The 72,089-nt window shown below is 42.5% G+C and overlaps 1 protein-coding gene and 1 long non-coding RNA gene across 2 annotated transcripts; one reads left to right on the top strand and one right to left on the bottom strand.

The window, feature by feature from the left end:
* Window positions 1–13,870: 13,870 nt before the first annotated feature.
* LOC106568808 (transcription factor HES-1) lies at window positions 13,871–15,592 on the top strand. The gene is made up of 4 exons (XM_014139471.3): window positions 13,871–14,093; window positions 14,178–14,273; window positions 14,414–14,501; window positions 14,713–15,592. Exons 1-4 carry the CDS (start codon window positions 13,986–13,988, stop codon window positions 15,222–15,224), a joined length of 804 nt encoding a protein of 267 aa, XP_013994946.1. The 5' UTR covers window positions 13,871–13,985; the 3' UTR covers window positions 15,225–15,592.
* Window positions 15,593–47,701: 32,109 nt separating this feature from the next.
* On the bottom strand, window positions 47,702–48,292 carry LOC123726620 (uncharacterized). The gene is made up of 3 exons (XR_014380272.1): window positions 48,175–48,292; window positions 47,897–47,953; window positions 47,702–47,804 (listed from the first exon to the last, which is right to left on the bottom strand). It is a non-coding gene; the product is annotated as an uncharacterized LOC123726620 (long non-coding RNA).
* Between the last annotated feature and the right edge of the window lie 23,797 nt (window positions 48,293–72,089).

The following is a 72,089-nucleotide window of genomic DNA, read 5'->3' as shown; positions in this document are numbered from 1 at the left end:
GCCACAAGGCTAGCCCGCTGCTCACTTACGGTTCGCCCCATTGTACGGAAGACACAAAGACGCCCATGTCTGGTAGTAGGCCTGCGACGATCTGTAGGCCAGCAGAAGGACACAAAGCCTCTTCTCCTCCCTCCTTTCTCCTAAGCAAGGCTCCTTCCACCATCCTTTATGGCCATCTCTGTCTTCTTCTGTTATCAGCGGGATGTGGGACTGAATGGGCTCTGTGGTTGGTAAATAAATTCAGTGATTCAGGGGGTGGACAGTTGCAGCCGTGTTAGCGTTTGTTCGCAGCCTTGTTGGAGGGACGGGCCCCGCCCCGGGCCCCTTTGTCTCCTCTGGTCCCTCGACAGGTTAGAAGTCAATGGAGGGCCTTGTGTTCAGGCGGCAGGGCAGGGATGGGGCCGCCTCTCACATGGCGTTCACATAGGGGGAGGACAGGCTGGTATCACTGACACTTGTTAGTGTGGGGCCACACAACGCTGTAGGTTGCCCCCCCCCCCCCAAAGGCTGATGGTTTTTAGCGTTTCCCCCCCTCCTAATTGTTAAGGCTAGGGCTGGCCTTTGGGTAAACTGATCTGCACTTAGGGGCCACAGTGAGTGATTGCAGTATGTTTTCCACTCTCATTTTCCACCTCCGACTCACAATAAAAAAAATATGTTCAAGTTTTCATTTACTAACTAAACCAATGCATTAAACCAGTGGGCAACATTGTCCTCATGCTGAAAACGTTCACAGAGTGGGCAAAATAACTTACATTTTAAATAGATGGGATGGGACATTACCAATGGCAAATTCCGAATACTGCAAGTAGCATTGCAAATCAAAGCACATTTTATTGGTCACATGCACATGGTTAGCAGATGTTAATGCGAGTATAGTGAAATTCTTGTGCTTTCAGTTTCCGACCATGCAGTAATATCTAACAAGTAATCTAACAATTTCACAACTACCTTATACACACACAAGTGTAAAGGAAAGAATAAGAATATGTACATATAAATATATGGATGAGCGATGGCCGAACGGCATAGGCAAGATGCAGTAGATGGTATAGAGTACAGTATATACATATGAGATGAGTAATGTAGGGTATGTAAACATTATATAAAGTGGCAATGTTTAAATTGACTAGTGATACATTTATTGCATCCTATTTTTTAATATTAAAGTGGCTAGAGATTTGAGTCAGTATGTTTGCAGCAGCCACTCAATGTTAGTGATGGCTGTTTAACAGTCTGATGGGCTTGAGATTGAAGCTGTTTTTCAGTTTCTCGGTCCCAGCTTTGATGCACCTGTACTGACCTCGCCTTCTGGATGATAGCGGGGTGAACAGGCAGTGGCTCGGGTGGTTGTTGTCCTTGCTGATCTTTTTGGCCTTTCTGTGACATCGGGTGGTGTAGGTGTCTTGGAGGGCAGGTAGTTTGCCCCCGGTGATGCGTTGTGCAGACCTCACTACCCTCTGGAGAGACTTGTGGTTATGGGTGGAGCAGTTGCCATACCAGGCGGTGATACAGCCCGACAGGATGCTCTCGATTGTGCATCTGTAAAAGTTTGTGAGTGTTTTTGGTGACAAGGCAAATTTCTTCAGCCTCCTGAGGTTGAAGAGGATCTGTTGCGCCTTCTTCACCACACAGTCTGTGTGGATGGACCATTTCAGTTTGTCCGTGATGTGTACGCCCAGGAACTTAAAACTTTCCACCTTCTCCACTACTGTCCTGTCGATGTGGATAGGGGAGTGCTCCCTCTGCTGTTTCCTGAAGTCCACGATCATCTCCTTTGTTTTGTTGACGTTGAGTGTGAGGTTGTTTTCCTGACACCACACTCCGAGGGCCCTCACCTCCTCCCTGTAAGCCGTCTCGTCATTGTTGGTAATCAACCCTACCACTGTAGTGTCGTCTGCAAACTTGATGATTGAGTTGAAGGTGTGCATGGCCACGCAGTCATGGGTGAACAGGGAGTACAGGAGAGGGCTGAGAACGCACCCTTGTGGGGCCACAGTGTTGAGGATCAGCGGGTTGGAGATGTTGTTACCTACCCTCACCACCTGGGGGCGGCCCGTCAGAAAGTCCAGGATCCAGTTGCACAGGGCGGGGTCGAGACCCAGGGTCTCGAACTTATTGACGAGTTTGGAGGGTGCTATGGTGTTAAATGCTGAGCTGTAGTCAATGAACAGCATTCTTACATAGGTATTCCTCTTGTCCAGATGGGTTAGGGCAGTGTGCAGTGTGATTGCGATTGCGTCGTCTGGGGACCTATTGGGGCGGTAAGCAAATTGGAGTGGGTCTAGGGTGTCAGGTATGGTGGAGGTGATATGATCCTTGACTAGTCTCTCAAAGCACTTCATGATGATGGAAGTGAGTGCTACGGGGCGATAGTCGTTTAGCTCAGTTACATTCGCTTTCTTGGGAACAGGAACAATGGTGGCCTTCTTGAAGCATGTGGGAACAGCAGACTGGGATAAGGATTGATTGAATATGTCCGTAAACACACCAGCCAGCTGGTCTGCGCATGCTCTGAGGATGCGTCTAGGGATGCCGTCTGGGCCGGCAGTTTTACTCACGTTGGCTGCGGTGAAGTAGAGTCCGCAGGTTTTGGTAGCGGGCCGTGTCGGTGGCACTGTATTGTCTTTAAAGCGAACAAAGAAGTTGTTTAGTTTGTCTGGGAGCAAGACATCGGGGTCCGCGACGGGGCTGGTTTTCTTTTTGTAGTCCGTGATTGACTGTAGACCCTGCCATATTCCTCTCGTGTCTGAGCCGTTGAATTGCGACTCTACTTTGTCTCTATACTGACGCTTAGCTTGTTTGATTGCCTTGCGGAGGGAATAGCTACACTGTTTGTATTCGGTCATGTTTCCGGTCGCCTTGCCCTGATTAAAAGCAGTGGTTTGCGCTTTCAGTTTTGCGCGAATGCTGCCATCAATCCATGGTTTCTGGTTGCATCACATATAACACATTTCTTTTCAAGGGGAAAATTATGTATTTTATTTTTGTCTAACCTGAACCAAGCAGTAATGTACTGACCATGGTACCATAGGCTTAAAGTGACCGTTCACTCCAAAAACAAAGTTTGTCAGATGTTGTCAGACAGAAAAAGTGGTCTATGGTGAGAAGATGAGTCCACATCCCATGCCATCGATTGTGTAGATTCAGCTACAGTACATGCTTCAACCCCAAACGAATGGGACAGATAGTCAGTTGATTCTGATCATTTTTAACACTCATTTGGGATTGAAACATATACACAAACATGGCATGTTGACTAGGACTCATCTCAACATATTAACTTTCATTTCAGAATGAACCTTCACGTTTAACTTGCACAACCGCTTACCAGTGACCATTCTCCCAGGCTGTAAGCATAACATGGGAACAGTGATAAACTGAGAGGGTAAAGAGTTACAGAAAGAAAGAGTCAGAAATAGCAACAGACAAATAGATGGGGGGTTGACAGAAAGAGACAGAAAACTGACAGAAAACAACACTTGGGGACCAGAGAGGATTTAGACCCATGCCTGAGGCCTAACTGTCATGAGAAGATGAGAGTTGCCATGGCCACCGTGGAGCCACCCAGCAAGCATGTGAGAACGGGAGGCCGGGGCCAGAGCCCAGGCCTAGTGGCTCGCATGCACTAACCAGGGATTATGTGCATAAGTGATTAGACACTAAGCCAGCAGGTGAAGAAGGAAGGGAGGCCTGAAGACAAGGGCATCCTTCAGGACAGCCCCCCCCCCCCAAAAGAGCAGAGACTTTTTCCCAAGTGAGGATGATCTCCCATGTGAAGGGGGCTCGGCTAGAGGTCCTCGAGTGCTGAAAGGGCAACCCCAGAAGCCGCTTTCACAGGGTAAGTGGCTGAAATAGGGGTCTTGTGAGTCATCGTCACTGGTAAGAATGGCCATCTTCGCAATCATAAATCCCTCAGCAGACACACTCATGGATATGAGGCCTTGCAGTGACTTGGTACTGGCTGGGTACTGACATCAACAGACTCAACAGAAGCTTCCATTCCAACAGTGTGGTACATGTGACATTTGGCTTGTGGCGTAGCTGAATAACAACCATATCGCCGAAAACAAAATTCCAAAGAACCCGTTTTAAACAGTCAAAAGTTGTTTATGCGTTACGAATCAGTTCACATAATAACCATTGCTCTGCAGGAATGCGTTTGAGCGATGACGGCACAAAGAAATCAAATTCCATAGAGATAAAGACATCAGAGTTAACCAGAACCTCCCCCAACACCTTTCAGGACTGTGGTATTCCTGAACATATTAGCATGTAAATACACTTAGAAACGTTGACAATGCCGCGAAATGCATATAATCTACATGTTAACTAGCGCTTTAAGGAGTCGCCACAGTTGAATGTGGTTCGAGAAACACTTTCCTGTCTGGGTTTAAAAAAAAATCTATTTGATGAGGGGAGAAGGAGGACCTCTATTCCAGGGCCGTGCACAGACCTTTCAGAGGCAGGTGCTCAAGATGTTTACATTTTTTTAGCATAAGCCTATTTATTACTCCAAAAACACAGTCACTCATCACAAATTGTAAGCAAGCTAGTTACAGCGCTTCCTAAAAAAAAGAGGCAAAGAGGGTAGGCTATGAGCTGATCATTGATATGTTTGGCGCGTTCCTTTACGTTAGGTTACATTACATTGGTCTATCAGGGTAATAGGGGTCGTACAATATAACACGACTTGTAGAGTATCCTACGTCTTGATCGTTTAGTATGATATATTACGGTTGACTGCTTTAGCGTGATATATTCCGTTTGACTGTTTTAGGATGATACGCAACGTTAATAAAAGGTTAACTGCCTTGCTCACGGGCAGAACAGCAGATTTTTCCACTTTTCTGACTCAGGGATTCAAACCAACAACCTTTCGGTTACTGGCCCAACACTCTTAACCGCTAGGCTACCTGTAGACCCACTGGTGTTTGGCAGAAATATACAGTACCAGTCAAAAGTTTGGACACACCTACTCATTCAAGGGTTTTTCTTTATTTTTACTATTTTCTACATTGTAGAATAATAGTGAAGACATAAAAACTATGAAATAAAACATGGAATCATGTAATAAGCAAAAAAGTGTTAAACTAATCAAAATGTATTTTAGATTTTAGATTCTTCAAAGTAATCACCCATTGCCTTGATGACAGCTTTGCACACTCTTGGCATTCTCTCAACCAGCTTCACCTGGAATGCTTTTCCAACAGTCTTGAAGGAGTTCCCACATATGCTGAGCACTTGTTGGCTGCTTTTCCTTCACTCAGCGGTCCAACTCGTCCCAAACCATCTCAATTGGGTTGGGGTCAGGTGATTGTGGAGGCCAGGTCATCTGATGCAGCACTCCATCACCATCCTTCTTGGTCAAATAGCCCTTACACAGCCTAGAGGTGTGTTGGGTCATTGTCCTGTTGAAAAACAAATGATAGTCCCACCATGCAGAATGCTGTGGTAGCCATGCTGGTTAAGTGTGCCTTGAATTAAAAAAAAATCCCTGACAGTGTCACCAGCAAAGCACCATCACACCTCCTCCTCCATGCTTCACGGTGGGAACCACACATGCGGAGATCATCCGTTCACCTACTCTGCGTCTCACAAAGACATGGCGGTTGGAACCAGAAATCTCAAATTTGGACTCATCAGACCAAATAATAGATTGTCACCGGTCTAATGTCAATTTCTCGTGTTTCTTGTCCAAAGCAAGTCTCTTCTTATTATTGGTGTCCTTTGGTTTCTTTGCAGCAATTCGACCATGAAGGCCTGATTCATGCAGTCTCCTCTGAACAGTTGATGTTGAGATGTGTCTGTTACTTGAACTCTGTGAAGCATTTATTTGGGCTGCAACCTGAGGCTGGTAACTCTAATGAACTTATCCTCTGCAGCAGAGGTAACGCTGGGTCTTCCTTTCCTGTGGCGGTCCTCATGAGAGACAGTTTCATCATAGCGCTTGATGGTTTTTGTGACTAAACTTGAAGAAACGTTCAAAGTTCTTGAAATTTTCCAGATTGACTGACCTTCGTCTGTTAAAGTAATGATGAACTGTAGTTTCTCTTTGCTTATTTGAGCTGTTCTTGACATTATATGGGACTTTGTCTTTTACCAAATAGGGCTATCTTCTGTATACCACCCCTATCTTGTCACAACACAACTGATTGGCTCAAACGCATTAAGAAGGAAAGAAATTCCACAAATTAACTTTTAACAAGGCACACCTGTTAATTGAAATGCATTCCAGGTGACTACCTCATGAAAATGGTTGAGAGAATGCTAAGCATGTGCAAAGCTATCATCAAGGCAAAGGGTTGCTACTTTGAAGAATCTCAAATATAAAATATTTTTGGGTTTGTTTAACACTTTTTTGATTAGTACATTATTCCATATATGTTATTTCATAGTTTTGATGTCTTCACTATTTTTCTACAATGTAGAAAATAGTAAAAATAAAGAAAACCCCTTGAATGAGTAGGTGTGTCCAAACTTTTGACTGGTACTGTATATATCTTTAAAGCCGATGAATGCAATTGTAGCTGGCCAAATTGTCCAGGAGAGGCCGTCTATCATAGCCTACACGCCGAATTCGCGCTTCGGGACCTTTCTCTCACTCCTTGTGCGCACCTGTGCCTGCTGCTGAGGATAGAGAGAGGGCGAGAGAGGAGCCTTGGTCTAGACTACTGTTGATTGCGAAGATGGAGGCCTTTTTCATTGAAGTAAAACTAAATTTAGAGGATAAATAGTATACCTAAAGCGAAAAGCCTGTAAGAGGAATGTCCTCTGTGTGGACAAGTTTTAATTATTTTAGTGGACTAACATGAAAGGAATGTTGGTGTGGTCAAATGCAGGCTACTGTGCAACTCGCTATTCAGGTAGGATGCACTTTTGGAAGTTGCATTTATTTATTTTGGGATTTATAATCATTTGTATTATCTTTATTATTATTGTATATCATTATTATTATTATTATAAGCCTATTTATTAATTGAAACCCGTTCTTTAAATATGCAAATTTAGTTCCAACTGTAATGCTGTGTTTGCTGTAATATAATATCCTGCTCGTATTTTCCCTATAAACACTGGTTTGACTTACTTTTGATATTACCCTAATAAAGTTTTGAAACTTTTGTGAAGGTGTGGTGTGGCTATTATTAAGCTTTAGTTACTGCAGGCCTATGGTATGAAGGCAGCGCGCACTAGCGCTCCAACTGACTACGACATTTGAACTTGAGGTGAGGAAAAATGTTTCAGGCCTACCAGTCACTCCTATAATCGAACAATATAATGCTTATCTTTATACAATATTGTTGGCTTGAAAATGAGAGAATTGTAAGCCTTTATCTGTATAGCAGACGCAGTACCATCTGACATAAAGAAATGCATGTCGGTGTCGTAGCATGCTGCCAGAAAATTCCTCTATCTCTCTGGGGCTAAGCCTAAGCTTCTCTTCCTTTATATATATATACACACACACTACCGTTCAAAAGTTTGGGGTCAGTTTTTGTGTCACAAATTTCATTGTTTTTGAAAGAAAAGCACATTTCCGGGATGCAGGCCTTCTAGGCAGAGTTGCAAAGAAAAAGCCATATCTTAGAATGGCCAATAAAAATAAAAGATTAAGACGGGCAAAAGAACACAGACCCTGGACAGAGGAGCTCTGCCTAGAAGGCCAGCATCCCGGAGTCGCCTCTTCACTGTTGACGTTGAGACTGGTGTTTTGCGGGTACTATTTAATGAAGCTGCCAGTTGAGGACTTGTGAGGCGTCTGTTTCTCAAACCAGACACTCTAATGTACTTGTCCTCTTGCTCAGTTGTGCACCGGGGCCTCCCACTCCTCTTTCTATTCTGGTTAGAGCCAGTTGGCGCTGTTCTGTGAAGGGAGTAGTACACAGCGTTGTACGAGATCTTCAGTTTCTTGGCAATTTCTTGCATGGAATAGCCTTCATTTCTCAGAACAAGAATAGACTGACGAGTTTCAGAAGAAAGGTCTTTGTTTCTGGCCCTTTTGAGCCTGTAATCGAACCCACAAATGCTGATGCTCCAGATATTCAACTAGTCTAAAGAATTTTTATTGCTTCTTTAATAAGGACAACAGTTTTCAGCTGTGCTAACATAATTGCAAAAGGGTTTTCTAATGATCAATTAGCTTTTTAAAATTATAAACTTGGATTAGCTAACACAACGTGCCATTGGAACACAGGAGTGATGGTTGCTGATAATGGGCCTCTGTACACCTAGGTAGATATTCCATAAAAAATCTGTCGTTTCCAGCTACAATAGTAATTTACAACATGAACAATGTCTACACTGTATTTCTGATCAATTTGATGTTATATTAATGGACAAAAAAATGTTTTTCTTTCAAAAACAAGGACATTTCTAATTGACCCCAAACTTTTGAACGGTAGTGTATGTTCTTAACGTTTTGTACACTTAGTGTGTATATATATACTGTATAATGGTGTGAAATACACAATATGGACAGTAAATGACTAGAAAAGATGTGTACATCAGTAGTTATATAGGATGAGCCATGACTAGAATACAGTATATACACATAAAGTGGGTAAAACAGTATGTAAACATTATTAAAGTGACCAGTGTTCAATGACTTTATGTACATAGGGCAGCAGTCTCTAAGGTGCAGGGTAGAGTACCGGGTGGTAGCAGGCTAGTAACAGTGACTAAGGTTCAGGGCAGCGTATACCAAGTGTTATCAAGTGGCAACCCAATGTTATGCTGCTGTGGTGTGGCAGTACTGTTGATATCTAACTTGTTCCACTCTTACGCCCTCTGGTGGCATTTTCTAAACACCCATAATATTGTATACTACCCTCATAAAGTACATTTCGGTTTCAAAACTACAAGACCTACAAACGCATGCTTAGTAATGTTAGCAAGGTAAGAACTGTGGGATTCTGATAAAGGTATCAGAAACAATGTGACTATTACAGATAAACAGCAGGCCAAAAACATTGAAATGTGTATTTTTTTTTGGGGGGGGGGGGGTGTGTCGTAAGAGGGGAATTTTGCGGAATAAGAGATTTGAAAGTTTAGGTTTGACTTAAATTATGACACCAATTAAAGTTCCAAAATGTTAAAATACATTTTAAAAATCTGATATTTTACTTGGTGTCACTTTAAACATGCTCACATAGTAACACAGCCATTTTAAAAGTGCAGTGCTTGTGCAACATCATTTTTCATCTTATCTTTGTCTTACAGGAATTACACATGAGAAGAAAGTTGAAGTCTCAACCCATCCATTAACGTTATTAAGATATTCCCTGTCTGATTCCCAGTAGATAGATAGCAATAGGAGACGTCTCTTGGCCACTTGAAACCAGTTCCTTCTCGTTTGGGTAGTGATTCACTTTGCCAAAATGGCTGATCAGATTTTCAAGCCTGACATCTTGAACTGACCCTATCAATCGAGTAATCAAGTTTATCGGGGGGGGGGGGGGGGGGGGGGGGTCATATGACATTGCCAGCAGTAAGAGTTGAGTTCTACTTACAAAAAGACAAGGGCTGTAGCTTTCAAATTATATGTCACTTTCTATTTTCTAACCAAAACATTTTTGGGGGTTACCACCCAAAACTCGCCAAACCCTGTACCGTGTCCAAAACAACCATTAAGAGTTTAACAGGTTTAACAGGCTCTCGAGTGGCGCAGCAGTCCAAGGTACATCTCAGGGCTAGAGGCGTCACTATGGACCCTGGATTGATCCCTGGTTCGATCACGGGCTGTATCACAACTGGCCATGATCGGGAGTCCTATAGGGCGGCGCACAATTGGCCCAGCGTTGTCTGGGTTAGGGGAGGGTTTGGTCAGGGTAGGGCATCTTTGTAAATAAGAATTTGTTCTTAACTGACTTGCCTAGTTAAATAAAGGTTAATAACATAAATTTAAAAAACTAGGTCGCTTGCTACACACACTCGACAGTTGACCCGCATCACAAGCCGTGCATGTTTGAATACCGGGCACTCAGTCTCCGTACAGGGCAGATTGGAAAAAGGCACAACCAGGCACACGGGAGCTCTGTATAGTACAGATCAATGAAGAGGGTAGGTGTGGGGGTGGTGAACTTGACGACGTCACTACAACTTGGGGGCAGTGGGTTCAGAACAACAACGACAAAAACTGTATACAAAAATGACAAATATAGTTATACCACTACCCAAAATGGCACTTGGCAAGTGGGTGGGCAAAGGGGAAAGAGGTTGGGCAATACCCTATCTGTGCATATGCCTGCTCAATTTCCTTTGAAAGGAAGGACCTAAAGTTAAATAAGACTTCAGTCTCATTGCCTTTGCTCCAAGTTGAAGTTCTCTAAATGCTGGCTTTTTAAGATGTAAAGATGCAATCCGGGATCTTAAGCACAAAATATTCATAACATATTGTATGAATTGAATTCGTAACATATCGTACGAAATGGATGACATAGTACACAATTGGATGACGTAGTACACACAAAACAGGGACCCGTTTTGGCTCATGAGCACCACTTTCAAAACCACTGGCTGAAATTATACAAAAGTTCTGGAGCATCACTTTAAGGCTAAAGGAAGGTGACAGATGGCGGCTTGTTGTGGTCCGAGGAATTGCAAAATGCCTGTTGCTTCTTCATCATGCCACAAGACTGTTAGCCCTTTGAGCTAAAGCCTAGACATTGCTCTAGGAGCTAACGCAAGTCCTCAGGTCTCAGGCAAGGTTACTCACCATGTGAGCGTGGCTTGCTAACTGAACCAACCCTGTTACATTAGGATTGATCTCTTCGTATCTGATTATCATAGAGGGTTGGAAAGAAATCCCACAGAGTTAAAGAAACTGGAAAACACAACCTTTGTTTTCAATCGCTTTCTTATCTTCTGGAGCTTTAATCTTATAGCCTCTCCTTTTCATCCCCACCTCCAATCAATTCTACCATATTTTTTGGACGGATGGTGACCATGGAGACCAGTGATTTCCCATCATCAAGCCTCTCCCCCCTCCCATTCCTGCTATTGATACCTCCCCCTTTTTTTGTCCAAATAAAACAAAGCATGGTGCTGAATGGGCTCTGAGGTAGGTAAATGTATTCAGTGACATCAGCCAGGACGATTCTATTCTGCCGGACTCCCTGTACCATTTGTTTCCAGCCTTGTCTGAGGGCCGGACACTCTGTTGGGCCCATTGTCCCCCGTGTATTCCACACAGGCCCGCAATTAATGGAGGCCTTGTCTAAGGCTTCTCGAGCAGAAACTTCTGCTGGGGAGGGGGACAAAAGGCGGGCGGGCCATAGCCAGGAGTTGCTATAGGAGGCCCCCCCCTCTTTAAGAGGGTCTCAAAGGGAGGAGGTGGGGAGAACAAGCGGAGGCCCTGGTGAGATGTTTAAGTGATCCCTCTGTCCCCATCTGGCTGGCCTCGCTCTCTGTGTCACACAGCCCAGTTAAAAGAGACGAGTCCCGGGATTTGGTGATTGAGATGGCCATTCCACAGTCGATTTGCCTTGGCATGACAGCAGTGGGGAGAATATGTAGGGCGGTCCATCTCAAACCAGATGAACGTGGAGGTTAGTGTCAAAAATACAGGCAAGTGGCTAGGAGCAAACAACCGAGGGTGCTGTCTTTGTTTAAATGTAACGTTACTGACACAACATGTCAATCTTCATCACCAGTCGTTGACGTGAACAAAGCGCCATACTGGTTCGAGGAATGCGGTCAAGTAGCAATATACTTTCTTTAAATATTTCCACAAGGTCCAAGATTATCCTGATCTGTGCCAGTACAACTCAACCGCCCTTCTGTCATGGGTTGTTATCAGACACTGTTTTCCCTCAATAGCTTTCAAACCCCCCTCAAATGGCGACCTGAGCCTCTGTTCCTCTCTCTCCTCTGTGCTTCCCACACTGATACTGATCTGGAGTGTGCCATAAAGCACAGTTATAGATCACGGTGCACAATAAAGGCACGTCTCCAGTCAGACCAGCAGGCTTATTGAGCATGGAGCTGATTAGGGGCAACACATTGCCTCCTCCCCTTCTATCCTTCACCCTCCCTCTCCCTGTTGTCTTGTCCCAGAACCTATAGCCCTTGTTTGTGAAAGAAAGAAGAATTGTATTCATGAAAAAAACCCAGCATCCCCTCTGGACACCTAAATCCTGGGGAGGTAACATCATGTAGGTTTTCATTCCAACCCTAATCTAGAGCACCTGATTCTAATAAGTAGCTGGTTTATTAGCTGCATCAGGTTAGTTATAACTGGGGTTGGAGTGAAAACCTACTGGAGGGTAGCTCTCCAGGAACAGGGTTGGAGAACCCTGCTTTAGAAGATACTCACAGAGAAAGGCAACTGTGAGAATCCTCTTTTCAGTGTCGAATCTTGTTTCGTGAAAAACGTACGACTGTGGTAATTTTACACACTGGTGTAAAACATTGGACATGAATAGAAAAACCATGACGACATGTTAGATGTCTCTGGCTATTGGCTCCTTTCGTGTCCACAGTTTCTTATGTGTTTTTGAGGTCAGTCTTTGGTGCTTTATTTATGTTAATATTATTAAGAAAGTATTTGAGGATACAGATGACAAGTTCCTTCCGTGATACGGGCCCATACAGACCCTGACCTAGCCTTGGGGTCATTTGACCTGAAAGGTTTAAGGAGCTTTAGAAAGGAGACGTTAGGGCGCCTGAAGTCTGTCAAGAAGGTAAGAATAAGAGCAACCTGATAATCTTCTGCTCTGTGGTGATAGTTCATGTCGTCTGCATGTTAAGACCAAGATGTGAAGGTCATTGAGTACAACATGGAATCTATCAGTCACATACATGTGATGGTAGTCTACAGAATATTGTCTTTACAGACACGATGACCTAAAAAAGTATTTATTTGTTGTACTTTAAATATGCTATTTAATGTTTAACATACTAAAATAAACACTCAGTATCTTGAACATTAAAACACACTTTTTCTAGTTCATTATGAACTACTCACTTTAGGATCAATTAACCTGGGCTTAAATTGGAGACAAATCCAATACAAGTATTTTATTCACCTTAATTGACTGTTACTAATAACTAAAACCTTCATATTTCAGCAACACATTTTATAAAATGTAACCTGTTCTATATGTTGATCATATATACAGATTTAGGATCTTAATTTGATCACTTTTTTGTTGCTGAGAATTATCCTGCAGAGCAGGAAATGCAAACTTAGTGTATTTTCATTTGTAAAAGTCTTCTGAACTTTGCAATTTCCACTCTAAAATGTCAGACTTGATTTGCTATAAAGAAAAATGTAACAACCCCTACAAAAAAATTAAGATCCTACATCTGTACTGCCCTACCAAGCAAAAAGGCAGTAACTGCTCATAGCGTGGAACTAAAATAAATCGATTTTATTTACCTTGGTTTCACAGTAACTTTATGCAATTACTGCTAGCATAACCCAAATGTTCTCCAGAACACAATACAATAGAGGCAGGATACTTGTCCAGATGATTAAGCATGTATTTCATGTAGCAAAAAAATGGCATTAACTCATTTTCGACCAAATGAGCAGTTATTGCCTTTTTGCTTGGTAGGGCAGTGTAGTAGTGTCCTGTGGACCACCGTCTCACACACAAGACACCAGATAGCCAATGCAAGGCCTCCTTGCACGAGCCAACCTCACCCCTGTCAACGTGTCCCGTGCGCTCATTGGTAGAAAGTTGCAGTGGAAATAAAACTTTGGGACATTTCACACGAGCCGTTCGCGTGCAGCCTCCTCTATAAATACGACCGGGTGGTGAAAGTAACAGTGTTGACTTGTTATCAACACCGCACTGATAGGACTTTACCTCAGCTATAGCTACATTATAATAAACGCATAGAACGAACAGCGTTGGTCAGAAAAAGTGCATAACCGGTGTTTGAATATTACTCAATAGGCTGGACTTTCTTTAACAATTGTGGGACATTAAAAAGGATTTGCTTAAATTGGCAGGACGATTGTGGGATATTAAAACTTGAAGATGCCAGCTGATATTTTGGAGAAAACATCCCCATCCTCTGTCGCAGCCACCCCGTCGAGGGTCAGTGGAACTCCGGATAAACCAAGGACTGCCTCGGAGCACAGAAAGGTACAAAAATGCACCGAAAGAAAACTATTGCTTTTTATATGTCAATTGTTGGTTTTTTATTATTAACATGTTTTTTGTTTTAAGTCCTCAAAGCCAATTATGGAGAAGAGAAGACGTGCGCGAATCAATGACAGCCTTGGTCAGCTAAAGAACCTCATCTTGGATGCACTAAAGAAAGATGTACGGTTTTTTTTAAATGGCAATTACCATATTCCATGTAGACATTTATGTCAACGACATATGCTTATATCGTTATGGACTGGAACGAAACTCAAATAGATTATTAATCATGTGTCATTTTCTTCTTGGTGTCTATTTAGAGCTCGAGACATTCGAAGCTCGAGAAGGCGGACATCCTAGAGATGACTGTGAAGCACCTTAGGAATATGCAGCGTCTCCAAATGACTGGTAGGTTTTTTTTATCTCTAATTGATTACAGTCATTCTAGACTTGCATAAATATAATCTGACTGTGCCCATTTGGCACCCACCGCAGTTCCAACGGTCGTATATTTACCCAAGCTTATCAAAGCTATTGATAGACCTACTTAGTATTATATCATTTGATTGTAATGATTTTCTGAACAATATATCCTCAAATATTGTTTTTGGATTTACAGCAGCTATAAGCAGGGATCCATCGGTCTTTGGCAAGTACAGAGCGGGATTCAGCGAATGCATGAGTGAAGTCACCAGTTTTCTGTCCACGTGTGGAGGGGTGAACACGGAGATCAGGTCTCAACTTCTCAGCCACTTAGCCGGCTGTGTGTCACAGATAAACACCTTAAACTTCTCAACTCAATGCCAGATCCCCACCTACCCTCCGCATCCAGCGCATCCATTGCTTGCCCAAGCCATTGCGCAAATCCCAAATGCGTCTCCTCAGTTAAATGGAACAATGCCTTGCAAAAGTGGCTCGCCTATCAACCTCACATCAGAAATGGCAAAATTATACAGTGGACTTCAGATTGTGCCGGCGGCGACAGATGGACAATTCGCCATTCTGATTCCAAGCGTGGCTCTTAAGCATATGAGCGCGCCAAACGCGATACATGGCAATCCAGCACTTGCGGTGCCTGTGTCACCTGTTGCGCCTCCCGTCACCGCAGACTCCGTGTGGAGACCATGGTAGGGTCACTGCGTGCATTAGACTTAAGGACTTTTACGCACGATGACGCATTTTTTTTTTACGGGAAGTATTCCGTCAGATATGACTTTTTTTTATAAATATATTTTCGTATAGGCTGTTCAAAGCAAGACTCAATAGTGATGTTTACGCACATGTTGTTATTCTTTGATGGAGGATACAGTACACCTTTCCATTCGTTGTTTTTCTATTTGTATGTCAGTGATGTCATGAATATGTGTTATTGTTGTGATGCTAAATATGATTCAAATGCCCTTAAATGGAAAATCAATAGATTCTTTAAATGAAATTGAAATGTTTAACACCTCCAACTGGTCATATCTTACTTACATTAAAAAAAATGATTGTCTATCCTTGCCCTAGTGATGTGCTGTGATTGATGACCCTATCAAGGCTTATTTAAACCACATAATGAAATTCGGATCTCAAGCTATGCGTCAAACAGGAAAGCTCCCAACTACTGTCAAGCAAACTCCTCAAGTACTTCCATATCTGAACATCTACCTTCCCATCCAACCTCACCTCTGAGCTATCATTGATCGATGAAGGGGCATGCAGGAATTCTAACTCTGATTTAAGATTCAAGCAATACAGGCTACACCAACCATTGCCGAAAATCTGATATCAACTTTGGAGGGGACAATTACATGAAATTTTCTCAAGAGCAATTCCTGAGGGGGACACCAAAAGTAGTGCTGTAACACATAGCCTACATTGTAATATGGTAAATGTATATTGAGGAACCAAAGAAATAAGGTGTTTGCCGTACTCCTAACTACCGGTACCCAAAACTACACAACTAATCACAACAGCAATACCATTGCCTTTAACAAATCTTAGTTCAGTCACCAGTTTAAGTTGAGAGTGGGGGTATCCATGGGATTTTCCAATTATGTTCCTATTTTACAAGTCCAAAAAATTGAGAACCTTTCACAATGTTGCCAAACAAAGACTCAACAAACTTACCTGAGACTCCCTGTCTCTGCCAGTCTGTCCCTGCATATCTGTCCCCAACTCTGCTGTCAGTGTGCCATCTGTTGCCTGCTCTGCCTAATGACATCATTGTGAAACATTTCCATTAGAATTTCATTTCTTTCTTATGAACATTTTATCAACTAGTCTTTGAGATATTAGGCTACTAGGGTTCTCACTATGTGTTTTGGTATATTGAAAAATACTCTGATTTTCGTCTTTTATTTTTCTGCCATTTTTCTACCTGGCTGGCTGGCTGGCTACACACACACACACAGTGTGTAGGTTATTTACAGTAGGAGATGGGCTTCTATCATCTTCTATCATTCTATTTGGGCTTCGATCTAAAAGGTAGCTAGAAAATGTGAAACGGATTAAAATGACAAGAGTTGACAGCTGTATGAGTTCACCATTTACACAACATATGCTGCAACCTTTTGTAATTTTAATAGTTTGTTTCATATTGGCTGGCTTCCAACAATAGCTGAATTTGCAAAGCTAGCGAGCACCAATTCAGTTTCAGTGGTGTTTGCTATAATCTTTGCTACCCGGGTTAAATAAAGGTGAAATAAAATAAATTAATAAAAGTTCCCCTGCGACAATTTAGCTTTTGCAACGAGACCATTAAATATATTTAAGACAATGGTAGAAGAGAGTGTAGTTCTGTTCAGTTTGGATTTCAGTTTATCGCTAAACTTATCACAGGGACTTTGAAGCACTAACTTACATCATCTCCATGCTGATTCCATCTTTGACGACGCCACATAAATGGAATAGGTACTAGCTAGCTTAATAGTTAATATTTGCGTGCTAACTCTGCATATTCAGCTAGTGTGTGTGCGCGATTGACTGGATTAACCTCACGTCAGTTACGTGCATTGAGTGCCTTTCAGACAGTAGATACGACCTCTCTGTTACCTAGCAAGCTAAGGAACTGGCAGTGGATCAAACCATTGTGAGGCAAAGGGTGGGGATTGCAATCTTTTGAAACTTAAAAACGCGCTATTAAGTGTCTATAATCAGCACAATTGCTTTCATTGCGTATTATTAATATTATTTAAATTACATAGTTATGTTTCAGTGATATATTGGGGGGGACAAATCATATTTTTCCCAGGATGGGGGGGTTGTGTCCCCCCATCCCCCCCGGGATTTCCGCCCCTGACACCAACCCATGGACATGTTCTAGTGCTTCAACTTTGCATTTACACAAGCAGCCCGATTCTGATCTTTTGCCCAATAACGCAGCCTTTCTCCACCACCAAAGTGTTATCTTCCCATCTGAACCTATTTAGCCTCATCTGTCTTGTACTTCCATCCAGGGAAACCCCCCCCCCCCACCCCCCACCCCGGCTGGGAATAAATAGCTCCCAGATGAGGTAAGGAACCCGAGAGATTGGGAGAACGACTTTCAGCCAACAGACAGATGACCAGGTTAGGGGGCGAGGGGGGAGGCGGGAAGCCCATTTGACACGCGCAGGGCTGCCTGCCGGAGAAGAAATGCTGACACACAGGAAAGGGGCTGAACATGGGGAAAGAGGGCTCTGGAGGGATTAAGGGTGGGAGAGAGTGGAGATGGCCAGACAAAATGCTCTTAGCTTGTTAGTGACAGCCTCCACGCGTGCTGTTTCTCCAGGTAGAGGTTACCAGTGGGCACAGATCTAACATCAGAGTGATGGGATATACGAATGCGAAAGTAGCGCCAAGTGTACTACTTTAAATTCATGAGGTTCGGGTGTTAAATTATGTGCTCTTCATGTGCTCTTCTTTAAAAAGTAGCGTACAGTGTACTACTTTGAATTCATGAGGTTCGGGTGTTAAATTATGTGCTCTTCATTCTTTAGCATTTTTTTGTTAAAACACTAGATAGGCTTTTAAATTGGAATGAGTGGTAGGAATATATATATATATATAAAATAAGTAGAGGTATGAAGGTTTTGCTCCCCAAGGTATCCCACAATGTTCCTGCTCAAATCATGAATGACACTTGTGACTGTGAGTCAAGCTTGCCATTAAGCTTAAAAGGATACTCCTCCACAAAATCACAATACATTTAGAAAGTAACTGGATGGTGCAAATCAGACTAGTAGCTAAATTATTCAATGTGGCCTGAACCCCTATTTGAGCAGGAAGTGCATGTTTGTGCATGGGATCTTGACGGCTTTAGCTTAGTGACAGGCTGGGAATAGCGCTGCTGTCCATTTAGCGGTCTGTCGGCCAGCTAATGGAGTGACTAGCCTAGTGTGTGTCCAGGGTTGAGTGCTCCCACAGTGGGCCATGAGAAGAGCTTGACCAGGGGTCACAGGTGCCTGTCACTCTGCCTCACAGGACTGGAATAGCCTAGTACCAGATTTGTTTGTGTTGTCTTGCAACTCCATTTAGCATGACAATGACCAGAGGATTTGGCAAGACAGCACAAACAGATATGGGACCAGCAAGGATTGGACAGCTTCAATACAGCATGCAGACTGATTAAAAATGATAATTGAAAAAACTGTTTCACTATAGGACACCCTTTTAAAAACAGGAAGAAGGTCAAGATAGCATAAAATGAGAGAATAATTGATCTTACCTCTATTTCTGCATGTTTACCTCCATGGGTGCAGACACCAGTGCATAGTTTTTGAAGTGATACAGTGCAATTGGGCAGCTTTTTCACACTTTTAGAATATAACCCCAGTTACATAACTACATCCTATCATACAAGTTATTTTCATTATCGAACACCTTTCAAATGTTTTATTGCCCATCCACCTCTTCAGAAGACAAAAGTAACTTTGTGATGTTTGTTTTTACAGCTTTTTTTGTTACATATACATTTTACACACATTTTACATACATGGTACTTTTATACACAGTATTTGCATAACAAATATATTGTTTTTTATATATACACGTTACATTTGGATAGATGGTAATGTATACCGGAGATGTCTGAGTACTATCTATAGGGTTTTCAGTAATAACTATTACCAATCATGAGCTTTTTAATCCCACCCCTCAGCTACTCTCAGCCATCCCACCTATCACCGTAGACCACCCTTTTTTGATTATCAAACAACTTTCTAAATCAGCCTATTTTCAACATGGAAACACAGCAAATTTCCTCTCTCTTCCTATTTAGTTTGTCAGTCGAACCCACTCTCGCACACAATGCTGTCAATTAAGTTGTCTCTGTTTTGCCCAAACACACCACCCTGGAAATGTGTATGAGCCCTAAAAACGAAATAGAGCCTCCCTTATCAGGACCGGACCATTGAGAAAGGGCCCCACAATACAAAAACAAAGGCAGGCCCCCAGTGGCTCAATGGCCCCTCTCTTTGTAGCTCTCTCACTCTTCATAAAGGGCCCTGCTCTTGTTTATCCAGAAGGATGTTTAATGGTCCGCAGGAGGGAGGACCATGCTGTCACTTTCACCAATGCTGAGACTGGAGGCTCATTGTTGAGTATCTCCTAAAGCTCCTATAAGGCCCCGTTAAGGCCAGGCTACTCTCTTCAGAGACAAGAGAGGTCTGCTACTGAAGCTCCTAACAGGTTTGAGTTTCATCTAGCCTATCACCAGCTCCTCTCTCAAACCCGTTCTACGGGCCACCTGAAGTATAACGGATGCATTTAGAATGGTGTTGGGTGGAGGCCGGCCCTGTATTCAACAACAGCTGATGGTCTCTCTGTATCAACACTTTTTACCAGTGTTAGCTAAGACATTCTTCTAATTTCTCCTCCTTCCTGCCCCTTTTTTCTTCTATTCCAGGCCATTTTTTCCCCCATACCTCCTCAAAGGAAGGATGACAAGCATTAAGTTAGCTCAAGCTGGCCCCTCAGCGTGATCATTGATTGATGAGACATTGGTCACAAAGACAGTGACACGGTGAGAGGAACCCTGCTTTGGGCAATCTTCCTGACATGTACCGGAAACATCCACTGTGACCGCCTCTATGTTGAATTGGCCTGTATTGTTCTTGGGGGCAGTAACAATGTTTACCAAGGGTGAACTCTGTGAGCAAATAGTTCACATCCGATGGCTATGCTAAACAAATGCATAGATTATGCATTTGACATCATTGTGTGAATAAATTCAGATATGTGTGAACTAGAGAATGGCCCTTTATCACTCATCCTATTCTCTTCCCACTGGGTAAAAACTGGCCGAGTCAATGTTGTTTCCTTGTAATTTCAACCCAAGAAATCTATGCGGTGACGTTGAATCAATGTGGAAAACTGATTCGATTTTCAAAAAGTAAATCAATGTAAAGGCATTTTGTCTTTTTTTTTCACCCAACCTTTTAAATTAGATCCAACGATAAGTTCTTCTTTATTCAAAAATCACATTAGTTGAAATCTCAACCCAAATGTAAATAAAAAATAGCCGTTGATCTGACGTCTGTGCCCAGTGGGTTGTCTTTGAGTTATGAGTTTGTTATTGGAAAAAGAGAGGATTATACTCAAGGAGGTACATACTTGGACATAAAGGTTGTACAGATACACAAATAAGTAACATCACAGGCCAGCACACCCTTCCATGCTTGGGCATGAATTCCCAGTACTCTCTAGTTACAGTGGCAAGAAAAAGTATGTGAACCCTTTGGAAATACCTGGATTTCTGGATAAATTGGTCATCAAATTTGATCTGAATCATCTAGGTCACAACAATTCTTTCCCCCTTCTGATAACCAGGTGGCAAATCGCATCTCTGCATGTCTGTCAGACATATCAGTGTGGATGACGGATCACCACCTCAAGCTGAACCTCGGCAAGACGGAGCTGCTCTTCCTCCCGGGGAAGGACTGCCTGTTCCATGATCTCGCCATCACGGTTGACAACTCCCTTGTGTCCTCCTCCCAGAGTGCTAAGAACCTTGGCGTGATCCTGGACAACACCCTGTCGTTCTCCAATAACATCAAGGCGGTGACCCGATCCTGTAGGTTCATGCTCTACAACATTCGCAGAGTACGACCCTGCCTCACACAGGAAGCGGCGCAGGTCCTAATCCAGGCACTTGTCATCTCCCGTCTGGATTACTGCAACTCGCTGTTGGCTGGGCTCCCTGCCTGTGCCATTAAACCCCTACAACTCATCCAGAACGCCGCAGCCCGTCTGGTGTTCAACCTTCCCAAGTTCTCTCACGTCACCCCGCTCCTCCGCTCTCTCCACTGGCTTCCAGTTGAAGCTCGCATCCGCTACAAGACCATGGTGATTGCCTACGGAGCTGTGAAGGGAACGGCACCTCCATACCTTCAGGCTCTGATCAGGCCCTACACCCAAACAAGGGCACTGCGTTCATCCACCTCTGGCCTGCTGGCCCCCCTACCTCTGAGGAAGCACAGTTCCCGCTCAGCCCAGTCAAAACTGTTCGCTGCTCTGGCACCCCAATGGTGGAACAAGCTCCCTCACGACGCCAGGACAGCGGAGTCAATCACCACCTTCCGGAGACACCTGAAACCCCACCTCTTTAAGGAATACCTAGGATAGGATAAAGTAATCCTTCTAACCCCCCCCCCCCCCTTAAAAGATTTAGATGCACTATTGTAAAGTGGTTGTTCCACTGGATATCATAAGGTGAATGCACCAATTTGTAAGTCGCTCTGGATAAGAGCGTCTGCTAAATGACTTAAATGTAAATGTAAATGTAAACAATAGACAAACACATGTCTGCTTAAACTGATAACACACAAACAATGATACGCTTTCATGTCTTTATTGAACACACCGTGTAAACATTCACAGTGCAGGGTGGAAAAAAGTATGTGAACCCTTGGATTTAGTAACTGGTTGAGCCTCTGGCAGCAATAACTTCAACCAAACGTTTTCTGTAGTTGCGGATCAGACCTGCACAACGGTCAGGAGGAATTTTGGACCATTCCTCTTTACAAAACTGTTTCAGTTCAGCAATATTCTTGGGATGTCTGGTGTGAATTGCTCTCGAGTTCATGCTACAGCATCTCAATCGGGTTGAGGTCAGGACTCTGACTGGGCCACTCCAGAAGGCGTATTTTCTTCTGTTGAAGCCATTCTGTGTTTTGGGTCATTGTCCTGTTGCATCACCCAACTTCTGTTGAGCTTCAATTGGTGGACAGATAGCCTTACATTCTCCTGCAAAATGTCTTGATAAACTTGGGAATTCATTTTTACGTCAACGATAGCAAGCTGTCCAGGCCCTGAGGCAGCAAAGCAGCCCTAAACAATGATGCCCCCTACACCATACTTTACAGTTGGGATGAGGTTTTGATGTTGGTGTGCTGTCCCTTTTTTTCTCCACACACAGTGTTGTGTGTTCCTTCCAAACAACTCAACTGTAGTTTCATCTGTCCACAGAATATTTTGCCAATAGCACTGTGGAACATCCAGGTGCACTTTTTCAAACTTAAGATGTGCAGCAATTTTATTAGGGACAGCAGTGGCTTCTTCCGTGAACACCATTCTTGTTTAGTGTTTTACATATCGTAGACTCGTCAACAGAGATGTTAGCATGTTCCAGAGATTTCTGTAAGTCTTTAGCTGACACTCTAGGATTCTTCTTAACCTCATTCAGCATTCTGCGCTGTGCTCTTGTAGTTATCTTTGCAGGACGGCCACTCCTAGGGAGAGTAACAACAGTGCTGAACTTTCTCCATTCATAGACAATTTGTCTTACTGTGGACATCAAGGCTTTTAGAGATGCTTTGTAACCCTTTCCAGCTTTATGCAAGTCAACAATTCTTAATTAGGTCTTCTGAGACCTATTTTGTTCAAGGCATGGTTCACATCAGGCAATGCTTCTTGTGACTAGGAAACTCAAATGTTGTTAGTGTTTTTATAGGGCAAGGCAGCTCTAACCAACATCTCCAATCTGGTCTCATTGATTGGACTCCAGGTTAGCTGACTCCTGACTCCAATTAGCTTTTGGAGAAGTCATTAGCCTAGCGGTTCACATACTTTTTCCAACCTACACTGTGAATGTTTAAATTATGTATTCAATATAGACAAGAAAAATACAATAATTGGTGCGCTATTAGTTTAAACACTCTATGTTTGTCTATTGTTGTGACTTAGATGAAGATCAGATCAAATTGATGACCAATGTATGCAGAAATCCAGGTAATTCCAAAGGGTTCACATACTTTTTCTTGCCACTGTATACACGCATAAAGTGTCTCAGACTATGAGTGCTGATCTAAGATCAGGTCACCCTTGGCTATATTATCTTATTCATCATTATCTAAAAGGCAAAAACTGATCCTAGATCAGCACTACTACTCGGAGACACATTTTGACGGTCCTGAGACATGTTTCTTGGCTTTTAGACATGGTTTTTGGATTGAGCCAAGTAGCAACATGACATCTCAATGATTGCATTTTTCACCGTAGATAAGACTACTGATGTCAGATGTTTAAATCAAGGATATGACTACTGTGCTTCATCACCTGCTGCCAGATCTTCAAAGCTGTTGACTTTGGTGTCTGCAGGTCTTATTACCCCCTTCTGTTCCTGCTACACTTGGCTCTCTGCCCACATGGGGTTATGACCAGCACCATAAAGATGAACTTTCACTGCAGGTGTCCCTTTAAAGTGAGACAGCCCCATAACTGGGGGATGGTTCAGTTACAGCTTGACCTTTTGGGCTGATGGGATTAGAAACTGAAGAACCATGTGTGAGGCATCTGGAGGTGATCATTGAGAGGGCTTGCTAAAGTTTTATGGGGATTTTAGGGATGTTTATGGTTGTGTGTGTGTTTGTGTCTGTGTGTGTGTGTGCGTGCACTTGCGTGTGCTGGGCGGTTGGTGGAGAGGTTCACACGGACTCGTGGATGCCTGACCTAAAATATTGCAGGCCTGTTGCACCCCTCCGCCTCCCCTGGACATTGAGGGAAGCCCTGCCTATGCCGTCAGATCCCTCCTGGACTCCCGATGTCGTGGGGGTCGGCTTCTGTACCTAGTGGACTGGGAGGGGTACGGTCCAGAGGAGTGGCGTTGGGTTCTGGTGGAGGACATTCTAGATCCCAACATCATCCAAGATTTCCACCTTCGCCGTCCGAACTGGCCCACTCCTCGCCCTTGGGGCCATCCCCGAGCAAGGTCCCGCAGGTGGAGCCGCGCGTCGGGGGTGCTGTCACATCTACTCCCACTCCGGCGCTCAACGTCGCCGGTTTACTAACCACCAGTCATGGCAACCTTTCATGACGCACACCTGGCAACCCTCATTACGCACACCTGCGCCTGGACTTCATCACTACCCTGATTACTTCCCCTTTATCTAGCACTCCCTAGCATCACTCCTCAGGCAGTATTGGTTTAGTTTTCATGTCCAGACGCTTCTCTAGTTTTTGTAACTCTCCATGTTCGTTATTATTAAACTCACCATCTACACCTGCTTCCTAACTCCCTGCGTCTACTTTACAACTGAGGCATTTGTGAAAATTCTATAGCAATATAGAGAAGGAAAGCGGTCTTGCATTTGGACAACTAATAGACTGCAGTAAATAAAACAGAATTAAAACATCTGTCTTGTCCTGGTCCGGAGTCTACACAGACCGGGGCACTATAGCCAATCAGAGCAACAGTTGGCCTTTATACAAACAAGCCTGCCATCATTCACTTTGAACTGGACTGTGTGTTTACAGGCTGTTGCAACAGCGTAACTTTAGATCATTAGAACACATTCGCCAAAAGCTCCAAAATACACCTGAATGGATTTCTGCAAATATGTAAATACCAAGGGAGTCCTCTTAGATTTGGGAACATTATAGTCCAATTGATCAAACAACCATTAAAAGGTTGAACTCAAATCTAACGAAGGAACATTATTTAAACCCTCTCAATATTTTTCAGCTAGTTGGCCGTCAAAATTCACTGATAGGCAATGGGGAATTGTAGCCTCATCATCCTTCTGCAGCTTGCCTGCAAATGCATGCTTGTCCCAGCCAAGCACCCAAGCAAACTGGCTAAATTTGTCTGGCTTGCTAGCTAGCTACTGCCAGACACAAATGAGAGAACACCTCACTCTGACCATTTTACTCGCCGTAGCAGAGCTGATTAGGCTGTTTACAGGTTATCTAGAGCGTTCTTGACTAACTATTACTTTTTTTTGCCTACGTTTACTGACACTGGTCATATTCAGCGGGTGTTGCGCATTCATAAATTCATTAGTTGTTCTGCGATCATGGCACACTCAGACGAGAGTGTGCTCTGAAATCATAATAGATAGCCAGAGTGAATTTGCGAACGCAAGAGATATGCTAGCTGGATAAGTCGTTCAAGTTGTTGCTAGTTAACCAAATGACACCTGCATCTCCAGCTGTGTATAGCCACCAAAAAACTTCAGAGAGGAAAAAGTCAGTCACTCACCCACTCCTCCAATGGCATGACATCCTCCTAGCAGCTAGCTAGGTATCTAGCTAACGTTACTCTCCGTGTTTTTAGCTTGCTACATAAATAGATACGCTAGCCTATTAGCTACGTTATGAATGACTTGTGATCATTGCCCTTGCTAGTTTGATTGTATTGACATTCCCAGCCTTAGTTCCATTTGTCTGTTTTTCTGCAGAATATTGAGTCATTGAAACGTAAACAGTGCGTTCCGAATGGAGGCAGCAAACAATGTACCAGGCCAGCTGTGATGTACAACCTGATAGTAATATTTTTGGGACTACCAAGAAATGTAATGGTGAATTATATGAATCATGCATTGAACTGCATCCATCTACTCTTCCAACAATGCCTTAGTGTACGTCACTGAACGTTGAGTAAAATACAACCTATTTTTAAAACCTTTTATAAAGTTGGTTTTGTAGCATAAACTGGGAATTTGATATTTTTTTATGATATTATAAATGTCTGTTTGTTTCATATCTGCAAAGTAGTCAAAACGCTGTCAGTTCCACTTTCAACTTTAGGTCAGTAATTACTTTGTGTGCTAAACGTAAAATGTTTTTTGCAATGGGAAGTAATAGTTGTACATTTTGATTTGGAAATCCTTAATGGTTGTGTTTTTGTTTTATTATGATTGGGACCTACTGGCTTATTATTTCTGAGTTTATGGACTGCTTATCCTTTAACATCATGCTGTGTGTGACTGCCGTCTTTCCATCGGCCCTATACCGTGGAGTAGTGTTGCCTGGAAAAGGTGGTGTAGTCTAATTTTGTTAAAAAGTTCCCAAATGGCCCGCCCAGCGAAGTAAATGCACCCTGTGTGAAAAATCCTGTTTTCCTGGTTTTTTTTAATGAGTTTTCCTGTAGAATTTTCAGATTTTCACTCTCAAGATAACACTTTTTTATAGAAAAAAAAAAAAAAAATGTAATGGTCTAAGTCCACAACAATACTTAAACCCCATTAATCTGATTGGGTGGGCCTGTCAGGGCCTGGCTCCCCAGTGAGTGGGTCTGTGTTCACTCAGGCCCATCCATGTATACGCTCCTGATGCAAACAACTCAGGATGACAATTGTGCACTACAAATAGCTTACTAACCAACACTTTGGACTAAACTTTTTCAATACCTGGTTTGCATACCCATTGTTGCCTTAGTTAGCATTTACTGGTAAATATCATCCTACCCTACCGGCTACCGATGTCATTCTTCTGTGAGCTTCTCCATGCCAAAACCAGTTGAGAGCTGCACACGCTTACTGTCTGCAGATGATGTTCCTCTGAAACTAGGCTATGTGTGCGGGTGCATGTGAATATATTTCACAGGCTTGGCAATTGTGAAGGCTACTTTGTGCATGATTTCTCTATTTTACTACATAATTGATAAGTCGTATACCTCCACTACACTACTTTGATACACAAAACGTGCACTCACCTACACGAGTGTGCCGGTATTACACACACTGAAGGTCTATAGGTTCGCCCCCTCGCAAACATGTCTATAATAGATATAAAGACTGTTAAGATGTTAATGTTTCAAGAAAGGAGTGGATTTATCTGGCCTGGCAGTTGTACGCGCTGACTGAATGGAAGATGATAATTATTTGTTTTTTACTCTGCTGGTCTCAAGAACAAATGATGAGTCCTCACTCTCCAAGACCAATTCAAGACCAAGACACCAGTAGTGGATAAAATCACTGTAGAAGCAAAGCCATATTACAACCTATGTGTTAAGAAAATTCTGTTGTTTGCTCTATGACCTGTTCGTTCATATGCCTTGCGACCGGGATATATACACAGGGGCGGAAATCCCGGGGGGGACGGGGGGACACGACCCCCCCATCCTGGGAAAAATATGATTTGTCCCCCCCAATATATCACTGAAACATAACTATGTAATTTAAATAATATTAATAATACGCAATGAAAGCAATTGTGCTGATTATAGACACTTAATAGCGCGTTTTTAAGTTTCAAAAGATTGCGACCCCCCCCACCCTTTGCCTCACAATGGTTTGATCCACTGCCAGTTCCTTAGTTGGCTAGGTAACAGAGGGGTCGTGTCTACTGTCTGAAAGGCACTCAATGAACGTAACTGACGTGAGGTTAATCCAGTCAATCACGCACACACACTAGCTGAATATGCAGAGCTAGCGCGCAAATATTAACTATTAAGCTAGCTAGTACCTATTCCATTTATGTGGCCTCGTCAAAGATGGAATCTTTGCTATCGTCAATTTATTCCAAGATCAGCATGCAGATGATGTAAGTTAGTGCTTCAAAGTCCCTGTGATAAGGTTAGCGATAAACTGAAGTCCAAACTGAACAGAACTACACTCTCTTCTACCATTGTCTTAAATATATTTAATGGTCTCGTTGCAAAAGCTAAATTGTCGCAAGGGAACTTTTATTAATTTATTTTATTTAACCCGGGTAGCAAAGATTATAGCAAACACCACTGAAACGGAATTGGTGCTCGCTTGCTTTGCAAATTCAGCTATTGTTGGAAGCCAGCCAATATGAAACAAACTATTACAATTACAAAAGGTTGCAGCATATGTTGTGTAAATGGTGAACTCATACAGCTGTCAACTCTTGTCATTTTAATCCGTTTCACATTTTCTAGCTACCTTTTAGATCGAAGCCCAAATAGAATGATAGAAGATGATAGAAGCCCATCTCCTACTGTAAATAACCTACACACTGTGTGTGTGTGTAGCCAGCCAGCCAGGTAGAAAAATGGCAGAAAAATAAAAGACGGACATCAGAGTATTTTTCAGTACACCAAAACGCAAAGTAAGAACCCTAGTAGCCTAATATCTCAAAGACTAGTTGATAAAATGTTCATAAGAAAGAAATGAAATTCTAATGGAAATGTTTCACAATGATGTCATTAGGCAGAGCAGGCAACAGATGGCACACAGACAGCAGAGTTGGGGACAGATATGCAGGGACAGACTGGCAGAGACAGGGAGTCTCAGGTAAGTTTGTTGAGTCTTTGTTTGGCAACATTATGAAACGTTCTCAATTTTTGTTGACTTGTAAAATAGGAACATAATTGGAAAATGCCATGGATACCCCCACTCTCAACTTAAACTGGTGACTGAACTAAGATTTGTTAAAGGCAATGGTATTGCTGTTGTGATTAGTTGTGTAGTTTTGGGTACCGGTAGTTAGGAGTACGGCAAACACCTTATTTCTTTGGTTCCTCAATATACATTTACCATATTACAATGTAGGCTATGTGTTACAGCACTACTTTTGGTGTCCCCCTCAGGAATTGCTCTTGAGAAAATTTCATGTAATTGTCCCCTCCAAAGTTGATATCAGATTTTCGCCCCTGTATATACAGCACATTCAGAACTATTCAGACCCCTTGACTTTTTACACATTTTGTAATGTTACAACCTTATTCTAACATTGATGAAAATGTTTTTTTCCCCCTCATCAATCTACACACAGTACCCCATAATGACAAAGCAAAAATGGAAATATCACATTCACATAAGTATTCAGACCCTTTACTCAGTACTTCGTTGAACAGCTTTGGCAGTGATTACAGCCTTGAGTCTTCTTGGGTATGATGCTACAAGCTTGGCACACCTGTATTTGGGGAGTTTCTCCCATTCTTCTCTGCAGAGCCTCTCAAGCTCTGTCAGGTTAGAGGGACATCATTCCAGAGATGTTCAATCGGGTTCAAGTCTGGGCTCTAGCTCGGCCACTCAAGGACATTCAGAGACTTGTCCGGAGGCCACTCCTGTGTTGTCTTGGCTGTTTTCTTAGGGTAGTTGTCCTGTTGGAAGGTGAACCTTCACCCCAGTCTGAGGTCCTGAGCGCTCTGGAGCAGGTTTTCATCAAGGGTCTCTCTATACTTTGCTCCATTCATCTTTCTCTCAATCCTAACTAGTCTCCCATTCCCTGAAACTGAAAAACATCACCACAGCATGATGCTGCCACCACCAAGCTTCACCGTAGGGATGGTCACAGGTTTCCTCCAGACGTGACGCTTGGCATTCAGGCCCAAAAGTTCAATCTTGAATTCATCAGACCAGAGAATCTTGTTTCTCATGGTCTGAGAATCTTTAGGTGCCTTTTGGCAAACTCCAAGCGGGCTATCATGTTCCTTTTACTGAGGAGGGGCTTCCGTGTGCTGCAGAGATGGTTGTCCTTCTGGAAGGGTCTCCTATCTCCACAGAGGAACTCGGGAGCTCTGTCAGAGTGACCATCTGGTTCTTGGTCACCTCCCTGACCAAGGCCCTTCTCCCCCGATTGCTCAGCTTGGCCGGGCGGCCAGCTCTAGGAAGAGTCTTGGTGGTTCCAAACTTCTTCCATTTAAGAATGATGGAGGCCACTGTGTTCTTGGGGACCTTCAATGGTGCAGACATTTTTTGGTACCCTTCACCAGATCTGTGCCTTCATACAATCCTGTCTCTGAACTCTACAGACAATTCCTTCAACCTCATGGCTTGGTTTTTGCTCTGACAACCACTGTCATCTGTGGGGCCTTATATAGACAGGTGTGTACCTTTCCACATCATGTACAATCAATTGAATTTAGCACAGGTGGACTCCAATCAAGTTGTAGAAACATCTCAAGGATGATCAATGGAAACAGGATGCACCTGAGCGCAATTTGTAAAAACCCGTTTTCGCTCTGTCATTATGGGGTACTGTGTGTAGATTGAGGAATGAATTATATATATTTTTCATCAATTTTAGAATAAGGCTGCAACTTAATAAAATTTGAAAAAAGTGAAGGGGTCTGAATACTTTCTGAATGCACTGCAGGCCTAAAGGCAGAGACAACAAGAAGACACAGTGGCAGAATAAATTCAACCACAGCTTTGTTTTATCACAAAACCAGACAGCAACCCCTATACAGTGAAGTCCACAAAGCATATTGCGTGTATAGTAACAGACAGTTACATGACCTACAGCATTGTCAAGCAAGTTAATGTTTCCGACATTTTCCAACCACTAAACAACTATTGATTTAGAACCACAGGGAGTTACCCCAAGTTGCAAAGAAAACAGGAGCTGCCTCCACTATTCCAGCATCATCAAATCACCTCTACTTAGTCTAATACAATGACAACTAAAAGATATCAAAATCAATTTAGTCCAGTCAATGTAAGCTAAATATGATGTGGCTGTCTGTGGTTCTGATTTCTGTTTGTGTGTGCGTGTGTGTGCATGCGTGTTCATGCAAGTTGAAAAACATGTTGACTCCCCCTACTTGTAGAGAAACGCCAATACCATCGTCCTCTCTTTCATGTTGATGAAACGGGCATCACTCTGTCATACAGTAGACGCTTTTATTTTTTTGTTGTCCTAGGCTACCTGGCTAAAATGCTTGCTTGCTAGCCTAACTTCCATGTATGGGCAATGTTAGCTAGTTAACATTAGCCTTCTACATCTAGCTACATATATCTAGCTACTTCCACCCTCTCAGGCCAGGGGCACAACAATGTATGAATTAACGGTTGGATCAGAATTGCGGTTAGAATCATTGGCCAGTACGTAGAATTAAGTCAAATCAAATCAAATTGTATTTGTCACCGGTGTAGACCTTACCGTGAAATGCTTACTTACAAGCCCTTAACAAACAATGCAGTTCAAATAGAGTTAAGAAAATATTTACTCGTACCGAAACGATGTGCGAAGCTACAGGTTCATCGAGGTAATTTGTACATGTAGGTAGGGGTAAAATGACTATGCATAGATAATAAACAGCGAGTGGCAGCAGTGTAAAAACAAAGGGGCGTGGATCAATGTAAATGGCCCAACGCCATTTGGTTAATTGTTCAGCAGTCTTATGTCTTGGGGGTAGAAGCTGTTCAGGAGCCTTTTGGATCTATACTTGGCGCTCCGGTACCACTTGCCATGGGATAGCACAGAGAACTGTCTATGACTTGGGTGACTGGAGTCTTTGACAATTTTTGGGGCCTTCCTCTGACACCACCTAGTACATAGGTCCTGGATGGCAGGAAGCTTGGCCCCAGTGATGTACTGGGCCGTACACACTACCCTCTGTAGCGCCTTACGGTTAGATGCCGAGCAGTTAGCATACCAGGCGGTGGTGCGACTGGTCAGGATGCTCTCGATGGAGCAGCTGTAGAACTTTTTGAGGATCTGGGGACCCATGCCAAACCACCAGTCCAAATCCCTATCTCCATCCATGGCTAATTTAGGAATGGGATGATTTTAGCTAGCTGGCTAGCTAGCCACCGGACGACAACAACTCAACGAGATGCAACAATTCAAATTGTTCTATCAATGACGTATGCTGTTAATGGGATTTGATAGGAGTGACGCCAAATCCAAGCTGGCTTCCCTTAACACTTTTTTTTAGGTGAGCCAGGACCATTCACAGTTGAGCTCAACGCTGATTGGCACATTTTTTATACTTTTTTGTCCAGGGAGGCCAGATGCTCGCTGGCTTCCCTTGCCTTCAATGCTATGGGTGGCAATTTCATACTCGTTTTGACCAGACAGCATCAGATGGATGGCCTACACGTAGAGAGACAGAGGGGCGCTGTTTCGCTCGCTCAGATGCTTTCTCCTGTGAGATACATTCAGCCTCTTGCGAACTGAAGGAAAATTATGAAACACAGAGAGACGAATGATACATTATTTAAAAAATATATATACATTTTTGGGTCCGTTTTTGGGGAAGTCTGGCTTCCCTTAGCATCCACGAATACACGCCACTGCAAGACACTCAATATGTGGCCTCGAGACCGGACTCGACACCAAGACCGGTCTTGCGTATTACAACACCGCGTTGTGGTGTTAAAAAGGATGTCTTTCTCCACAACTCTTCATTAGAATCTCCATTGACTTGGCTGTCTACAAACTATGATTGAAAACAAAACAAAAATGCATTGAAATGGGGACTCCATTGAGAGACAACGAAGCATGGGTGGTGTGCATATTAACAGCACTCCATCTGGAGGGCCCCAAATGTCTCAAACAAAACCAAGATCTGCGTTATAAGAGCAGGTCTCTGAGGTCCCTCTGTCCAGGGCTGCAGATGAATTCTTCCCCAATCATTTTAATTTGAAGATAAGAAGCTTAAATTCTCTTGTTATCCTCCCATAGAGGAGAACTAGACGAAGAGCAGTGCAGCAATGAGATGAGAGATTACCATTTGGGCCTGCTCTCCTCATCCACTTGACACCAGGTCAGCTGTTCCTAAGTTGGTCAGTGACACTCATTGGCCCCTCCCTTGGTGGTCTGGATGAATATTGACACTCGTTTACTAGCATGGAGGGTAAAATGGCCCGTTTGTGTTTAGGGGATATGGCTTGTTGCATCATGGTGCATGAATGTGAAGAAGGGACGCTGGCCTATAGCCACCTATGGCATAATGGCACTCAATGCACAGTGCAGGCTCTCGATCCGCCATTTACGGAATCTGTCTACAACTGACTTTGTGAGTGAGATAATGAGGGTACACATTGTGGATATAAAAAACTGCCTGCCTTACAAACAAACAAAAAGTTAACCGTAATGTAGGACCTATCGTCTTTTACAAGAGTGAATTGATGCATGTCCTAGTTGAATAAATTAAGTTTCATCTATATGATGTCATGATTTGAACCTGTGAAAATGACACTCATAACAAAAGCAATACCTATAGACTATAACTGCCCCAGTTTTGTATCGGCTGAAATCCTCTGACCACAAATGACAGCCAAAACCATCTCCTCTCTTCTCTCTCTCTCTCTCTCCTCAGGCTGTAGATCTCAGATGACCTTTCCCCTTTGTCCTCGGAACCCTGGTCTGCCCTCACAGCCACTCCCCTCTCCTCGGCTGTCCTAAACTCTGTGGGAAACCTCCCAGCGCTTTGTGTCATCTGGACATTGTGTGTCCTTGAAGATAATGCCCCGACCTCAAGATCCCACTTCCCTTCCATACAATCCCTACCCTCCCAGCTGAAGAAGTGCTGTGTGAAGTATGGTGCCCAGCACTAACTGGCATATAAGTGGGGGATTGGGGAGAGCCAGAGAGATCCTGGCTGTGGGGTTAAAAGGTGCTTTCCAACCAGCCTCGCAGGACAGCAGCACAGCCTCTAACTCCCTGCTCCTGAAAATTTGAAATTTCACCCATTCCAATTCCCCTGCTTTTCTAGTGAGTGTTAGAACTTCATGAATAATTGGACGGTGAGAGAGAAGTCCTGGCCTGGCTGCTTGACCTCTCCCCAGGACTTCAGTCATTACAGCTGGTGATTGGGTCGTTAGCCAGCTTGTGTTGTATGTGTGTAAGGAGGACAATTTAGAGTCCGATTGATTTATGAAGCGTTTGTATTTCCCCAGTTATATTCAAGAGGAGATAAAGCATGAAAGACATAAATAATTGTCAATGAAAGTGTAAATAAAAATGGTCAAATTGCACATCTTTTGTTGGTTTAATTTGTTTCCCCATCTGAAAATAGCAGGAGCAAACTTTATACTGGTGCAACGCTGCCCACTCTGCATTCCATACTGAGTAGCTGACTGACAAGACAAGTTTCAATTCAATTCTAGCGTTGTGTTCAGTCAACAAAATGCTAAACCTCAAATTCAATTTGTATTTTTGGTTTAGTGTCTAGCTTTGGCTCAATGGTTGAATAGACTTGTTTTGTCCCAAAGCTATATGAACAGGGATATTTGATTGAATACCCCAGTACTTATATTGTGCTAATTTGGTGATCATTGGTGCTCTTTCCATGACATAGACTGGAAAGGTAAATCCAGGTGAAAGATAGGATCCCTTATTGATGTCACTTGTTAAATCCACTTCAATCAGTGTAGATGAAAGTGGAGGAGACAGGTTAAAGAAGGATTTTTAAACCTTGAGACAATTGAGACATGGATTGTGTATGTGTGCCATTCAGAGGGTGAATGGGCAAGACAAGAGATTTAAGTGCTTTTGAACGGGGTATGGTAGTAGGTGCCAGGCGCAGCGGTTTGTGTCAAGAACTGCAATGCTGCTGAGTTTTTCACACTCAACAGTTTCCTGTGTGTATCAAGAATGGTCCACCGCCCAAAGGTCATCCAGCCAACGTGACACAACTGTGGGAGACATTGGAGTCAACATGGGCCAGCATCCCTGTGGAACACTTTCGACACTTTATAGAGTCCATTCCCCGACAAATTGGGGCTCAATATTAGGATGGTGTTCCTAATGTTTAGTATACTCAGCATCTTTCCCCACTTCAATTCATGTTTACTCCCTTAGTTTTGTTGGTCAAGTGAGGATTACTAATTTTCATGCCATCCCTGCCAGTTTTGGAGGCCACTAATTTGTCATTTGAATTGTGATGTCATTCTGCTCAGACCAAGGACCCAATCGACCCGATGACCCCTGACCCTTATAAAGTGTGGGGTTAGAGTGCTTTATTCAAGGTGTTGCCATCCGTGTGCCCCACCCCTCCCTTTCCCCCTCTCCCCCCTCCTTCTTCCTCATCTCTTTCTTTTCTCTCCCCTGTCCTATCATCCTTTTCTGTGTGCAGGGGCAGTGAGGTGTGAAGACAAGTCTCTGTGGACAACTTGTTTGTCTCTATCAACTTTTAAACCCCAGAATAAAAGAGGGAGAGGCTCCCATAAATTGATGTTCTATCTCCATGGGGGATTCTTTGTAAGCACCTGCACCAATGCTTGTGTTTGTTGGATTTGTGCTCCACAATTTGGTCTTCTCTGTTTTCACTCTGACATGTTTGACCTTTTGCTGGGTCTATCTTATGTTTACATTGTTTTTTTGTTTTTAATTAAATTGATCGGTTATAGATCAGGAAAATGGCCTTCCATTAATTGATATAATCCCGGCGTTATTTATATTTTGTTCCAAATGGATAACTGCTTATCCTTAATTGACAGGGTATATTACCATGTCTCATCGTTTTACACTATTAACACTCAAGGGCTCAAAAAGGTGTATTTTTCACAAAGCATAGGTCATACCGAAATGTGTACCAACCAGTTGGGATTATGTGACAAAAATCCATATGAATTTGTCAACTCACTCATTGATTACTTTAAAATGGAGAGATAATAGTGCACTGCTTTATTTGGATTGTGCTTCACAGGATTGATCATGTTTAATTAGCCATGCACAAATGGACTAATCAGCTACCCAACAACAACTAGCTTAATTGCTGGGGCGGCTGAAAGCAGTAAGTGAATTTGCTGTTGCATCTCAACAGAGTTAATGTCTACTTCTAAACTAGTGTGTTGATGTTGGAGAATCTACAGAAGGCAGTGGTACCAAAAAAAAGGTGAGTAATCAAAAAATGGCCAGTGAAGTCAATGGAGAACTAGAGTCATCTGCTGGCAACGGTATACATTGCAGTATATCTATATCTGTTATGGTACTGGACTCATGACATGGTCTCTAGAACTCTAGGGATGAACTTTGAACCTCACAAGAAACAGTTCATCCACCTCTCTTATCTCTCAGAATGAGCGGGAAATACAGCCAGTACCTCAAAATTAAATGACATTCATGGGGAATTCACTTTTGTCTCATGTACAGTATGTTGGTAAATACAATATTGTGTGTATGATAAAGCTCTATGATGTACGTACATGCATAAAGAAAGTCTGAACTCCATTCACACAGTTAGGGCTCTATTCAATCAGATACGCTTTAAGCCGACATCCTCGTAGTGGTTGTTTCGGCGGTGTCAGAGGTGTAACTGCGTTAGAGCTGTCAAGTCCATAAGCGGCACCTGGCATATACCTAAAGCTTACGTTGCCATTGGCTGCATGAAGCCGCAATAAGAGAAATCCCATGCAGCCTTGTTTACAAGTTCGAACACTGGAATGTGAGCTGTAATCTACACCTCGATTAGGCTCATTATTTCATTTAATTGTTTTCAATTTGAGCGTCATTATTTGTATATAGTCTACACCATTGAATTCTGAACTTTTAATGTGAGTTGGACAGGTGTGGCTTCATGACAATGATCAAGAGCAGCTGCTCATCGATTTTTTACAGCTCCAACACAGTTACACCTCCAACAACGCCATGTTGTCGTTGATGACCTGGACAGTACATTCGCTAGGGTTTGACCTCTCCTCCTTCAAGCTTTAGAAGGGGGTGGCTTTGGTCCTAGAGGAGAAATTACTTGGACACACCAGCTGGTCCCTCTCTACTGAGACCAGACCCTGTCCTCTCAAAGGCCCAGGGTCAGTACAATACACGTTACTTAGGTCCTCCATCAAGTGACCTTGTCCCTCCACATAGTCATACAGATACAGCATGTGGCAGTTGCAGCTCCAGTCGTTCCTGCGAATTCTCATCACATTCTCATGGAAGAATGCATCAAAGAAGCCCTGAGGAACGGTCTGGAGGTTGTTCTCTGAGAGGTACAGCTTCTCCAGGAAGGCCTGGTTGTTATTCTGCAGGTGGACGATTTTGATCTTGGTAAGATCTTGGAAGATGGTTCTGGGCAGCGATGTGAGCTGGTTCTCCGAGAGGTCCAGGTAAGGCAGGGCCGTCAGGTTCCGGAAGACATCCTCTGGAAGGTCAGTGAGCTGGTTCATGGACAGGAACAGGTGGGTGAGACTGGTTAGACGGCCAAATGAGTCTGGCAAAAGCTGCACCAACTTGTTGCCTTTGAGATCCAGCTCTTCAAAGCTAGAGGGAAAGGTTCCAGAGCTTAAGTTTGTGATCAAGTTGCTGCGAAGATTCAGCTCATTTAGTTTCTCTAAATGTGAGAAGACACCCTGAGTGAGGTAAGATATCTGGTTTCCTGCAGGCAAAGCTCTTTCACCTGGGAGATGTGGAAAGTGTTGGGCAAGAGGACGTTGATCAGGTTGTAGCCCACGCACATACAAAAATACTATAGTGTATACTATGGTAGGAATACTATAGTATTCACTCTAGTGTTTTTGTGGACTTTCCTGTATTATTTACTGTAGTATATCGTAGTATTTACAGTTTACTAAGGTATAAATATTGTAGTAAAAAAAGACTAGTATATACTATAATGATTTCTGAAGTACAGTATTTACTGTAGTGTTTTGCAAACTGGAGTTTACTGTAGTATTTACTGTAGCGTTTTTGTGGGCTATAGTATGTACAGTACCAGTCAAAAGTGTGTCGTGTTAAAAGTTAATTTGTGAAATTTCTTTCCTTCTTGATGCATTTGAGCCAATCAGTTGTGTTGTGACAAGCTAGGGATGGTATACAGAAGATAGCCCTATTTGGTAAAAGACCAAGTCCATATTATGGCAAGAACAGATCAAATGAGCAAAGAGAAACGACAGTCCATTACTTTAAGACATGAAGGTCAGTCAATACGAAATATTTCAAGAACTTTGAAAGTTTCTTCAAGTGCAGTCACAAAACCAGCAAGAGCTATGATGAAACTGGCTCTTATGAGGACCGCCACAGGAAAGGAAGACCCAGAGGTACCTCTGCTGCAGAGGATAAGTTCATTAGAGTTACCAGCCTCAGAAATTGCAGCCCAAATAAATGCCTTACAGAGTTAAAGTAACAGACACATCTCAACATCAACTGTTCAGAGGAGACAGCGTGAATCAAGCCTTCATGGTTGAATTGCTGCAAAGAAACCACTACTAAAGGACACCAATAATAAGAAGACAATTGCTTGGGCCAAGAAACACGAGCAATGGACATTAGACCGGTGAAAAGCTTTCCTTTGCTCTGATTAATAAACATTTTTGATTTTTGGTTCCAACCGCCATGTCTTTGTGAGACGCAGGGTAGGTGAACAGATTATGTCCACATGTGTGGTTCCAACCGTGAAGCATGGAGGAGGAGGTGTGATGGTGTGGGGTTGCTTTGCTGGTGACACTGTCTGCGATTTTCTTTTTTATTCAAGGCACACTTAACCAGCATGGCTACCACAGCATTCTGCAGTGATACACCATCCCATCTGGTTTGCGATCAGTGGGACCATTATTTGTTTTTCAACAGAACAATGACCCAACACACCTCCAGGCTGTCAAGTCATGGGCTCTCAACCAACCGTGCTATTTTGTTAGTTTAAAAAAAAAAAGTAATTTATTTTGTACATAATGTTGCTGCTACAGACTCTTATGACCAAAAATAGCTTCAGGAAATCAGAACAGCGATTACTCACCTCCAACTGGACGAAGAATTTCTCTTTAATGAGTCGGATGAGAGGGATTTACTCCAGACACCCAAACTGGCCTTCATCCCTGTCATTTGTAGGAGAAAAAGACGGAAGAGGTGAGTGCCTTGTGATCCGCCGACAAGTGGCTAATCTGCCTTTGCCATCTGTACTATTGGCCATAGTACAATTGCTGGATAATAAATTGGACAAACTAAAAGCATGTATATCCTAACAACAGGACATTAAAAACTGTAACATCTTATGTTTCACCGAGTCATGGCTGAGTGACGACATGAATAACATACAGCTGGCGGGTTATACATTGTATTGGCAGGATAGAACAGTAGCCTCTGGTAAGACAAGGGGTGGCGGTCTATGTATATTTGTAAACAACAGCTAGTGAAGGATATCTAAGGAAGTCTCAAGCTTTTGCTTGCCTGAAGTAGAGTATCTCATGATAAGCTGTAGACCACACTATCTACCTAGAGAGTCGTCATCTGTATTTTTTGTAGCTGTCTACATACCACCACAGACCAATGCTGGAACTAAGACCGCACTCAATGAGCTGTATAACGCCATAAGCTAACAGGAAAACGCTCATCCAGAGGCGGCGCTCCTAGTGGCCGGGGACTTTAATGCAGGGAAACTTAAATCCTTTCACCAAATTTCTACCAGCATGTTAAATGTGCAACCAGAGGGAAAAAACTCTAGACCACCTTTACTCCACACACAAAGCACTCTCCCTCGCCCTCCATTTGGCAAATCTGACCAGAATTCCATCCTCCTAATTCCTGCTTACAACCGAAAATTAAAGCAGGAAGCACCAGTGACTCGGTCTATAAAAAAGTGGTCAGATGAAGCAGATGCCAAGCTACAGGACTGTTTTGCTAGCACAGACTGGAATATGTTCTGGGATTCTTCCGATGGCATTGAGGAGTACACCACATCAGTCACTGGCTTCATCAATAAGTGCATCGATGACGTCGTCCCCACAGTGACTGTACGTACATACCACAACCAGAAGCCATGAATTACAGGCAATATCCACAATGAACTAAAGGGTAGAGCTGCCGCTTTCAAGGAGCGGGACTCTAACCCGGAAGCTTATAAGAAATCCCGCTATGCTCTCCGACAAACCATCAAACAGGCAAAGCATCATTACAGGACTAAGATCGAATCGTACTACACCGGCTCCGACGCTTTTCGGATATAGGAGGACTTGCAAACTATTACAGACTACAAAGGGAAGCACAACCGAGAGCTGCCCAGTGGCGCGATCCTACCAACACGATCCTTCCCTGTCTGAGTCTGTAATACCAACATATTTCAAGCAGGCCACCATAGTCCCTGTGCCCAAGAACACTAAGGTAACCTGCCTAAATGAATACCGACCAGTAGCACTCACATGTGTAGCCAAGAAGTGCTTTGAAACGCTGGTCATGGCTCACATCAACACCATTATCCCAGAAACCTTAGACCCACTCTAATTTGCGTACCGACCAAACAGATCCACAGATGACACAATCTCAATTGCACACCACACTGGACTAAGATCGAATCGTACTACACCGGCTCCGACGCTCGTCGGATGTGGCAGGACTTGCAAACTATTACAGACTACAAAAGGAAGAACAGCCGAGAGCTGCCCAGTGACACGAGCCTACCACACGAGCTAAATTCTTTATTTGCTTGCTTCGAGGCAAGTAACACTGAAACATGCACGAAAGCAACAGCTGTTCCGGACGACAGTGTGATCACGCTCTGCGCAGCTGAAGTGAGTAAGACCTTTAAACAGGTCAACATTCACAAGGCCGCAGGGCCAGACGGATTACCAGGACGTGCTCACCAAGCATGCACTGGCCAACTGACAAGTGTCTTCACTGACATTTTCAACCTCTCCCTTTCTGAGTCTGTAATACCAACATGTTTCAAGCAGACCACCATAGTCGCTGTGCCCAAGAACACTAAGATAACCTGCCTAAATGACGACCGACCTGTAGCACTCACGTCTGTAGCCATGAAGTGTTTTGAAAAGCTGGTCATGGCTCACATCAACACCATTATCCTAGAAACCCTAGACCATTTGCGTACCGCCCAAACAGATCCACAGATGACACAATCTCAATTGCGGGCCTTCAAGGGTGCGTGCTCAGTCCCCTTCTGTACTCCCTGTTCACTCATGACTGCACGGCCAGGCACGACTCCAACACCATCATTAAGTTTGCCGATGACACAACAGCGGTAGGCCTGATCACCAACAACGACGAGACAGCATATTGGGAGGAGGTCAGAGACCTGGCCGTGTGGTGCCAGGACAACAACCTCTCCCTCAACGTGATCAAGACTAAGGAGATTATTGTGGACTACAGGAAAAGGAGGACCAAGCACGCCCCCATTCTCATCGACGGGGCTGTAGTGGAGCAGGTCGAGAGCTTCAAGTTCCTTGGTGTCCACATCACCAACAAACTAACATGGTCCAAGCACACCAAGACAGTCGTGAAGAGGGCACGACAAAACCTATTCCCCCTCAGGAGACTGAAAAGATATGGCATGGGTCCTTAGATCCTCAAAAGTTTCTACAGCTGCACCATCAAGAGCATCCTGACTGGTTGCATGCTACTCTGTTATTATCTATGCATAAGTCACTTTAATAACTCTACCCACATGTATATATTACCTCAATTACCTCAACTCACCGTTGCCCCCGCACATTGACTCTGTACCGGTACCCCCCGTATATAGCCTCGTTATTGTTATTTTACTGCTGTTCTTTAATTATTTGTTACTTTTATTTCTTGTTTTTTTTGGGATTTTTCTTAAAACTGCATTGTTGCTTAAGGGCTTGTAAGTAAGCATTTCACTGTAAGGTCTACTACACCTGTTGTATTTGGTGCATGTGGCAAATAAAATGTGATTTGGTTTGATTTGTGAGGGCTATTTGACCAAGAAGTATGGTGATGGAGTGCTGCATCAGATGACCTGCCCTTCACAATCACCCGACCTCAACCCATTTAAGATGGTTTTGGATGAGTTGGACCGCAGAGTGAAGGAAAAGCAGCCAACAAGTGCTCAGCATATGTGGGAACTCCTTCAAGACTGTTGGAAAAGCATTCCATGTGAAGCTGTTTGAGAGAATGCCAAGAGTGTGCAAAAACCCTTGAATGAGTAGGTGTGTCCAAACTTTTGACTGCTGCTGTATACTCTAGTAAATACTGTATTGCTTTTGCTGACTGTATTATACTATAGTATTTACTAAAGTGTTTTTGTTTTATTATCTTTAACATTGAAGCTTTCTCCTTGAGGAAACCTACCGTAGAAATACTAAAATAACACATTTACCATAGCTTGTAGGACATTTCTGTAGTATTTACTACAGTAATTATTTAGTGTGTATAGTGTAGTATTTATTATAGTATTCTACAGTATACTACAAAATGCTATACTTAGTACTACACATGATTGAGGGATACAACAGTGTGTAGTATAGTGTTCTACAGTATACTACAGTTTACTGCAGAATTCTATAATAAGTACTGCAGTATTCTAAAGTTAACTGTAGTACTTTTTTATGTGCATAGATTGAGGGACTCTAACTGGGACAAGCCGCTGAGGAGCCCCCTTCCACCCCTGTGAGCATGTTCTGGGACAGGTCAACAGCACAAAGACTCAGGAGGTTCTGGAAGAGCTGCCTAGGCAGGTTGGATATGACCTTGCCCTTCACCTGAAAAGTATTCTGGAGTGAACTGAAGAGGCGGTCACTCAAGGACTTGAACTTGTTAAAGTTGAAACAGAGGTTTTGTGAGGTTTCCTCTGCTTTCTGAAGATTCCAGGGTTCAACTGCTCCAGCCAAGTGTTGCCGCTGATCTCCAGCTCCTCCAGCCCTGTCAGATGATCAAAGGCCATGGTGGTGACGCCCGGCAGAAAGTTGTTGAAAGAAGATCAGCTTTGTGAGATGGGGGCTGTACTGTATCATGACTGAACCCAGATGTGTCATTCCTGTCATCATAACAACCAACTCCTGTTAATGGTTATGCATCTCATGCTCTCCTCAGAACACATCACACTAGTTGACGGGAAATACTGGCCTCTGGGAGGACAATTTATGTCAGACATAGAAGTCTTCTCTTGGTAACAGAGATGCAGTGTCAAGCATAACATGGTACCAAAGTCTTTCCACATTCTTCACTGTAGAAATAGAACAGAGAGATTTGAATGAAATGTATGTTATAGTATTTCAAATAATACCTATTGTGAGTTCTTTGAGTGAGCGTATTGAGTACTGTGGGCAAAGGGGATGTCACGACCTTCTTCGTCTTCTGACGATAATGCGAAATCGTCGTCTGAAAAGGTGGACCAATATGCAGCAGAGTTGGTGTTCATTTTCTTAATTTATTAAAGAACGTTGAACACAAAAAAAACAAGAAAACAATAAGCACGACCAATGACAGTTTTGCATGCTCACAAAAACACACAATGCAAAAACAATCTCCCACAAATACAAGACAAACACACCAAACTAATATAGGACTTCCAATCAAAGGCAACACCAAACAGCTGCCTTCAATTGGAAGTCCACCCCAATTAACTCAACATAGAAACACACTCACTAGACTACACATAGAAATACATAAACATAGACCATAACTCAAAACCCGGAAATAATAAATCAAACGCCCTCCTAACTAACACACCACCCTGAACCACATAAAACAAATACCCTCTGCCACGTCCTGACCAAACTACAATAACAATTAACCCTTATACTGGCCAGGACGTGACAGGGGAACTCAATTCCCAAATGTACTTGCTTAACAGAATTACAATTCGGCTGATGTTGATATCAATCCTCCATCAAAGCTTCCCTGACATTTATCACTAAGCCTTTCAGGGCTACCGCTGACTTTTTGATATTCTGTTTCTTAATCACATAAGAAGAAAACCATAATATACCTGTGTTTTGTATATATGTTTATGATTCCCACAAATCTGAAAAGAGGTAATACATTTCCTTGTGGATTTGAGTCCATCTGCAAATCCACCCACAACAAGCCTAAATTAGGCAAGACAAACCCTTTGGTTATTGCCCAGATTGGTCATGAAATCATTAGCTCAAAGGGGATGGAGCAGTTTTTAAAATCAAATGGGGCTGCTGGGATTCAAAGTGGTTGGGATGATATACATTCGATTTTGGGGGCCCATTTTGGAGCCACAACACTGGTCGTTGGGCACTGCACTGTGGCTGCCCTCTGCTCCAGCTCAGCCAACCTAATATATGTTTGTGTGTATATCGGAGGGGTTGGGTATAGCAGAAGATACATTTCCTTATCGTATCGATTAATAAAGTATTCTTCTTCTTCAATACCAGGCCAGGTGCAAACACTTTTAACAGAGACTTTTCTAAAGCAATTAAGTGACTAGTAGTATATTTTTAATCACATTCTATTGCACACAGTAGCACAGTAGTCATGTTCTGGCTTGGATGATAATTTACAGTGCATTCGGAAAGCATTTTGTTACAGCCTTATTCTAAAAGGGATTAAATTGTTGTTTTTTTCTCATCAATCTACACACAATACCCCATAATCACAAAGCAAAAACAGGTTTTTAGAACAATTAGCAAATGTATTAAATATAAAAAACTGAAATATCACATTTACATAACTATTCAGACCCTTTACTCAGGGGAACGGCACCTCCGTACCTTCAGGCTCTGATCAGTCCCTACACCCAAACGAGGGCACTGCGCTCATCCACCACTGGCCTGCTGGCCCCCCTACCTCTGAGGAAGCACAGTTCCCGCTCAGCCCAGTCAAAACTGTTCGCTGCTCTGGCACCCCTATGGTGGAACAAGCTCCCTCACGACGCCAGGACAGCGGAGTCAATCACCACCTTCCGGAGACACCTGAAACCCCACCTCTTTAAGGAATACCTAGGATAGGATAAAGTAATCCTTCTAATCCCCCCAAAAAAAGATTTAGATGCACTATTGTAAAGTGGTTGTTCCACTGGATATCATAAGGTGAATGCACCAATTTGTAAGTCGCTCTGGATAAGAGCGTCTGCTAAATTACTTAAATGTAAATGTAAATTTACTTTGTTGAAACATCTTTGGCAGTGATTACAGCCTCGAGTCTTCTTGGGTATGATGCTACAAGCTTGGCACACCTGTACTTGGGGAGTTTCTCCTATTCCTCTCTGCAGATCCTCTCAAGCTCTGTCTGGTTGGATGGGGAGCGTCACTGCACAGCTATTTTCAGGTCTCTCCAGAGAAGTTTGATAGGGTTCAAATCTGGGCTCTGGCGGGGCCACTCAAGAACATTCAGACACTTGTCCGGATGCCACTCCTACGTTTTCTTGGCTGTGTGCTTAGGGTTGTTGTCCTGTTGGAAGGTGAACCTTTGCCAGAGTCTGAGTTCTTGAGCGATCTGGAGCAGGTTTTCATCAAGGATCTCTCTGTACTTTGCTCCGTTCATCTTTCCCTCGATCCTGACTAGTTTCCCAGTGCCTGCCCATACTTCACCGTTGGGATGGTGCCAGGTTTCTTCCAGACGTGATGCTTGGCATTCAGGCCCAAAAGTTCAATCTTGAATTCATCAGACCAGAGAATCTTGTTTCTCATGGTCTTAGAATCTTTAGGTGCCTTTTGGCAAACTCCAAGCGGGCTGTCTTGTGCCTTTTACTGAGGAGTGGCTTCCGTCTGGCCACTCTACCATAAAGGCCTGATTGGTGGAGTGCTGCAGGGTTGGCTTTCCTTCTGGAAGGTTCTCCCATATCCACAGAGGAACACTAGAGACCATTGGGCTCTTTGCCACCACCCTGACCAAGGCCATTCTCCCCTGTTTGCTCTAGGAGAGTATTGGTGGTTGCAAACTTCTTCAATTCAAGAATGATGGAGGAAACTGTGTTCTTGGTGGAGGTCACTGTGTTTTTTGGTACCCTTCCCCAGATCTGTGCCGACACAATCCTGTCTCAGAGCTCTACGGACAATTCCTTTGACCTCATGGGTTGGTTTATGCTCTGACATGCACTAACTGTGGGACCTTACATAGACAGGTGTGTGCCTTTCCAAATCTTGTCCAATCAATTAAATTTACCACAGGTAGACTTTAATCAAGTAGTAGAAACATCTCAAGGATGATCAATGGAAACAAGATGCACCTGAGCTCAATGGCTATAAAACCCTTAAGGGTTTGACATGTCCTAAAGAAAAAGGCATAATTCTACACAGGCACAACACGTCTGTTATAAACCTGGAGTCTCTTACGAACTTAGTGGATAACTATGTGCAGGTAAAAAACAAATCAGTTAGTAATTTGTATGACCAGTTCCAAGGTCTCATCAGTCAAAAGATCGCTTTGCATTACACCTTGATCGCATTGCATCACACCTTATATTATATATTCATTATACCATTATTACCTCATTATATTCATCAAGTCTCATAATAACATGTACAGGTGATAACAGTGAATCCCCAGACAATTCTATATGTAATCGGTCACCTGGACCGTCTGCTAACTCTGAGGCTCTACGGACCAAATCATCCAAAGTATAATGAGTAAATAGAAAATTGCTAAATAATTTATTCCAGCATTTACAATACCTTGGAAATGTAAAAACTGTCTGAGTTCTGCATGTGTAATCCTCACATCTTCAAGGCCACCACCCTGCTATAAGATATCGCTATATCTCTCAAATTCTGTAAGGCTATCATGTTGAGAAAGCACTGGTGAGTTTATGGGTGTGGTGATTAGATTAGTATTAATCGCCCCACCGTTTATCTCAGCGATTAAATCTCTGACATTTTTAGGCATAATTTGACGGGTCATCTAGGGTCTCAGGGCTGAATACAATGCCTGCCATAGCGTATCTTTCAAAATCATCAGGGTCATTGTGATAAGAACATAAGGTCCATCATTCCACACTGTAGTTCCATCAATCTGTTTTACATCCTCTGCATACGATACATTATGACTAATTCTATATCTCTGAGCCGCTCTAGCCTCTCTCTAAACCTGGCATCCACCAAATGCTGCACTATGTTCCCCCAACAATAACAACACTTAAGCTTCACCTTCACACTATCTGTACTTTCCCAGGCATAACCTTCTCACTGATAGACTTTCACTTCTTTGACATTCTTTTCTACTGATCAACTTTTTGGCCTCAATCACTCTTCCTCCCTTCACATTTTCTTTAATATCATCTATGGACATAGATATTGGGACCCAGTGGTGACTCCCCTCAATCTAGCATAAGCACTAGGGACATGGCTTTTAATCTTTTTCCCATTCAGCTTTTCCATTTTCAGAATCTTCTCTTGCTGAGCCTAACTACCACACAATATTAACAATCTACCATTTCCAATGAACCCAGTTAATTTCACCCTACCTACCTCTTTCTCTACTGCATTAGTCGGTTAGGGTGTAAGTGAGGCCCTGTGATCTCATCAAACACTGTCACCACTTTCCACTCCAACAAATTATTACTCTTGCTTCCTGCCTTGGCTCTCTTTATGCTTTCTTTACTAGAAGCTCCACTGCTTTCTGTATCATGATCTCGCTTCTTCCTATGTCTCTCCACTACCGACCATTCCGGTCCTTGACCCTCATCCTCCCGCTCCACACCATCAGAACTGACACCCATATTGTTCATATTCCAGCACAGCTGTTGCTTCACCAGCTTTTTCTCCATTTCCTCCATTTTGTCGAACTACTCGCCGCCAATTCTGACCAAATGAGAGGCTGCTCCCACCAGCCCTAGACACTCTGATTCACTGCGACCTCTTCACCGAGTGAGAACGCCTCTCCGGATTCTCCAAGCTGTGATGAAAATGCGTCTATACGAGGGTGCACCACCACAACAGGCCTTGTGAGAGTGCTGTTCTACAGAACGAGCATGTCTTTCTAGCAACTAATGGTGCTACCAATTGTGCTATTCCAGAATGTACTGTTAAAAGAAGATACAAGAGAAGGTGTTACACACATTTGTACATGAATAGATAATATTTTATCTGGCATCATCATCATTTTATACAAACAATATGAACAAGGTTACTAACCTTCTCAGAAATGTCTCTATTTCACATTTTTATTCTGGGTTTGCTCGTTTTGTACTAGGGCCAGGCTCTCAAAATGAAGTCTCCTCAGCTTTAGTTAATAAATCTGTAAAGACAAAAAGAGGCAAGCTAAAAAATAATACAAAAAAAAGACCTTAATGAACTATTGAATTACTAGCAGAAGGTATCTGTACTTACAGATTTCTGTAAACTATCCCGGTGTTGAAACGATCAAATGACAATTCTCCAAAACTTCTAAAAGTGATTAAAAAAAAAGAATAATCTGGTTTTAAATCACAATCACCCCGCATTTATATTAAATATTTTGATTGAACACACTGTGAATAGTGGACCACACACATTGAGAAAGACGGTTTAGAAAAAAAGGTATAGAAAAAATAATAATTGAAATAAAAATTTGTATTTATTTAGGCAAGTCAGTTAAGAACAAATTCTTATTTACAATTATTACCTACCAGAGAACAGTGGGTTAACCACCTTGTTCAGGGGCAGAACGACAGATTTTTTACCTTGTCAGCTCAGGGATTCAATCCAGCAACCTTTTGGTTACTGGCCCAACACTGTAACCACTAGGCTACCTGCCGCCCCAGGTAAACAGAAGAAGGAAAAGAGAGAGATATGTTGTTACATCGTCGATGAGATAATCCCTTTTCAACCATATAATACAGCAGGATCTCCAAACAACTGGTTCATCCTAAATTCATTCTAACAAATATCTCACCGAATACAGAGTGAAAAATGTACTTGCGTCTATCCATATGTCTTTTGTTTGCTTCCTCTTGTTGATGAACAAATACAAAAATAAAAATGTTAATGTTGTTGCCCAATCGAAGATTCAGTACGTCACTGTATTAGAAGCCCTTTAAAACACACTCCCTCATAAATGTCGTCCAATCTCACAGGCTATAAAAGTTCACACAAAGATGAAGGAACCACACCCACACAAGGCCACACAGTCACACCTGGTGACACACACTCACACTCACGCGCACGCACATACCCTCACATCCAACACAGACGCTTAGATACAAGAGCCTGACAAACAACCTATTGTCTAGCTTGCTCTAGCTGCTATTTGTCCCCCCCCCCCCTCCCCCATTGTATTCAAATTGGTTGGCTTGATCACAGGACAGGACACCCCTTCTCAAAATGGATTCATCCTCTCAGCCTTGAGTGCCTAAACAAATCAAAATATAATGGCACACACAAACAAAACCTACATGCTTACATACCATTCAAGGTGACCACTTGGTTCCCTATTTTAATTACCCTTCAGGACAAACCCCTTCCTAAATCATGAGGTGTGACCTAGAGTTTGACTCACACCGCCCTACATTAACCACAATATACACTGAACAGAAATATAACATGCAACAATTTCAAAGATTTTACTGAGTTTCAGTTCATAGAAGGAAATCAGTCAATTGAAATGAATTCATTCTGCCCTAATCTATGGATTTCAAATGACTGGGCAGGGATGCAGCCATGGGTGGGGCTGGGAGGGCATAGGCCCACCCACTTCGATGCCAGGCCCACCCACTGGGAAGCCAGGCCCGGCTAATCAGAATGGGTTTTTTATCACAAAAGGGCTTCATTACAGAAATACTCCTCAGCACCCCCCTTCCCCTCCTCAAATGATCCCGCAGGTGAAGAAGCTGGATGTGGAGGTCCTGGGCTGGGCTGGCGTGGTTAGTGGCTGTGAGGCCGGTTGGACGTACTTTCAAATGTTCTAAAATGTTGTTGGAGGTGGTTTATGGTATAGAAATTAACATTCAAATCTCTGGCCACAGCCATGGTGGACATTCCTGCAGTCAGCATGCCAATTTCAAGCTCCGCTGAAAAGTTGAGAAATCTGTAGCATTGTGTTGTGTGACAAAACTACACATTTTTATTGTCCCCAGAATTTTTTTTATTTAACTAGGCAAGTCAGTTAAGAACAAATTCTTATTTTCAATGACGACCTAGGAACAGTGGGTTAACTGTCTTGTTCAGGGGCAGAACAACAGCTCGGGGATTTGATTTTGTAACCTTTACGGTTGCTAGTCCAACGCTCTAACCACTAGGCTACCTGCCACCCCAATATAATTATCATGATGTTTATTCAGCTTCTTGATATCCCACACCTGTCAGGTGAATGGATTATCTTGGAAAATTATAAATGCTCCCTAACAGGGATGCAAACAAATTTGCGCACAAAATTTGAGCGAAATAAACTTTTTGTGCATATGGAATGTTTCTTGGATCTTTTATTTCAGCTCATAAACATTGTACCAATACTTTACATGTGTTTATATTTTTATTCAGTATAGAATGGGATCTAGAGAGGTGTGTCTTTGATGTTGGAGTAACAGCGAATCAACAATGTTTATGCAGATTTAACCATGCAATGGCTTCTGGGTTATCTACTGTATACCGTGAGTGAAAAGAACATTCAACAAAGTACCTCAACCAACCTATACCACGTTTCTTACAGCTCCCTCCCTCTTATACTCCAACTCCTCCTTTGGTCGTCTCTCTTTCCAGTTCTCTGCTGCCAATGACTGGAACGAACTACAAAAATCTCTGAAACTGGAAACACTTATCTCCCTCACTAGCTTTAAGCACCAGCTGTCAGAGCAGCTCACAGATCACTGCACCTGTACATAGCCCATCTATAATTTAGCCCAAACTACTACCTCTTCCCCTACTGTATTTATTTATTTTATTTATTTTGCTCCTTTGCACCATATTATTTATATTTTATCTCTGAACTTTCTTCAAACTACAAATCTACCATTCCAGTGTTTTTCTTGCTATACTGTATTTACTTTGCCACCATGGCATTTTTTTGCCTTTACCTCCCTTATCTCACATAATTTGCTCACATTGTATATAGTCTTATTTTTTTTTCTACTGCATCATTGATTGTATGTTGTTTTACTCCATGTGTAACTCTGTGTTTTTGTATGTTGTCGAACTGCTTTGCTTTATCTTGGCCAGGTCGCAATTGTAAATGAGAACTTGTTCTCAACTTGCCTACCTGGTTAAATAAAGGTGAAATAAATAAATAAATAAATAAATAGATAAATAAATAAAAATACTGGGATGTAGTGGACTGTTCATGTGTTAGTTAAAATGTATGATTAAGACCTGTCAATTGATCACTGAGATATTAACATTAGCTTCTCTGACCACAATGTGAGAGATTGTATGTGTGACAATGGTTATCTTATAGCATATGAGGTTTTCCATCACAAATGTACTATGTTCAAAACTGTTGTCTGCAGCATCAGTGATAAAGAATTGTTCAAGAGATCTTCAGTGGTCTCACAAATGTAATAAAGAAAAAGTGTAATAAAATCTTCTTTCATATAGTACAAACACTTGTACGGAAATCAGCCCCAAATCACAGGTATGATATCTGTGGTCATAAATCATGACTCTTGGGTCAGTTTCTACCTAATGTTGCAACATATGATAGAAATATACATACATCAATCACAGACAACCCCCAAACAAAACTACCTCACGCCAATTTAGAGTCTTAACATAACTACAACATAACTACAGCCACAGGAGAACCCTCCCCTGCCCAAATATCATTCCCTGAAAGCAGTCCCTTATGTTTACAACCACAGGTGAAACCACCTGGTTATCTATTGTAAATACTCAATTTCATTGCCCCCCAATCTAAGTCAAGAGGCGTGCACTACAGTTTGACACAAACTGCCCCTCATTAAACTACTCTCACATCTCCCACATTCTGTCTTTACATGCCCCCTGGAATGCTCTCTCTGCTAGGAGTGTGAGAAGTCGCAGCCATCTAATGTCCCCCAATCATATCCTGTTACAATTCATGACACATTGCATTATGACACATTACCTAATATTGATATGACGTTTATATAGGTGAAATGACAAAATCTTTAGGACCTTTCTATCTAAACAAAATGTGGTGTAGGTTCCTCGCTAGTCTAGTATTCAAAACCTTGATGTCATAAAAATATTAAGAGGTGAGCTGAGTTTTCCTTCATTTTGTCATAATTGTGCATGCTTGTCTTGTAGCCGACGACAGTATGTCTATGAAGAAAGTTTGATAAGGCTGAACCATCCTTGCCAATTTTGGATAAGGATCTGAAGAGCTCAAGAAGAGATCAGGAAGGTGCTAGCCAGATCTAGAAACAACCCCTGGCCCCTAGTTCCTAGCCCCCAACTCTGCATACTGTATGTCTTGAAGATCGGAAAAAGTTGGATAGGTATAAACAACATGATAGTAGGTTTAACCATTGAGTTGTATTTATTTTATATTTAACATGGCAAGTCAGTTAAGAACAAATTCTTATTTAGAATGACGGCCTTCCCCGGCCAAACTCTAAACCGGACGACGCTGAGCCAATTGTGCACCGCCCTGTGCGACTCACAATCATGGCCAGTTGTGATACAGCCTGGAATTGAACCAGAGTCTGTAGTGACACCTCTAGCACTGAGATGCAGTGCCTTACCCCATGCCCAATCAGGATGCGCGCATGCGTCCACGTGCGCAAATTGATTTTGTCCGACAACACGAAACGCGATCACGACACATAGGTTGAAATATCAAAACAAACTCTGAACCAATTGTATTCATTTGGGAACAGGTCAAAAAGCATTAAACATTTACGGTAATTTAAATAGCTAGCTTGCAGTTGCAAGCTACTTTGTCCTATTTAGCTAGCTTGCTGTTGCTAGCTAATTTTTCCTGGGATATAAACGTTGAGTTGTTATTTTACCTGAAATGCACAAGGTCTTCTACTCTGACAATTAATCCACACATAAAACGGTCAACCAAATCGTTTCTAGTCATCTCTCCTCCTTCCAGGGTTTTTCTACTTTGGATTTTATATGGCGATTGGCAACTAACTTTCATAATAAGGTGTATTACCACAACCGATCACAGTTAATCTTTCAATCACCCACGGGGGTATAACCAATGAGGAGATGACACGTGGGTATATGCTTCTAAAAGCCAATGAGGAGATGGGAGAGGCAGGACTTGCATCACGGTCTGCATCACAAATAGAAGCAACTTCTATTTAACGCCTGGCAATGCAGACGTTCGTTGGCACGCGTTGAGCAGTGTGGGTGCAATGATTGAATAACATGTATCTGTACGTTTATTTTGCAATGCTTGTCCACGCAACATGTCCAGTTTGGGCAGCGTGTCAGACCGCTGCGCCACTCGGGAGCCCAAATTGTATAGAGATCGCTGTCCCATGATGGTCTCTGTGAGCGCACAGGCAGCACCGTTGAGGCTATCTCCATTTTGAAGTAGTACATTGTCTTCTTCACCTGCAGTGCTGGAGTCTTGAACCGAATCTTGTGTTTCATTCCTTTATTGTGGCCACTCGATGGCGGTGATATAGCTTCATGCCATTTACAAACTAGGAATACCAATTTGAAGAAAAAAACAATGCTCTGGTCATTGGTTGATGGCTCCAAACCCACAGAAATGCTCATCCAGTTGACTACTTTAAAATGGTGGAAGCCCTCAATAGCAATGTCCATTATATGATCTCTATACATTTGCTAGATGTAATTTATTACTTTGCTCATAGCTATCCACTCTTTTCAAATCTACTAAGTTGCTTGGGGGGTGTGACTAGAGGGGTGGTTTATGTACCACACAAAGGTTTTGGTCACGTTCCCCTACTCAGACGTTGCATGCATCAACTAATGGTTGAGTGCCACGTAAAATACGTAAAATATTAGCAACGTCTGAGCATGGGAACACAACCTTTCACTTTCGGCACTGATTCCTTTGCAGACAACACCACCTTCTGGCAACACCTAGAATTGAAACATTTCACTAGACGTTCATTTTTCACAAAGACCATAAACGGAAATCCGGGTTTGAAAAATAGGCTTTTAAATCCCAAGCAACATCCTTGAGAGATGAAACAAGTTATACTGTGAAGGCCAGTAAGTCTGAGAGCACCATTTCAGGGTTTATAATGTCTCCCTCTTTGAAAAAAAATATTTTTGCAGCTAATTTACTCTCTGTACTGGTATTGGAACACTTGATAATAACTTTAATAAATGAATAAACAATGTATAAGCATTTAAAACATTCATAATCATGAAGCATAAGCATACATTTTAAAATAGCTTCATTAACGTTATTATAAAGTGTCAAGTGTTGATCAAATATCTGACAGAAATATACCATACGTGATAATATTATATCGACACAACCAAGAATTGCCTTGCAGGTAAAACACCACTAGAGGACAACAGAGGTCCAAGTTAGTCAATTAGATCACACTCCTCTCCTGTGGAGATAAGAGCTTCGAGAGCTAATTTGTTCAGTATTTATCGTCTTGGCCACTTCAACAAGTGATTCTTCCAGGCTAAGCTGCAACGTCTAGCTGGGGAGATAAGGAGGATGAACAAAGTGTGCTAAGTGGCAGCTATCTCTGAGATAGCTTATCTGAGTTCACACAGAGTAGTAACAGTAATTCATTCACACGAGTAGTTTATATTCGTAAGTACTGTACATTGGGGTCAATTTCATTCCAAGATAAGACTCATCTCCTCAGGTGATATGGCTATAGGAGTTTTTTGGAATCATACAATACATGGAATCAATCAACCAAAAACACTACCCGATGCAGCAGAGTGACCTCATTTTTTAATGCTTTAAAAGTGACGTTTTATGGCCCTTATTGATAGTATAGGAGGAGACAGGCATTTAGACTGATGAAATGCATTCACACAGCAGCACTTAACACAAAGCACGGTTCCCCGCTTCAGCACAAACGTATCGGATCTGGATTGTATCCAGCTCTTACTAAAGCAATCACTTCTACTGCTCTAGAGCTGCGCTGCTGGTGAACGCAGACATTTCATCTGCATGGTGCAGTGTGTGTCAGGGACGTGTCGAACCTAAATGACAAATGGAAATCGGTTGCATCATCAACATCCGCGTTGCCATGCTATTTTATAGATGCACTTGCAACGGTATGAGATTCCAGATGATGTAGCTGTATCAATTCGGCTTTTAACAAGTACAGCTTTATTATAAAAGCAAAGAGAGAAAGGGCTAGCGTTTGTCCAAAACTTGGTCGAACTGTAGATGAAAATCTGATAGATGCCTCACCCATTTTTATCAAACACACACAGCTTTGCTTTATTCATATCTGTAGACAAAGCTCTGGAACTTTTCAGTCGTGTCCTCGTATCACTCTAATCTCCCCCTCAAGCGCGAACTAGCATGGACAACTGTGTCATGTGCGGTCATGAGACGAGAAACGGATTCATCTGAGTTACATTCAAGGCCATAGCACCCCAACGCCCACCCTGCTTTTTTTCCAGAGGTCATTCAAGTCTCGGGAACCAGTTTGTTCATCGTGAGTGGCTTAAAAGAGGCCATTGTTGCATCTGCAGACAGCACTGTTTATCAACTGTTTAAACAACTTCTGTGGGAGGAGGGCGGCTTTCTTTGAGGTAGGATTAGTTTTTCTTATCCAAAAAGGATCTTGCGAATTCAAGGAATTTTGTCAATAATGCGATAGAATGGCTAAGGCTTCTACTTTCAGTAAGACATTTTATCCATAGATAAAAAGACCAAGGTACTATTTTTAGAACTGGGAGTGCATATTCTATAGTGTTTCATTCTATAGTGTTTCAAGTGTGACTTGGTCTTTTGACTGTAGGGCTACAGGCCATGCACAGTCTAAAGTCATTGCACAACACATATGTAAATTAACCCTGTGTCATCCTCGCCTCTTGCTATACACCTGCCACCGAGCTTCCACCTGTAACTGAGTCACCAACTCGTTTAGCATTTCCCAAGAGCTCTCCTGGACAGGAATCTGTGGTGGCGCTCCTTCCGGATTAACACTTTAAAGGCCAATAATCCCTCAAGGGGCTCAGCGGAGATAGTCTGGGAGCGGCGTTTTAGGGACTGTTCGTATTCCTCAACCTAACATGACCTTTAACGAAGACTCCGCAGGGGACCGGAAAACCGTAGAGAGTTGGCATTTAGGCCAAAGACCATGTGGGGACACCGAGGGTTAAACCAGGCAGAAACACCGCCAGGAATCTCCCTTTGACAATTAGTGAGATTAGTTCACGTAAATGGCTTAGTTGATTAGTGAGAGTCAACAAGAATCTGTGTCGGGGTAATCTTGACCTCTTTGCTTGGGCATCCAATCGTCATCACTGACCAACCCTCATGAAAAAGTACTACTAAATTACTACACAAAACCTACTTTTGCAGTAGTGACTATAGAGACTTGTACTTGTATTTATTATGGATCCCCATTAGCTGCTGACATGGCAGCAGATACTCTTCCTGGGGTCCAGCAAAATTAAGGCAGTTGTACATTTTTTAAAACATTACAATACATTCACATGAGATTTCACAACATATTAAGTGTGCCCCCTCAGCCCCCTACTCTACTACCACATATCTACAACACCAAATCCATGTGTACACGTGTGTATAGTCTGTATGTTATCATATGTTTGTATGCATGTGTCTGTGCATATGTCTGTTTCATAAGGTGTATGTTTATATGTTTTTTAAATATAATTTTACTGCTTGCAATGAGTCACTTGATGTGGAATAGAGTTCCATGTAGTCATGGCTCCACATTATGTAGTACTGTGCACCTCCCATAGTCTGTTTTGGACTTGGGGACTGTGAAGAGACCTCTGGTGGGATGTTTTGTGGGGTATGCGTGGGTGTCTGAGCTGTGTGCCAGTAGTTAAAACAGACAGCTCTGTGCATTAAACATGTCAATAGCTTTCACAAATACAAGTAGTGATGAAGTCAATCTCTCCTCCACTTTGAGCCAGGAGAGTAGTTCGATATTTTAATATTTAGTTTAATATTTTATCAACGTTTATGATGAGTATTTTTGTAAATTGTTTTGCTGATCACCGGCAGTATTGGAGGCAAAATATTTTCTGAACATCACGCACCAATGTAAAATGCTGTTTTTGGATATAAATATGAACTTCATCGAACAAAACATACATGTATTGTCTAACATTGACTCCCAGGAGTGACATCTGATGAAGATCGTCAAAGGTTAGTGCTTAATTTTAGCTGAATTTCTGGTATTTGTGACCCCTCTCCTTCTTGGAAAATGGCTGTGTGGTTTTTCTTGTTTTGTACCTGTCCTAACATAATCTAACTTTATGCTTTCGCCGTAAAGGCTTTTTGAAATCGGACAATGTGGTTAGATTTAGGAGAAGTGTACCTTTAAAATGGTGTAAAATAGTCGGATGTTTGAGAACTTTGAATTATGACATTTTGTTGTTTTATATTTGGCGCTCTGATTTTTCACTGGCTGTTGAATAGTGTGTCCCACCTGCCCAAGAGGTTAAACATGGCAAAATGTATAAAATTGCAAGAAAATATGCTTTAAAACTGCAATATGTTCTTTGCACCCCATGACAAAATGTGTAGAATTGCATGAAATAAGCTTTAAATGTGCAAAATTCTCTGCACCAACAAGGATGTGAACAGTGCTTGAGCCAATATAAATAGTCGTGGCACGTGCGAAGAAGGTGCATGGGATGTTCCCCAATGCTGGAAGGGGGACCCTGAGTGAACAAGTTCGGGAGCTCCTGGGCTTCAGTATGCTTCACTTCACACTGAAGAAAATCAAACCTCAAACAATCACATATGGCAGTCTGGGAAAAATAGCAAAAGAAAATGGAGATGAGGCCTGCATTGCAGCCTTCTAACTCACTGCCTTTTTACTTGCACATCCTCATCTGCATATATCACTCGATTGACATGCATATTATTAATGTTAGCTCTCTCTGTACATCTGAGGGCCAGCCGTGCTGCCCTGTTCTGAGACAATTGCAATTTTCGTAAGTCCCTCTTTGTGGCACCTGATCACACAACTGAACAGTAGTCCAGGTGTGACAAAACTAGGGCCTGTAGGACCTGCCTTGTTGATAGTGCTGTTAAGAATGCAATCCAAGGTTACTCCAAGCAATTTAGTCTCCTCAATTTGCTCAATTAACCACATTATTCATTGCAAGATTTAGTAGGAGGTTTAGGGTTTAGTGAATGAGATTGTGTAGCGAATGGGTAGTTTATGCACTACTCAAGATACACAAATAGAGTTTTGTTGGGTTCAGTCCAAAAACAGTAGTGTTTCGACTAGTAATCAGGTAGAGATTTTTACTACTTGATATTGCTAGTAAATAAGTAGCCAAAACACTACAACTTTACTACACAGGCTTGTTAATATCAATCAAATGTATTTATAAAGCCCTTTTTATATAATTTTTTTACCACATCAAAAATATTTCTTGCCAAAACTGTATTGTGTTTAGCATAGATTGCTAACCCCATTGAAATGTAGCTATTTAGCCTCTGTTTTCGTGATGCTAACTAATAAGTATGGAGAAACACAATTTTCACGCCACTTCGATACAGCTATGACCCGGAGTGACTTTTTTTGTAGCAGATTAAGATAATTCTCCTAATCTGCTGCTTAAAATAACATAGCACCTGCTAAAATCGGTTTCCTATTGAGCATACTTCTTTCCAAAATAAATATTATAGTTTGATTACATTTTAGGGTGTCTGATGAGTAAATAGAAACGCATTTTGACTTGTTGAAACAAAGTTTAGTGGTAGATTTTTGGATTCATTTCTCTGCAAGTTGAACGAGTGGATTACTCAAATCGATGGCGCCAACTTCAACAGACTTTTTGGGATATAAAAAATTATTTTATCTAACAAAACGACACTACATGTTATATCTGGGACCCTTTGGATTAAAAATTAGAGGAAGTTTAAAAAAAAATAAGTGAATATTTAATCTTTACATGGGAATGGGAATGGTGCAGGATAGTTGCTTGGCTTTGGAAAATTCTCAGCACATTTAAGGAACTTAACATTTCATTGTCACGCCCTGACCAGTATAAGGGTTATTTGTTATTGTAGTTTGGTCAGGACGTGGCAGAGGGTATTTTGTTTATGTGGTTCGGGGTGGTGATTTATTTAGTAGGGTGTTGGTTTAGTTTGTTCCGGGTTTATGTTCTATGTTTGTATTTCTATGTGGTCTCTAGTTTTTTGTATTTCTATGTCTAGTTTATTGGGGTTGGACTCTCAATTGGAGGCAGGTGTTTTCTAGTTGCCTCTGATTGAGAGTCCTATATATGGGTATGTGTTTGGTTAAGTGTTTGTGGGAGATTGTTCTTGGATTGCTGTGTTGCCTTCAAGACTGTTATTTTGTCGTTCATCGTTTTGTTATTTTTGTATACGTGTTTGTTTTTTTCCTTCTTTTCCCGTCAATAAAGAAGATGAGTATACATGTCCCTGCTGTGTTTTGGTCCTCTCCTTACGGCAATCGTGACATTCATAACTTTAACAGCATGTTTTCTAAAAGTTCAAATATTGTTACATTTCAATTTTGGTAATAGGAACGTTCTCCAACTGTTTTGACATTGGGAATGTTCTCAAATAGTTCAGAGAACCCCCTAGAGTCGATGTCCGTACCCCCATAATAAAAGATTCCCCATAAAAATAATTTGAAAATCGTTTTTTTTCCTGAGATTTCTTAGATCTCTCAGATATAGGATAAACACTTCAAAACATAGTCCAAATGTAAATCAAAAGGAAGTATCTGTTCATTAGAGTTACCAGCCTCAGAAATTGCAGTCCAAATAAATGCGTCACAGTGTTCAAGTAACAGACACATCTCAACATCAAATGTTTAGAGGAGACCGCGTGAATCAGGCCTTCATGGTCGAATTGCTGCAAAGAAACCACTACTGAAGGACACCAATAAGAAGAAGAGACTTACTTGGGCCAAGAAACACGAGCAATGGAAATTAGACTCGTGGAAATCTGTCCTTTGCTCTGGTGAGTCCAAATTTGAGATTTTTGGTTCCAACCGCTGTGTCTTTGTGAGACGCAGAGAAGGTGAACGGATGATCTCCGCATGTGTGGTTCCCACCGTCAAGCATGGAGGAGGAGGTGTGGGGGTGCTTTGCTGGTGACACTGTCTGTGATTTATTTAGAATTCAAGGCTACCACAGCATGGCTACCACAGCATTATGCAGCAATACGCCATCCCATCTGGTTTGGGCTTAGTGGGACTATCATTTATTTTTCAACAGGACAACAACCCAACACACCTCCAGGCTGTGTAAGAGCTATCTGACCAAGGAGTGATGGATTGCTGCATCAGATGACCTGGCCTCCACAATCACCCGACCTCAACCCAATTGAGATGGTTTGGGATGAGTTGGAAGGAAGAGTGAAGGAAAAGCAGCCAAGAAGTGCTCAGCATATGTGGGAACTCCTTCAAGACTGTTGGAAAAGCATTCCAGGTGAAGCTGGTTGAGAGAATGCCAAGAGTGTGCAAAGCTATCAAGGCGAAGGGTGGTTATTTGAAAATATATTTGGTTACTAAATTATTTCACAGTACTATATACTTCAGCATAACGTTTCCTACAGGTTTCATCATTAAGAAAACTTCTTTAAAAACACAACTTTAGTAAAGTTCAGAGAATGTTCTAAGAATGTTATCTAAAAACATACATTTCCGTTCTCAGAATGTGAAGAAAACTTTCCATAAAAACCACAAGAACACTTTAGGGTGTGTATAAATTTACTCTGGAGTGCCAGAGTGTGCTCAGGGTGTTCGTAAATTCAGAGCATTGTCAGATTGTCTGTTTCTAAATTCAGAGCGTTTTGCTCTCGGAGCGTTCAGAGCGTAGACTGGACACTCTGGCCGAGGAGTAGGGTTGATCCGAGCCTTCTGACCTCACAACAGCAGTCAAGCACCCAAGATAACTGGCTAAAGTTGGCTAGCTACTTCCAGACACAAATGAGAGAACACCTCACTCTGACCATTTTATTCTCCCTAGCAGAAGTGGTTAGGCTGAGAATGTTCTAAGAATGGTATTTGAGAAACATATACATTCCGTTCTCTGCAGCATCAAAATTATTTCTATCCTCTATCTTGTTAAGTGTGTTCAGGTGTTGGCCATGCCCTCTAATTGGCCACACCTGATCTTAATGAGAGCTTGTTTCCTTTGAAATGGGGTTTGTTTGAATAGACTGAGATAAACAGCTTTGTATGAGTTTAAAAAAACATGGCATGCTAGTTCCATCCTGGTGGCGCAGTGGATTAATTCCATTGATAAAGAACAGACGATTATAGGTTCCAATCTCACTGATGCTGTGTCAAAACAAACAAAAAACATATGTATGTTTGCATTGTTAATGCCTGAGGAAATGAATTTCTATATCTTTTAATGTCACGTGTATAAGTACAGTGAAATGCCTTTCTTGCAAGCTCCAAACCCAACAATGCAGTAATCAATATCAATGTAGCACTAAAAAATAACATAAGGTAGAACAAAAACACACAAGTAATAAAAAATAGGAAATAAGAAGAACACGAGAAAGTAATGGTCAGTTCCAATACCATATTTACAATGTGCAGGGATACTGGAGTGATACAGGTAGATATGTATAGGGGTAAGGTGACTAGGCATCAGGATATATGATAAACAGAGTAGCAGCAGTGTAAATTATGATTGTGAATGTGTGTAGAGTCAGTGTAAATGTTTGTGCATGTTATATGTGTGTTGGAGTGTCAGTGTGCATGAGTGTGTAGAGTCCTATAAAATATGTACTCGGGGGTTCAAACAAGTTAACTCAAAATGTGCTAGCAGTGTTATTACAAGTCTTATTGAAACATTCAGTGAAAGTTAAGGAAGTTATAATATATATATATATATATAATAACCTATAATTTTCACTTCTCAGAGCATGAATAAAAACTCCCAGGGAAACTTTCAAGGAACCAGAGGAAAACATTCTCAGAACCTCCCCACAACCTAACGACATTTTCACTTATGTTCTCAGAATGTTTCAAAAGCTCGTTTCACAACCAATGTGAAACGAAAAACATACGTACCCACAACTTCCAGGGAACCAAATGTGCTAGCTGGGAAACAGTCTGAACAGCAGCATCTCCAGTAAACAGCATGGCCATAAAGCTCCCATCTCATTCTCAACAGTATCATACATACCACTGACCTGAACAAGCTACGGGATCACACTGTACACCAACTGAGAATGGGTTACCATGGCAACACGTGTGTCATCCGTTATCCCTTGAACTGTGATTATTTACCTCGGCAGGGATGTTATTGTCTCTGTCCGTTTGGCACGGTGTGTGTGTGTGTGTGTGTGTGTGTGTGTGTGTGTGTGTGTGTGTGTGTGTGTGTGTGTGTATATCCATGGGTTTGTGTGTGTGTGTGTGTGTGTGTGTGTGTGTGTGTGTGTGTGTGTGTGTGTGTGTGTGTGTGTGTGTGTGTGTGTGTGTGTGTGTGTGTGTGTGTCTCTCTCTCTCTCATCTTGTCAGACCATTTTGTAACAGTATACTAAAATAATATAACGTGCTTGTTTTAACTAGGTGTTCCTTGTTCACACGGAGCACTTCTTTTATCCTAAAAGCATGGGACGGTTTCCCACCATGCCGTGATCTAATGAATTAAATGAGCCCTGCCAGCACATGGCTCCTATGATGAGACACAGAAAACCAAAGAGGTAGGCTTATTTTATTAATGGATGATTAGAATCTATCTACATAGTTCTTGGGTCGAGTCGGAAAGCGCACCTGGAGCACAAAATGTGCATACTGTATCCATCAACGTCGATTATTCGTGGCAGAAATGTAAAAGGAAAATCTTTAGTGAAACCATGAAATAAGATTTCAAAGGGTGCTCCAACAAACGGCAGCAGGTGCAACCTGGCTATGGACATTTTACTTGTGACGGAAGAGTCATATGACTTAAGAGTTATATCTTGAGAATGTGTCATGCCAGGCTGCCATGGCGTTCTGTTTTGAGATAAAGTACAATTCAAGCACCCTGTTTGTGGGACTACTGCCACTACTACCGTGCTGAAGATAACAGCACAACATGTGCAGATAGATGAGCCAAACATGGTACAGTGATTTGCCCAAGCTTCCGCTTTCCATAACAGAAGTCATGTGTAGATCGTGTAGATTATGGAATGTAAACACTTAGCTTTCCTCAGGCAGGAAAGGGTTAACGGGCGATAGAAAAATGTCAATTCCAATGAGTTTAGAGGCGCTAGGAAGCTCGGGGGGGCCAGCTAAGTTCACGCTGTGCAGAATGTGGACAGTGTTTCCAGCTGACTTAATTTACAGGCAACGTAGGCATATCGTGCAGCACTCAGAGGCACGTCGAGAGGGGGGACAGAAAGGGGAAGAGGGGGATTAGAGGAAGCCAATTGTGAACGGAAATAGACATTGTTTCATTGAAACAGTATTTTATTTTGACTTAACTAGGCAAGTCAGTTAAGACCAAATTCTTATTTACAATGACGGCCTACCACATCCAAACCCTGGGCCAATTGTGCGCCACCCTATGGGACTCCCAATCACAGCCGGTTGTGTTACAGCCTGGAATCAAACCAGGGTCTGTAGTGACACCTCTAGCACTGAGATGCAGTGTCTTAGACCGCTGCGCCACTTGGAGAGCCCCCACAGTACAACCTCTCGCTACCTGTGGCTTTCCCGCCATCTGTCTCCGTCTGTGCTCTCACAAGAACCTGACAAAGAGGGAAACCAGCGTGGTCGAAGATTGGGTAAGTATGCAAAGCTTGTTTGGAGAGCTGTATTTGTCGCTACCAGCGGGGAATAGGTAATTTTCTGTGATCATTTCCCTGTAACATGCTGGTCTTCTTGGTCTCTGTCTGCTGACATGAATAAATTGCAGGCTACTACCCTAACATTGTCTTTGTTTGTCCCTTCCTTGCTGAGAGCTGCAGCGGTGATCAGAGGAGAGTGCGCAGGTGAACAGCCGGTGACTATTGAGCCTGAGCCCCTTCAGCATCAACTGGAAACCCTAGAGAGCTTCTGTTGCCAAGGCCCATCTCAGGCAATAAACCCACGGGTCACTAAGTGTGTTGCTCAATGTGATTCATCTCTATGGAAAAATCAAAGGGGGCTAGCTACACTGCCCTGCTGGCAATGCAGCATTGCTGGACTTTTAGAGCCAAAGGAGGCATCCCAATCCAAATGAATTGTACGGTTTACTTTCAGAAGACAGGCCTCACAGTGTGAACTCATAAAAGTCAGAAGTGTTGATCACAATGCACTCTATATCTACCAAGTTCAATGTGCCAGTATAATGTTAAGGGTAGTTCAAATACTGTCATATCTCTGTGTTAGTAGAGCGTTTACATCATATGTAAGATAGAACTCTCCTGATATATATCTGTAACTGCCAAAATAAAGGACACGCTTGAGTAAATTAGGGATACAAAGTATATTGAAAGCAGATGCTTCCACACAGGTGTGGTTCCTGAGTTAATTAAGCAATTAACATCCCATCATGCTCAGTTGCCCATTATTTTGGCTACTATGGCTAACAGAAGAGATCTCTGACTTTGAAAGAGGGGTCTCAAGTGAGCATAGGGGGTTTAAGTGTGTGTGTCACCAGATATCAACCCAATTTAACACTTCAGGAGCGGTGCCATAGACAGCGTTTTCCACCACCATCAACAAACACCAAGAAGAATGGTGTCGCATCCCTCCAATAGAGTTCCAGACCCCCCCCCCCCCCCCCCCTCATGAGGACCACGAAGCTTATGCAGAAAGTTTTAGGTACGAAACGGGGGGATACGAATGTTTGGCCGGCTGCGTACAATGCACGTGGACCTTAAGATGACACCATTCAATATCATTATCTGCCGGCCTTTGGGCTAGTTCCAGGGGTCCGAGGCCTATAGGCTACGCTTAGAGTCATTTGGCCACTTTAGTTGTGATACAAACCTTATCAAAACATATTGGCCTATGGGCTAGGCTACATGCAGCATGCGACTGATGATTTGACTATGTAGATGCAGTTGCTATTGAATTGGTCTGGCACTGGCAGGAATGTGGTATTGTGTGGGCTCGAGTGATCACTGATTGCTATTGACCCACTGTGGCTGTTTCAGACAGAAAGAGTAATGCAACCGTCTCTTTTATAGTCTCAGTTTAAAGTATGTACTTCATGTGGATGGATATTGTTGGGCATTGGGGCTCTATCTACCGAGCTATTTGATGATAATGCTGCATTAAAGGCTAGTTAGAGTTGCTGAGGACGCAAACTAGATTTTGAAGGTGTGGCTGGACTTTAAAGGGATAATCAGTCATTCTGATTTATTTGATTTTATCTTTATTTAACTAGGCAAGTCGGTTAAGAACAAATTCTTATTTACAATGATGGCCTACACAGGCCAAACCCGGACGACAGTGGGCCAATTGTGCACCGCCCTATGGGACTCCCAATCACGGCTGGTTGTGATACAGCCTGGAATCAAACCAGGGTGTCTTTAGTGACGCCTCTAGCACTGCTGCGCCACTCGGGAGCCCAAATGATAAACTATAGGTGAGACCTAAAGGTGTGTGGTCATTCAGATGTGACTGAGACAAAGATCAAGAGGGCTCATAATGACTATGAGTGATGAATAGTGAATGGGGATTGTAACAGTGAAAGAGGAGTGCACATGTTGTGTAACTTGTGTCCAATCACAGTGTGAGCAGTGTTCCCATGGGAACAGTGCCCAGCTACAGTAAGGGCTGCTGTAGCTGTGTACACAACTGATCCCTTTACAGGAAATACATGGGGGTTACATTTCCTGCCTGTTAATGACGTTTGTAATAAAAAAAGAAATCTCATGCGAATAATATGGAGACTGAACATAATGTTGTTTGTGGTCCAGAGACCTGTTTCTTTTTTTGTCCTTGACGCCTCAGGCCTGCCTGAATAACTTTTATACTCAGAGCAAAAAACGCTGAGGCGACCATCAAAATCTGTTCTGGTATAGTTCTTGAGTGAATCCTTAGAGACATTTTGAGTGTCTTTCCACTGTGTTGTACATAAACGTCTTGCTTATTGCCTCGAATGGCAAAACCAACCACCCAGTGGATCAGCTAGTACACTTTCCCACTGGAAAGGGGACATTTTTTGTTACGTAACCGTGTCAGATATGATCAATAAATGGACTTTGGAAAACCAGTTGTAACATAAATAAGTTTAAGCTTTCATCTGTATATGTAAAAAAATATATATGTAATAATAGAGCAACAACAGTACGTGAAGTCCTGACCTAGTTGACTCTTGGAGGCTTCATAAAAAATGTATCCTTTCACCTCTATATCCTCTCTTGCTCTCATTGCAATACTGTGGGGATGTACTGCAATAGGAGAGTGCATACGCGTGCGCGTACACAGACAGACAAGAGCACACACAGCCCTTTCCAGTTTATCCCCTCACTTTGATTGTACTCATGTTTGGCTGGCTAGTGGCCAAGCGAAGCAGTTCTGAGAGAGAGGAGATGTTATGCCTCTAAGCCTTCTCTACAGTAGGCCTGGAAGGAATGTTCTCAGCTCTGGGAATCCACCCAGATCTCTTGTGAGATCCTCCTGACTGTGGCCTGTATGTGAACCGTGGAACCCGGACATGGACCATCTATACACATAGGCCAACTGTGGGGTAGACCCTGCCAATGAACAGCAACACTGGGGTTGTGGAAAACTAACACACATATAGCTGTTAGTGCTTGAATGATCTGTTGCGTTACGAAACCAATAACTGATCTACTGATTTTTGCTGCACTCATTATGTCTAGGGGTCTTAGGCCTAGCTACATGGTATGTAATCTGATTTGATGTGTGCATTAAAAGTGGGAAGTAAAGCGTGTGCGACTAAGCGTTGAATGTATGTAGACATACAAATCATTAAAATCCAGACGGAAAATATTTACACAAGAAGCAACCTAATATCACACCAGCAGCATACCACCCTGCATCCCACTGCTGGCTTGCTTCTGAAGCTAAGCAGGGTTGGTCCTGGTTGGTCCCTAGATGGGAGACCAGATGCTGCTGGAAGAGGTGTTGGAGGGCCAGTAGGAGGCACTCTTTCCTCTGGCAGAAAAAATATCCCATGGGCAGTGATTGGGGACACTGTCCTGTGTAGGGTGCTGTCTTTTGGATGGGATGTTAAACAGGTGTCCTGACTCTCTGAGGTCATTAAAGATCCCATGGCACTTATTGTAAGAGTAGGGGTGTTAACCCCGGTGTCCTGGCTAAATTCCCAAGCTGTCCAGCATACCATCATGGTCACCTAATCATCCCCAGCTTACAATTGGCTCGTTCATCCCCCTGTAACTGTTCCCCAGGTTGTTGCTGTAAATGAGAATGTGTTCTCAGTCAACTTACCTGGTAAAATATAATAAATAAAAATACCCAGAACACAGCCATCTTACCTTAGTTCCAGGGCCTGCTCCCTCTTGGTCAGCCAGTCTGAGCAGATCATTATTTGTTCAGATGGTGACGAAGCATAAATACCCTGTATGTACAAAAAGGACAAAATACCAAAGGCATGCCCAAACTAAAGACTCCAAACCAAACGAAAGGTCTAATTGCTAGGGCTGTGGCGGTCATGATATTTTGTCAGCCGGTCACAGTCATGCGAATAACTTACCAGTCTCATGGTAATTGACCGTTAATTAACATAAACACATTTAGCATCTGTGGGCCTCCACGCATAGCCTACAAGCCACTGATGCGGACCTTTGGAACATCAACATTTGAAAAAGTCTAATAAACTAATTTAATATAGCCTACACATCACAATAAATCCATTATTTATTTTAGGCAGGTCTAAAGAAACATTATGATATGATGAAAACGTAGCCTATTTCAGAAGAACAGAATAATATATTCTGAGTTGTCCTTATGTTAGGCCCTGGTCTGGCTATTCCATATAGCTGTGGGCTACACTTTTTCATTTAGCAGTCAAGATTTGCTTATATTTCGCGTGGCATTATTTTTTTAGTAAGAAGAATACAATTGAACTTAGCCAAATAAAATAGAAAGGCTGTCATGTCTTCTCCTGCTCCCCCGCTCCAGCGCTCAACGTCGCCGGTTTACTAACCACCGGTCCTGGCAACCCATCATGACGCACACCTGGCAACCCTCATTACGCACACCTGGACTTCATCACTACCCTGATTACTTCCCCTTTATCTAGCACTCCCTAGCATCACTCCTCTGGCAGTATTGGTTGAGTTTTTATGTCCAGATGCTATGATTGTTTTGCACGTGCCATGTTTGTTACTATTAAACGCACCTGACTCCATGTGTCTATGTTACAATGGATACGGTGGTAGTATGGTGTTGGAAAATTCTGTATGTGTATTTTCCTTTTTTTAAAGTAATTTTTTGCCTTCTTGCCATTAAATAAAGTTTGAGGACCTTGAAGCTTATGCAGCCTGAATGGAGAATGAGGGATACAAATGTATTGCCGGCTGCATACAATGCATTTGGATGGTAAGATGACGCCACTCAATATCACCATCCGCAGGCCTTTGGGTTAGTTCCAGGGGTCCTATGCCTAGTCATTTGGCCACTTTAGTTGAGATACAAACCTTATGAAACATATAGGCCTATGGGCTAGGCTACATGATGCATGTGTCTATGATTTGAAAAAGAAGCAAAAAAAACGCATATGCTGTTTCTTGCCTTAGACTGCACACCCTGGGCATTAAGTGATAATATTCTCACCCATCAGCCTATTCTCAATGTAATCTTGTCTTTACATGTATTACATGTGTAAAATTTGTTTTGTTTTAGAATGGACCATTATCATGAACATGTCGGAACCGGTTCAGGGAAAAAAAATGTCGTCCGTATGCACTTGACTTGCGAATGGAGGGTGCTTTTCCCGTGGTTCATTTTCATGCCAGTCAGGTAGGCTACTCCGGTTGTAAAGCAAAGCAATGTGCTTAATATTAGCAAAGTTGAGAAATAAATATAGTAGGCCTAGCCTATAGAAAGCTGATGGGATCCTCTTCTTTTTAATAGAGGCCATCAAAAGTCTGCTTTCTGACGCAATTGCATAGCCTATAGAAATGTTGCGCAACATGGGCTTATAGGAACACTTATTTCATACCATGCATCAACCAGCTATGAGGAGATGGGTCTCACTGCACAACCTATTACGCTGAAACTCTGAGTGCCAGGGCTCTCATGAAGTGTTACATTTTTCCTGTTGCAATTGCATTGACGTCAGAGTGATTAGAGGGACAATAGAGCCCTGAGTACCAGGCCATTAGCAACTGGCCGTTAGCAAGTTGGGTAGGCTACTAACGACCATCAGCGGCATCAGAGCGCAGTTTTGGAGAAGCCTAATTACCGGTGACTCAACGGTCACATGGAATTTGACTGCAGTCATGACTGCTGGTGTGGCGGTAATATGCTCACTGTAACAGTCCTACTCATGGCTACCAAAGAGAACCAGCAGCCTCACAACTTTTGCAACTGGGACACTGACTGACAATCCCCTTAACCGGCAGCACCTGTGTGCCAATAAAGGCTTGGCTCATCATCAATACCCGGTTGCTGCTGCCCCCTGGGGATGGAGTGTGGAAGTGTATCATGGTAGCGCGTCTATGTCCTAACACTAACCTCCCCCCCTTATCATAATAGTTGCATTTTACATCTTTTTTTTTAAGGAGAAAGAACATTATTTTGTAATTGTACTTTTTTTTAATGACAGGACAGTCAGAAAAGGGGGATAGACAATGAAAGGAGTCACAGGTAGTAAGGGCACAGACAGTTGCCGACGATCAAACCCCCATTGCCAGGGGCCATTGGTGGTCTGGGGTCGAGAGCGTTACCATTTGACCAGACTCCAGTACTATAGTGTTTTTAAAGGTTAACATTCATTCTCTTGTACTTGTTTTCAGTGTTACCAAACACCACTTAAAATATAGTGAAACAGGGTTCAATGTGGAATGTGTAAAGGTATCATCTTCCTAAATGCCTTTGGGCCATGTCTGTCAGATTTCCTAGAAAGAAAATGTACTATATCCATACTGCAAACAGGGGCATCCCTCACTTCAATGCGTGGCATTCTATACGCTACAAAGCAAAATTACGTTACTGTAATGTGCTTATGCCACTCTCTCTAATAGGTTCAAACTGACCAGACAAGGGTAGTAGTGAAAATCTGTCACCTACAGCTTTCAAATACAAGCCCCAGGAGGGAGCCACTTGTGTGATGTGGTAGGGACCCAAACAAGCCTGCTGACTTGTCTTCTCTTCTCTCCCCTTCCAGCCCGCTCCTGGACTGTGGGGGTTGGGTTACAGTTGAGCTATTTTGGCAGCATGTGTCTTGTGAAACTAGAGGGAGCCTGGAATTTGATCCTTTGACTTTGAGACACGTGAAAGGTACTCTTGTGGCGAGACAGGCACCCCCACGTCAACGTTTGCCTACATCTAACCTTTTCTTTTTACTCCGCCGCCGCCCCACTGAACGTTCAAACCATTCACTTTGAAAGGCTTTCATATTAACAATAGTTTCCAAAAGTTGAGCCAACATAGTGTCGTTAAAACACTTTCATGCAGGGCCAATGTTGTTAGCCATATTTGCACATGCAACAGTAGCGCCAACTTGTGCTTTGTGAAACGGGATACAACTGTAGTGTTTACATAAACCATGACACTCATTGGAACAGCTATCTATTTCAAAAACCTTGGACGGGGCACATTTTTCACACAGGTTTGTTGAAAACATAAGAACATAAGAATAGCTAAAATAGTTTTTCAGAAACCTACTGACTGCCGTTAGGTTAAAAACAGCTCCAAAGGCATTAGTTGACGGACCTTCTGCTGTGGGGTGATCTGAGTGATAGTTTACCAACACAGAAATCAACCTTACAGACTGGCTGGGCCTGTGTGGCTTAGAAGCACATGAAAAGGGTTACTGGAGTTACGTAAGAGACAGTTCAATAAACAGCAAGCTACTGTGAGTCAGTGGGAAAGTTCATGATGAAAAGGAGAGAGATTGTGAACATTCATGCTCAGGTACAGTGCAGTCCTTTGTGAGCCATGCTGTGGCTAATGGCTTACTGCTCATGTTAGCAACCAGTTCTTCCATCCTCGCACCTGGTGAAGAAATGTTTGTTTTAGTGGAACGAGAATCGGACATAACAGAAAGTGCTCTTCGTTGTATTCAGAAGGTTAATATTTATACTATGCATGCCAGTCTCTCTTAGCCAAGAATTGAGGAAAGACTGACGACTTCTTTTTTATAAGAAACAATGTGTTGGAAATTCCACATTTTTTGCATAGTCAACTTACTCACAGCACACTTATCCCACCGAACATGCCACCAGGGGTCTTTTCACAGACAAATTCAAGGAAACGTACAGTATTATACAGAGCCATGAGTGCATGGAACTCCCTTCCATCTTATATAGTGCAAGTGAGCAAAGAACCTGGTTTCAAAAAACAAATAAAGCAACACCTCACGGCACATCGCCTCTTTCTCATGTGACCTACTTGTTGTGTGTGTGCGCGTCTATCAGTTACACATGTCAGTAGACACACAGAACCAGTTGGTCACATGGGGGAGAGGCGATGTGCCGTGAGGTGTTGCTTTATTTGTTTTTTGAAACCAGGTTCTCTGTTCACTTACGCTATTTAAGATGGGAGTTCCATGCACTCATGGTTCTGTATAATACCGTACGTTTCCTTGAATTTGTTCTGGACACTCACTACATGTTAATGTTTTAAAATGTATGTCAACTATTTTGTCTAATGTATTTTTTGTTATTTGTCAGACCACAGTAAGACTAGCTGTTGCCATTGGCGTCGGCTAACGGGGATCCTAATAAAATCAAGAGGTCACCAGATGACGACCTGAGATCAACCTAATTGCACAGCAACTTTTGTCTTGACATCAAGCTAGAAAATAATCCTTTAGTTTAAGCTGGTTCATCATTATCATTAGACAATCTGTGTTCTGAAACCCCAATTGTTTGCTAAATTAAGCTCTTCTAAGCCTGATTACAAGCCTTACAGCTTGTAATTTATCCCCTTCGCTCATTGGTTTGCTCATTCAACAACACTGCCTCAGCAATGCTGTTTGTCCCTAATTCACTCGCTCTCCAACTCACAGAACATTAGATTTGGATCATTCAGTGACTAAATCCACCCATCATTGTCATACATTGAGTGAACTGTTAAATGATGCCTTCATGCGGGACACAGTTTTCCTACTCATTGCTTGATTAGATGAATTAGGTCAAAATGCATGAACCGTTTACGTAAATTTGCCACAACGACTTTAGGAACACAGTGCTCTAAAGCGAGCGATTACATAAACTGTTCACTAACGACGAAGAACCGCTATAAAATGCATGAAAGACCACAGATATTAGACGGTCACATTTTTGATCAGTTCAAACCACTTAACAGTGATTCAATCTTCTGCACTTCCCAAAGTTAAACTCAATATGGGCCATGTTGCCATATGATTTTTCCGAAAGGATGTCTCA

Source organism: Salmo salar, chromosome 14 (genome assembly GCF_965601325.2).
Source record: "Salmo salar chromosome 14, fSalSal1, whole genome shotgun sequence".
Lineage (NCBI taxonomy): Eukaryota > Metazoa > Chordata > Actinopteri > Salmoniformes > Salmonidae > Salmo > Salmo salar.
The sequence above is the reverse complement of the archived record's forward strand: the minus strand, read 5'-3'. Positions and strand labels throughout refer to the sequence as shown.

Excerpts from the sequence above, each read along its gene's own strand:
- LOC106568808 (XM_014139471.3), top strand. The coding sequence starts at position 13,986 with ATGCCAGCTGATATTTTGGAGAAAACATCCCCATCCTCTGTCGCAGCC. Across the intron at positions 14,094-14,177 it reads CTGCCTCGGAGCACAGAAAG|TCCTCAAAGCCAATTATGGA; the intron begins GTACAAAAATGC and ends TTTTGTTTTAAG. Across the intron at positions 14,502-14,712 it reads GCAGCGTCTCCAAATGACTG|CAGCTATAAGCAGGGATCCA; the intron begins GTAGGTTTTTTT and ends TTGGATTTACAG.